We start from the raw sequence: 59,024 nt of genomic DNA, 5'->3' as shown, positions 1-59,024 counted from the left end.
GGTTTTCACGTACCTACCTAATAATATTCGATTGACTTGAAATATGTGGCGAAGCTTGATGAAAAAAAAAAAGTGGACGATCAAAGAATATTCTTAGTAAACTATTCAGTATTCATAGAACATGCGATATTGTAACTAATATGATATACAAATTGATTTACCAATCATGATCATCCCCCTACCCCACCAATTTTTCTTTAATGATGAATAAAATTAAAATTCCGATTTTTGGCATTTTTAAATATTCCAAAAGACCAATACTTTCAAATTCGTGAGATTTTCTGTACATTTGTACAAATGTACAAATGTTTTTCAAACGATAATCCTCAGTTTTTTAAACAATTCTTCATATCTAGCTCAAAATTCGAATGAGTAGTTTCTGAGTTATTTAAATGTTTATACTAAGGATAATAGTCCTTAAAGATGGTTTTACAAAAATAAATATTTCAAATTACAATATTTTACGGTAAAAATAGGGGTTAGGGGTTATCATTATGAAAAGTAGAAGTTTGTATCACCATAAGACACTTCTTAAGTAGCACAAAACATCGGAATAAATTATTTACTCAGCAAAAAAAATATGGTGATAATGCTTGGCAAATCGTCTTGTGTATCATTTGTTTCAAAATAAGTGATACATTGTCACTAATATAACATTATACCTAACATGTGAAGTAAGTAATATTGTTTTAAAAATCAAAATATTAATATTGAGCCAACATCAAAGTTTTATAATTTTCACAATAGAAATAGTGTAAGTACGCTATAAAAGGTGCATGAATAAAAAACTCATAATATTCTAATGAGCCAATAAGTTGACACTTTTTTACAAATTATTTCCAACTATACTAGAAAAATAGTCAATAAGCAATTTAAAGAAAGATTGAAATATAATGTTATATTTAAAACTTTACATGTATAATATATTTGTGTAGGCACATTGAAACGATACAGTTCTAAATCGAATCACTGAAATAAAGCGCCAATTAAATATCTGTGATCTTGACCCTTTTATACGAACCTAACCGATTTATTTCCTTATAATCTCGTTTTGAACCTTTTCCAACCAATTTCGACTGTTTTGGGGGGATGAGAGAATAATATTACAGTAATTTTTTAATTAATTATTTCTTCGGTTTGGATTTTTTGCACTATAGGAATACGTATATGTATTGCGTGATAAATATTTTGAAAAAAATGCTGTTACTTGTTAATCATTTGTTTACGCCTAACTTACTATGAATGCATTTCATCCACAATTCCAATAACAACTTTTATAATAATCTTGTATTTTGCACTACTAAATTTGTTGCAGTAATCTGAACTGATGTTAGCATAACATTACAATAATTTTGGTTTATATTGTACGGTATCGTTTTTGAAATACAATAAATACATTATTAAACAATTTCATTAGTATATTATATTACATGCGGAATGCATTGTTTACCCGATTTTTAAGTATAAAATATTGAGATAAATAAGATATAATGTTGTTATGTGCTCATAATTTTTTGAATTTATTAAAAATAGTCAAAATATCTACTATATCTGATAAGCTTCTCATAACTATATTAGCATTATAATTATCCTCGTTCGTCTATTATTTACGTAATATATATTTATTAAAATATTAGTGACATTGGTAAATACCCAATTACGGAATGAAATAGCAGTGAATACGCAAAATAAAACAAAATAAATATAATAAGCATATAGTGCTATAAATTAAAATAACAATAACAATAAATCCATCAAGAACAGAATATAATATAATATTATATTATAGGTACTTTTCAGCGGTGGCTTTGTACAGTAATTGTATAACAATTATAACAATAATAACGCAGTTGTGTTTTTGTTCGTATATGATTTTGAGATTTGAGTGCGATTACCTAATACGATTTTATATGACACACTCACATATTATTATTATACATAGTCGTGGTGGAGGAGGATCCGGTGTGGTGTTACGTGCGCGCTCTGTATATATATCACAGGCGGCGGACTACCGACCGGCAGACGGTTAGTGACATCCGAACGGTCAACGGACTAGGTTCAACTCTGACAAGCGTGTTCGATGTGTTTGCGTTCCTAAATAATAATAATAATTCGTCCACAGCGCGGAATAACAGTACCGCATATAGGTACCTACACACATCGCGACCGGCTGAGCATTCTGCGCAAACCTCAACAGACACGTCGTCACTAACAGGTATGCGAGTCTGAACTCGGTATAATACGATATTTGCATATTTACTACATATAGGTACCAGCCTAATAGTTTACCGTAACGTACACAGTCAGTTGACGAACCGATTTTCACACGTTTGTATTGTTTCACGTCGATACTCAATCGACAGATAATGACATTACACATTACAGACGAAAAACATGTATGAACCTACTGATCAAACAAACGAGATTCATGACCTGCAACGACCACCGCAAGACAAATTTTAAGGCTGGTTTAGTTTGATATTATATTTCTGTTAAACTGTATACTTGCATTGTTTTCGAAACTATAGAACACTGTTAAAGGTATGTCGAGCTTTTTTTATAAGCATAATACTATATTATCAGAGAGATTTTTTTTATCGTCGTAACTTCAATATTATTTCGGTTTTATTTGTAATACTTAACTTTACCTCAACATAACATGGCCTAACCTAACATAACATAACATAATCTTATAACGTCACAAGTGGGACAATCGTCGTTTATTAATTTATTACTCACAGCGCTGTACTTTATAATATGATTATGATTGAACTCTGCAGAATCTCATACCATGCTGAACACCGTGCGTTCAAATCTCCCGAAGATGAATTCGACAACTGCAATTTTGCAATATTCTTATTATAGCCCCCCATTGCACTGTAGACAAATGACAACAGCTTAAAAGATCGAATCTATACTATATCATAGTATAATAATATTTTTATGTCATACGAAAACACGATTTCGATCAACCATTAACCATTTTACTATTTATTAGATAAGTACCTAACATAATTTGTTGTAACAGAAGTTTATGACTAAGTATTAGGTATATAAAGAAAAGGCTATTGATTTATTGATTTCTATGACAATGAATGTCGTTTTGAATCTAAAATAAGTGAGATACAAATCTGATTCAATGCATTATAATTACAAACACTAAATTTTACTTTGAAAATAACGATTTTTTTTCTCGTATTTAGTAGGTATACCAGTATGATAGTCTAGTATTTGAAGTGACAGGTAAAAAGGGTAATAATTTGATTTTCTATAATAAAGTTTGTTTTCTTGATATATTTTAAATATTTTTTGCAAATATAATTTATTGTTACTTGATTTAAGCTAAATCGAATTTATTTTATCGTGTTCAATATATATTATTTCATAATATGTATTTGAATTTTTGACTCATGATGTATTCAATGCATAGTTTCACGCTCTCGAGGGCACACACGTGCATCATATGGATATTTCGCCGTTTTTGAATTCATAGTTCCGCGTATGACCTTTATTTGATTTATTTGCAGAGCCGATAACGACAACAGCGCAACAGGTGCGATGGAGACGAGCCACGGCCGAACGATGCGCTCGTTGGCTGTACTGATGTTCGTGGTGGCATCGGCCACGTGTCAGCAGACCATGTCATTTCCAGACGGCGAAGGCAGTGGCGGCGTCGGCGTCGCGGACAACGCGACGACGTCGAGCGCCGGCCCCGGGAACAGAAGTGGCAAGAACCTGTTCAACTGGTTGGGCAGTTTCTCGGACGAGGGCGCTGACCCATACCTTTCGTCGGCCAACGGCGCGTGTCTGCAGGGTGACATGGCCGAGTGTTTTAAGGCCCGCGCCCTGTCTGGCCTGGGTGACTTTTTCGTCCGGGACTCGTACCGGCTCAACGAGAACGTGCGGGTGGTACGCCTGCGGGACGACGACGACGACGGCGGCCGCCACGCGTCTAGGGCGTTCGAGTTCTCGACGGAACAGCGGCCCGAGGACACGGAATGGGACAAGCTGGTGAAGTTCGCCACGCGCAAAGCCGAACGGTTCCTGCGATCGGCCGCAGTTGAGGTGCACGTTCCCGACGAGCTGACGGATGGTGGTCGGTACTCGCCCAGATTCATCGACGAGATATCCTCCGAACTAGACACGCTCGAAGACAAGAAGGCCAGCATCATAAGTGAGTACCTATTATTGAGTATAAATATGTTTTCTGCAGGTGACGTATGGAGTCGTCTAATCGTTAGAAAGAAATTGAAAACCGTTGTCGTTTTTGACGATTGGTACACATTGAAAGCGATTAATAATCCGTTTCGTATAAAGATTACGTGGCAAACATCTACCGATGAATCTAAGACGAAATTCGCTATAGTTCGCCAAACTGCAATTAGTGTCCTAGCTGTGCGGTTATCAAAAAGTCAAGAAGGCCTGGCGTCCCAAACCGGAAGTTAAACCTATAGTCGTGTCGGAACAAATTTAACATTAAGCCGAGCGGTGGCACGATTGGCGGTAATAACAGTATAAATATTTTAGCTGATTTTCTGGACCGGAACAAGCGCGCTTAAACGACGTTGTAAGCTCGGCATATAACATAATATAGGTAACAATAAAATAGTAGGCATAATGATACGAAACAGTTGAACGAGTGTTGCAATGTTCGGTCCGTGTGCTTCACTTGTGTGCGTGTACCACTTAAACAGTACTTGTGTATGATATATGACTTCAATGAATCATGACGTCCGGTGACGTATCTGTCGTAAAAGTGTTGTACCTCTGTAACTCGCGGTAATTCGGACGTCGTTTAATTATATTATAATATATTTAAGCCTTAAACTAGGAGGGGAGGTGTTCATTTAAAAAAAAAAATCAAGTACAACCATACCCTAGCTAGTGTGCGATACGTTCGGAACGAATGAGCGATACATTTATATGTATATATATGTAGGTATACTGTGATATTATACTTATACTTGCCTAACCCGAACAGTATTAATTTTTTATACTTTTTACTAAATGTATTATTATACTGCATCACAAACAGTGCCACCGATTAACGTGACTTAAATACGATTTTAATAACCACAGTCGTTACGACGTTGTTATAATTATTTGCAATTTTTGTGATATTATGTGACTATATTTATTATATATTATAATACTTGTAGCTAGCTACATAAATAGAGTTCATTGAAAAAAAATTGACTAATATAAAATCGGTTTTAGTGCACATCAATTCAAATAGCATTGGCTTACTTAAATTTGTTCGAATAATTAGACTGTATGTGGTATATTTTTGAACATGTTTAGATGGCTCAACATAATGTATACGATTTACATATAATGCGAATATATTTTATATTTTTTAAAAATCACGAAATGGTGGGGGGGGGGTGAGCTTATGGAAAAATTTGAATTTCAAAACGAGTAGCGACATCGAGTGTTGAGATTCAATATTTACAATAGTTAGGAATCCTTAAAGTTTAAATATATTTTCGGTCGTAATTTTTTTACGAACCGATGGATATTAGTAGTTTTCTATCGATTTCTAAAATTAGATTTGTTACTTTATTAACACTTATTATTATATTTTAGTATGTCACATTGTTAGACATTTTTATTCGATTTTTCACAGACATTCGGTTTGTCGTAAGTTACCGTTCGATCAATATAATCACCAACCATTAAGTGTCCAGCACATGTACACAATAATCAACACACAATCGCGCACGTATTATGTGTTCGGAAGCTATAATGCGTATACGATGTATGCACTTTCTCCCCGACCTGCATAATTGCCTATGAACAATATTTTGTCTTAATTTTTTCATCGCGTAGTTGTCCATCTATAGTACCTATATAATACATTAAATACCCAGAGCATATATGTATAGTGTGATTATATTATCGTTACCTAGGATTTTCTAGTTCATGGGAAGTACCAGAAATTTTTAAATTATTAATTTTTTTTTTTCGTGAAATGTTTAAGAACGTATTGTTGTTTTAAACTGTTCTTTCGTAATAATTATCAGCCTTTGATGGTTTTAATACAGGAACATTTTATTCCCGATACATACATTGAGATACCACCTCGTTATCGATAAAAAAAAATAAAAAATAAAAAAATCCTTCTGTACATTGTACAGCATCTTATCTATCTTCAGAGAGTATAACACCATTTTCGATTTCACATTATTGTTGATATTCGGTATCCGCATAACTGGTTATAATAATAAGGAAATGATAAAACAAACCGTTCATGTACGCTCGTGCAGTGCACAGCTGTTATCATGTGAGTATAAGAGGTCACTCTTCGCTTTCGAACGTACCGACAATTGGGCCACACTACGATAATAGTATATTAGTAGATAATACCTAGTGTTATTATTAACTAATTTATAGTTGACAATACATTTACAATTATTTGGGGGTTCATGTATTTGGGCGAGTTTCTTATAATGTATCTTAGTAACTAAATACGGTACAAAATATTAAAGATAAAACTGTAATCAATATAATATTATACCATGTAAGATTAAAGTTTAATATATAAATATCTAGATAAAAGACTTAATGATATTATAAAAAGGTCGCCCAAACACATTACACTTTTTAACAATTCACTCAATCGTAAACCGCTCATTTTTTTGAACTCGTTGAAAAATAATCGAACATCATATTATATCATTTTTATATTCCGTATTCCACGCGTACAACTAAAGACGTCTCTCGTATACAATTATTTAATATTATCATATTATCATAGCACTTATTGTAAATTTCAATGTTGTTCTATCGTATTATGTATATATTATACCTATTACTTTTGGACACTATACCGCCGATTATTATGCTGTCAGTGCGTCAGAAAATTAGCATCGCCGCCATCGCCAATATAGTTCGTCAATTAAGTTTATCGGCTGCGGTACACTTTCTAAATGTTTGCACTCTGCGAAATGTACTTACACTCGTTCATACAACAAGAGCGGACCCAGACAAATGGGTTATGCGAGAATATTTGTGGATCGTATTATATTATGTTATTATGCATACGACTGTGGGTCGCGACGGGTGACCTGTGTTGTATATATAATGTGCGCGGACTTCCGCCTCTCGCGGTAGTATAATACAACAATATTGTGTTGATTTTCGTTACGATTTCGAGTCGGCTTTCAACGCGTGTAAAATACATTTTATAGCTATAATATATAACGATGATACAGCGCACTTCCTAGTCGAGTTTTTTATGACACTAGCAGTGGCGTAACAAACCATATAATACATAAAGAACAGAACATGATGACGCCCACGATTATATATACTACATATATAGTGGATAGGAAGAAAACGAAAGCACTCACAAAAGGTTCGACTTTGCAGCGGTGAATGGATGCTAATTTCGACGAGAAACGCGTTCAGGCCGATTTGTTTATTTTTACCGCCGTCGTTTTCCCGAAACCGAAAGCGACATTACGTCGTTAGGCATGCTTATTATTAAGGTATATACTTATACAATATTATTATTATGCAGATATTTATTGTCTCGATTGTATGGTCGTACGGACTGGCTTGTCTACCACGATTATATTATTCGAATGTTAGCAGTTACGTCGTAACGGCACCACCAGTAATGTGTTTAAATCGCATGCATAGTATAATATTATTATTATTATTACCTATTGAGACGTATACAACGGATTTAGAGTAATTCTCGTTTACTTCCACGTATGTTATACATTAAATTATAATAGTGTGAAAGTACTATTTGATGTAAAAAGTGGTTTACTTTATAAATATAGTCGAAAACGATAAATTGAGGTTCCTATAGTAATAGTAGTAGTTTCCCTATATTATATTATTTTTAATTGCGAGGATTCAAAATTTTAATTTCATAAATATTCCTAAATAACATTCAATTATTATTGTTATTATTATTTATTGAGTCATTAAATTTCAACATTTTTTTATAAAGATAACTAAATTAATTGTAAAAAGTTTCTTCGTTTTATTTTGAATCGATGTAGATTTTGTTTTTATGTTTTGATCTAGAACAATTTAATATACTGTATGATAACACGGCGTTTTGTGTAGGCTATTCATCTGCACCAATGCCATGGATTTAATTTTCCAATGTCTCTTCTCTGATTCGAAATTATCTTGGAATAATAATTAAGAAGTATTGAACGCGTCACCTGCTATAATAAAAAATATCCGATATAATGCATGTGAATGTATCGATATACATATTGTATATTTATATTATAAAAATTACGAAGTTCTAATTTTTTTTTTTAATTATGTTTTTAAGCTAAATATCTGATGAAATTATAAAATATCAAATAAACAAACAATTATGTCAATAAAATATAATTCGACATTTTTTGGATTATCGGATAATCATAATTTATAACCGTTACCGCCTCTGTGTTTCAGCCAAGAAGAAGGTGAAAAAGCTGTTGATTCCCCTGCTGATCGTGCTCAAGCTGTTCAAGTTGAAGCTTCTGCTTTTTCTCCCGCTCATCCTGGGTCTGGCATCGTTCAAAAAGGTACTCGGGTTCCTGGCACTGGTCGTTCCAGGTCTCATCGGGTTCTTCAAACTGTGCAAGCCTGACCTCCAGCACAACTACGGCACGTTCGGGCACAGCAGCTACTATCACAGGCCGTCCAATGGCGGTGGACCTCTGCCCCAGTCCGGGCCCGTGTACTCGCCGTACCGCGAACACCAGGAACCGCAGTACCACCGCGAACACTTGGAACAACCGCAGTACCACCGCGAACATCCGGTAGACCCTCAACAATATCTGTACGAGTCAGCCGACGCGCAACCGTACAACAGCCGACCGGCCCGGAACCAGCAGGACGCCAAGGTACCGTCTTCCGGTTCGGTAGCGTTCAAGGATGAGGCCAACGACATGGCGTACAACGGTTACAACAGACAACAGCGGCGATAATTACTGTGATGTACATAGCTATACCACAGCGGAAACCGCCTCGATGATCGCAGGATATCCGCATGTACATAGATCACTTGATACCCAAAAATACCGTCACTGTCGCTCCCTCTATCCGTGCCTCGCGGCGACTCGTATGTCTGTGCTCATTTGTTTTGTACACGCAAGTCTACAATACTCTCCTCCGCCGCAGTGTACTAATATAATATTATACATTGCACAATGCTTCTAAATCGTGATTTTTACAATATTTCCCACTGGCCAATTCGATTTGTCGGGAAATTTCATATTCACAACTATATATTTTTTTATCCTGTACACCGGCACAGGCGAGTCTTGTCGATTTGCGTCGAGACGTGTCATAACAAGTCGTGCGCGATTTCAAAACGCCAATACTTAAACGCGTAGTTCCTCGTAATCGCTACGACACAAAGATATTTCACTGTTTGCTTTGACAGTCGTGGTATATGATATTCACAATTATTAAGACCTAATTATAATTATGATTATAAACCTTAATTTTATTATTATTTTTTTTATATACACATTTTTGTGCAGTGTGACAAAAGCGGGTGATATTTTATATATAATTTAATTCAATTTTGTATTTTATTGTAAATATATATATTTCTTAGTTGTAATCGTATGTGAACATAATATATTTTTAACACCGCATAAAGTCCATCGATTTAAGTATAATAATAATGAATATTATAAACGATTTAAGTGATCGTACAATACACGTCATAATATAAACTATTATGATATTTTAAAAGTTAAAACGATGTAATATAAATGATTATGATATTTATGAATTATAGTCTTATTGATGCAATTATGTCTATAATGACATTACTGGCCAGTTAAAGGTTTACATATTAAATGTGATATAGGGATTGTTACCTATAGTAATTTGTTGCCTACAGTAAATCTATTGGTGGCTACCTGTAATTTATAAAATTGATGTTAACAACAATTGTTTTAAATTAATGTCTTTATTTGTTTTGGTTCAATTAAATATCGACTGAATTCTGATTAGGTATGTTTATATGTACCTCACCGAATATAAATATTAACATTGAAAATGAGTAAAAATGTACCAAAAAGTTGGAAAAAATAGAGAATTGGTTTTAAAACTGGTAAATTGCTTCAAAATATTATACATTTTATGAAAATCCATAGTCCAAGGTTGTAAACTTACGATTTTTTTTTTTGAATGTAGTTCAATCCGATTCGAATCTTTCTTAATACCGTCAAAAAACAGCGAATTGAAAATATAGATTTAAATTAATTCTACTGTTATTTATATTATTTAGTTTGTAAAATATCATTATACAGTTATTGAGTCCCAATAACTCGAAGAACTTGACAATTTGAATTTTTTTTTTATTCTCCTATTAATTAATTAGATATCTTGAATAAAACATATTATCTTGAAGCTAATTTTTATCCCCCTTCAACTTCCAGCTATCGAATGTATTTATAAATAAATTCTTAACGAATCTTTGACAAAATGCTTACAATTGTGCACGGCTGATGTATCTTATGAAATTAACTTTGAAAATTTGCTTTTTCTGCAAAATTCGGAAATCATAATAAAAATAATATCAGGTATACTATATTGTTCACGTAACTTTACATTCTATATCGTGTTGGTTGAATCTATTGATATAATGGTATATCACTTATCAACAGATGGAATTATTTTAGGTACTACCCAATATTATTATGCTCAAATAATATCTTTATTCTAACATCGTTTTTCAGAATTATCACGTTTTCTTTTTCATTGCTGTAATAATTATAACAATAGTAAATAAATATTAAATTTCCCATGTTTCTACTTTCTAAGGACTGTCATGTTTGATACAAACTTTTATTTTTACAAATAATAAGAACATCCAACATCGACACAATAAATTACGACCCTTTTCCCTACATTTATACTTACTTATATAATGTATAATATTTAACTAATTCAATTAGGTACCTACCTAATATTAGAATACCCGCTTAATGATATATTTTATATTTTAATACGAAAGATTATAATTTTTGTATATTTTAAAATATCATATTTTATTCATATTCAAGACTTAACTAACATTTCATTTCCAAAAGTATATCAACTGTATCCAATGTCAATGTGTTACAAAAGTCCACACCTAATGTTTTCGCTGGGGATCCTATAATCGCCATACATTATTATCGGGGAAGCCTCCGAGCGATACGCACACATCACATTTTCGTATTGCCTTTATTTTCGTATTACCTGCCTAATAATTGTGTTGTGCATTATCGGTCGCCGCCGGGTCGCGAATATTTATTATTTAGCACGGCCGCCGAATAAAAATAAAAGCCAGTTGGTAGTCGCGAAAATTCGTGCGCACAGTTCAACCGCAAGTGGGTACACATTATGTCCCTTCGGACGTTTATTTACTCTAATTTGTTCTGAGGAGTCGCGGAATCGCGTAGGTATAGAATTATTATTAGGGCTCGGAAGTTGTAGGAATTGCATATTGTTCTGTATTATCTCAATTTATAGCAGACCTAGCTAGAAATTTGAAATATACAATTGCGAGTTAAAAAATTGAAAATTGAAAATGCATATTTTGTTAATTTTAGCTAAAAAGTGCATATTTCATTAATTTTATACACATATATTATGCATATTTCATATTTTTCTAAAATAATTGATTTTTTCTTTCTTAACCTGTATATTTCAACTAATATTGAATATAAAACTCAAAATGACCAACGAAGGTATTTATTTTCATCGCCATAGTCAATTACGGAGTTAATAACAGTGATGTACTGATGTGATACGCATTTAGTCTATCACGCTAGTATGCCGAAATACTTATTTGTAGTACTATCACAGATTATTTAAAATATTATATTTTATATAATCTGTGGTACTATCTTATCGTCGATAAGTTACCGTAAATATAATGATGGTTTCTTCGCGTTTATCGTTACTGTTGATTGTACACGATTGATGTTTGACAGTTTCGTTTTAGACGTCGTATTGTTAGTACCTAGGCGAAGTGCGTATATTTTTGGAATTCAGAATAATATTTTTGCATATTTAACATTTTTAATGCATATTTTGCAATTTTTTCGTGCATATTTCACCTTTTTTTTAGTTCCTATAACTTCCGAGCCCTAATTATTATTATTGCGTAAGTAAATCGCCGTTTATACAATATATCGCCGGAAATAATATTATTGTGAGCCTGAATCGCCTTTTATTACAATAGTTATAAACGTTGTCACTCTAATATTGTTACCGTCATTTTTGTTTTATGTAGGTATGCGAATCGGATTATATACAGGCATACAGCGGTATATGTATTATCCTACACGTGAATGATCATGGTTTGTTTCTTATGTCAGAAATAATGCGAGTGCGTTGATCGCATTTCGCAGTAATATTCGCAATCATAAATTGTTACATTGGCTCGAATAGCCAACGATAATATCAAACGTAAAATTACGCCCAACTTCGTGTAAATCAAAATAATGCGACATAAAATGTCGGGTAAAGGTTGGGGAAGAACACTGCAATATAAAAATATGTATGTACAAAAATACGCGATGGTGTTTATTCTTCAAAAAATCGCATGATCTCATAACAATAAAATAATATAATATTGTCACGCCGAAATCTTAAACGAAATATTATTTTAAATTAAAAAAAAATAATAATAACAATAAATGTTAATTACAATACTATTGTTTATGTTTGGTATTAAATAGCATCGACGACGACGACATGAAGTGAACGAATAAATATTATAATAACATCGAAACTCCGAATACGTCAAACTTTGTTGGTGGCCGGCCGGTGGCCGGTGGGTACAATATGTACGCTATTGGCGCTAGCGGTTACGATGGACGACAGTCCAAGCTGTCTTCGTCGTCCATGTCCTTGTCGCCGGCCTGTTAGACCGATCCGGAACCGTCGTCGGACTTGGCATTGGCCGAAGCGGCCGGCGCCGCGTGTGCACGACGCTGACGCGCTGAGGCTGAATACAGCGGCGGGCGGCGTCCGATCGGGTGATGCGTTCTGCCGTTTTCGTCCACGGTGAGGAACCGAATGTAACTGTACGGCGCCGACGAGTATGACGATCCGCGCACAAGGTGTTCGTGGTCGTAGATGACTGACTCGGTGATGATCTCGTAAATCGTAATGCGATGCCTTTTTCCGTAACCACGTCCGCCACCAACTCCACCGTGGCCTTTGAGCGCGCACACGGCTGCTATGACGTGCGCCAGTATGGCCGACATTAGTACGCCTTGCTTGATATTGCGGCCAGCGACGCAAGCGCGAGTGCCGGCGGCGTGCAGGTCGACCACAGGGCCGTTTTCATACTGCCTTTCTTGCCTCGCCCCGCCAGTGTGAATATTAAACAAACATAAATATAAACGGTTACCAAATCGTCCGCTAATTGTGAACTAATTGTGTGCAAATGAATTAATTTTGATACATTTATAGTGTGCTAGATCAACAATTAAATACCTGCAAAACTCACCAAGTCCATATATACTATGCAAAAATCACAAAATCCAACTTAGTAGTAGTTGTATTTTAACTATAATAAATGGTTAGGTTATATAGGTACATTTAAAGTTTGAAAGAATTGGGGAAAGGTGATTCTCAAAAATCATGTTTTTGGACTTGGAAATGGGGACGATATTATATTTTTATATTATTAAAATATAATAACAATTATTATATTTTTTTAATTATATTATTCATACATACCTTAAGGTAACAGCCAATCGTTCAGCAGGTGTAATAGATTCACGTATATCAGTATCAACATATGCCTTAATTTATCTTGTACTAATGTTTATAATTTTTGAAATGTTACTTGACTCATTCGAAAGAAATTAAAAAACATTGTTTCGTCTTTCTTTAAATCTTCAAAAACAGTGTAGAAAATACCATAACTTTTTCTTTGCAATAAAATAGGATGTACCCACATTTTTTTCTTTCTGCTGCATTTTTTTTGTACAAATAGTACGCTATTATAACCTTTTTCTTTCTAGTAAACATTTGACTAGACTCTATACTCAGCCGCTTCTTGTTTGGAACTGACTAAATTTAATTACAGATAATCGATAACATATTACAGGCAACGGAAGTATATCCGTTATTTTAACGTTTCCTCAACAAAACCATCCGTTTTACGCCGGACCGGTATCCGGTAAAAAACGGACGTTTACGAGAGCTCTTACACAAGTCACTGCAGTCGTCGTCTCGTTGTTGCAGGAATTCAGAACTCGCACCGTGACGGGATAGATGTTACTCCGTTTATAGATTATAGGCAGTGTCTGTCTGGCCCAACCGGCTACCCGGCGATCGCCGAGGGCCCTTCGATATTTTTCAATATTAGGGGCCCATAGCCAATTGTAAACGTAATAAAAAATATGCATGTGTTTAAAATTCTAATCGGGTACAACTCTTAGAGATATGTAAGCATTGAACAAAATTGTAATCACTGTTTACCAAAAATATTTCAACTAAAACGGGCTTATTCAATACACTGTACATAGCATTAAAATATGTTCTTATATTTCCATGCACACAAGTTAAGTGTGAACAAGTGTTTTCAAAACTAAACATTTTAAAAACCAAACATAAATCTTCATTAAACCAGCAATATTTGGATCCTTTTATTAACTGGTCTATTTGTTGAAGATGATATCATTTAATGTATAAACAAAGATAAAGTTATTGATATGCTAGGATCGTTATGCAATTAATTTAAAAAAATTACTCTTTTAATAATTTAATAATTTAATGTTAATTTTAAATTTTATTTGTAAAATTGTTAAGTAACTATGTTGGTTTACATTTTTATATTTATAATATTATATTGACAAAGATGTTGAAAAAAACGAACTAATTTTATTAATTATGTATAAAATAGTTTTAATATTTTATTAAATGACAGTTAATTTTTTTTTTCGTTTAAGTTAAAATTAAGTTTGTAGGGGGCCCATTCGAAATTAGTTTTGCCCAGAAATTAGTTTGGCCCAGTCATGAGTGTAACTGTATAAGAGCGTTGGTTAAACCTGGCTACCTATGCCTAGGGGGTTAGGTCAATAAATGAATCATTTTACACTCAATACAATACCAATAGGTGATATCGTTGGATGGCATAATCACCTAGGTACAGTTTTCGTGACCGTTTTTACGTCTACATTATTTTAATCTACTTTGTGCCAATAATCTACTCAATAATAATTTTTCTCAAAAGTATATTCACGAAAATTTTATTATTTTTAACATTTTAAGGCTACGTAACAAACCGATACCATTATATTAGATATTTTCAATGTATGAAAAAAATAATAATAATAATGTCTCTGACACGTCTAACTTTATATTATTAAGGTGGTTACACACGGGCAATTCGAACGCGCCAAATAATCGCCCGAAATAGTACACGTGTATTTTTGATGTGATATTCAAACGGGGAATAACAGACGCGTTCGGTTGCGAGCGTACGCGATAAATCGCACAGGTTTAATTTTTAATTTTTAATTTTTAATTTTAACCAGTACATCGCGTCAACCGCCATTGTCAAGATGTTAAAAAAGTTTATATTTTCCTTTGAGGAGGACGAAATTCTGATAGATTGTGTTAAAAAAATAAAGTTTTATACGATTGTTCTCATCCCAAAAATAAGTGTATATTTTTCAAAGATACATTCTGGAAAAATCTATCAGAAGAGTTTAATAGAACTGTTGAGTAATATTTAAATAAACAATATTAATATATTAAAAAAAAATAATAATTATATAATTAATAAATTGATTCTTTTTGGGGAACCATTATTTTGATAAAATAAAATAAAAGTAAAAACGACTATTTTGTTATAAATCATAATTTTAAAATAGTATTAAAAAAAAAATTTTAATTGTATAGTTTAAGATATAAAGAAGAGATGGAAAAACATCCGTGATACTTTCATGAAATTAAATTTGAACTAATGAGTAGGTATATAAAAAAATATATGCTAAGTACCTATATATCCCTGTGGGGGGGGGGATCAGAATACACCCACGGCAGTCCATGCCCGTCGTAAAAGGCGACCAAAATGGATCTAACAATGGGCAGCAACATTGTTAGTATCAAGTAGAGATCCATCTTTACTTGAATAGCATCACTTAGTTATAAGTGATGTCATTGCGATACAGAAGGCAACGGGAAACCACTGTATTAATTTTCCCAAACATTAAGCAATGAAGGACAACCATAAGACTTCTAATAGAGAAGAATGGCGTACTAGATTTGCAACGACAAGGCATGGCCTTTAGTAAAGAAGAAGAAGAAGTACCTATATATTAATCACGAAATATTTTTGATAAATTCAGATGTTTAGTTTACTTTACATGATGTAGGTACCATCTTTAAGATTATTATAGCAATAATTAAGCTAATATTAAGTTAGAACTATCAATATAACGTTATTATCTAACCGTGGTATTATTATTATATATATTAATATATCATGTTGTTTATATTCTGTGAAAAATAATTAACCTACAGATTAATTGTGCACCAAGCATAGGCGCAACTAGAGCCCAAATATTGGGGGTGTTGACTCCATGGGCGGATAGGCCATTTTTTTAGCTTACCGGGAAATTTTAAAAAGGGGATCCCACATAAAAAAAAGTATACAAACAAAATATTTGTGAGTTGTGATTGTTACAACCTCATATACTTTTTATTATATTTAAATATAAAGCAAGTTATGAGTATTTTAAGATGCATAAAAATTTTACAATTTTAAAATACTCATAACTCACTTTAAATTTAATAAATAATAAAAAGCATATGAGATTGTCTAGATAATTATCTTACCTTTCAATTTTATGAAAGTCAGTTCACTTTAGTTTTTAAGCTAACGGAGTTACAAGTGTTCTGCTGAATGTAAAATTTACCATATAATGCACTTGTAAGACAGAGACAACACATTTAGGTATTTGATTGGTTTAATCTTTGTATTGCTATGAATCGTTTTGCATAAAAGTTTATTTATTTTGTTATTGATTTATTTCTATTATTTATTTTATAACCAGATAATCAGAAATAGAGCAATGTAGACTTTAATTACCATTATAGACCATATCAAAAGATAACCAATAATTGTGTTAAACCAAAGAAGCTAATTAGTTAGAATAATAAATAATTGTTAAATAACTATAACTAATATAATGACAATAATTGTCCTATTATGAGTTGGAAAAAGTTATAATTACTGTTATTTAATATGAAATATTATCCTATATGCATCACAAAAATTCCTTTCTTATTATGTACTAATGATTTATAAACAGTATAGGCATAATAAGTTGTTAACACTAATTCCTAAAAGTCCTATACTAGTATTTTATTTAGTATTGTTAAACCAGTATATTGTATAAAATAATATTCGAAAATGATAAAGATATAAATATATTTCTATTTTATTAAACAGCAAACAAATTGTTAGTGAGTTGTCGATGTATGTAAGTTTTGCGTTCAAAACTGTGTGAAATTGATGAGTGTTTCGAAACTGAATAGGATACAATTTAGTGTGGGTGGACCAAGAATATGATGTTAAAAAGTGTGTAAAATTGTATGGGTATTGGTTTCGCGTTCAACCGGTGCAATTGTAAGTGTGTTGTGGATAATTGTTTGATGGTTGTAAGTTTTGCATTCAAAACTGTGTAAAATTGTTTGAGTGTTTCGTATCTGAAACAGGGTACAATTTAGTGTTTATGGACCAAGAATATGATGTTAAAATGTGTGTAAAATTGTATGGGTATTGGTTTTGCGTTCAAAACCTGGTAAAATTGTAAGTGTGTTGCTGATAATTGTTTGATGGTTGTAAGTTTTGCATTCAAAACTGTGTAAAATTGTTTGAGTGTTTCGTATCTGAAACAGGGTACAATTTAGTGTGTATGGACCAGGAATATGATGTTAAAATGTGTGTAAAATTGTATGGGTATTGGTTTTGCGTTCAAAACCTGGTAAAATTGTAAGTGTGTTGTCGATAGTTGTGAGTTTTGCATTCAAAACTGTGTGAAATTGTTTGAGTGTTTCGTATCTGAAACAGGGTACAATTTAATGTGTATGGACCAATAATATGATGTTAAAAAGTGTGTAAAATTGTATGGGTATTGGTTTTGCGTTCAAAACCTGGTAAAATTGTAAGTGTGTTGTCGATAGTTGTGAGTTTTGCATTCAAAACTGTGTGAAATTTTTTGAGTGTTTCGTATCTGAAACAGGGTACAATTTAATGTGTATGGACCAATAATATGATGTTAAAAAGTGTGTAAAATTGTATGGGTATTGGTTTTGCGTTCAAAACCAGGTAAAATTGTAAGTGTGTTGTCGATGGTTGTGAGTTTTGCATTCAAAACTGTGTGAAATTGTTTGAGTGTTTCGTAACTGAAACAGGGTACAATTCAATGTGGGTGGTCCGAGAATTTGATGTTAAAAAGTGTGTAAAATTGTATGGGTATTGGTTTTGCGTTCAAAACCTGGTAAAATTGTAAGTGTGTTGCAGATAATTGTTTGATGGTTGTAAGTTTTGCATTCAAAACTGTGTGAAATTGTTTGAGTGTTTCGTATCTGAAACAGGGTACAATTTAGTGTGGGTGGACCAAGAATATGATGTTAAAAAGTGTGTAAAATTGTATGGGTATTGGTTTTGCGTTCAAAACCTGGTAAAATTGTAAGTGTGTTGTCGATGGTTGTGAGTTTTGCATTCAAAACTGTGTGAAATTGTTTGAGTGTTTCGTAACTGAAACAGGGTACAATTCAATGTGGGTGGTCCGAGAATTTGATGTTAAAAAGTGTGTAAAATTGTATGGGTATTGGTTTTGCGTTCAAAACCTGGTAAAATTGTAAGTGTGTTGCAGATAATTGTTTGATGGTTGTAAGTTTTGCATTCAAAACTGTGTGAAATTGTTTGAGTGTTTCGTATCTGAAACAGGGTACAATTTAGTGTGGGTGGACCAAGAATATGATGTTAAAAAGTGTGTAAAATTGTATGGGTATTGGTTTTGCGTTCAAAACCTGGTAAAATTGTAAGTGTGTTGTAGATAATTGTTTGATGATTGTAAGTTTTGCATTCAAAACTGTGTGAAATTGTTTGAGTGTTTCGTATCTGAAACAGGGTACAATTTAGTGTTTATGGACCAAGAATATGATGTTAAAATGTGTGTAAAATTGTATGGGTATTGGTTTTGCGTTCAAAACCTGGTAAAATTGTAAGTGTGTTGTCGATGGTTGTGAGTTTTGCATTCAAAACTGTGTGAAATTGTTTGAGTGTTTCGTAACTGAAACAGGGTACAATTCAATGTGGGTGGTCCGAGAATTTGATGTTAAAAAGTGTGTAAAATTGTATGGGTATTGGTTTTGCGTTCAAAACCTGGTAAAATTGTAAGTGTGTTGTCGATGGTTGTGAGTTTTGCATTCAAAACTGTGTGAAATTGTTTGAGTGTTTCGTAACTGAAACAGGGTACAATTCAATGTGGTGGTCCGAGAATTTGATGTTTAAAAGTGTGTAAAATTGTATGGGTATTGGTTTTGCGTTCAAAACCTGGTAAAATTGTAAGTGTGTTGTCGATGGTTGTGAGTTTTGCATTCAAAACTGTGTGAAATTGTTTGAGTGTTTCGTAACTGAAACAGGGTACAATTCAATGTGGGTGGTCCGAGAATTTGATGTTAAAAAGTGTGTAAAATTGTATGGGTATTGGTTTTGCGTTCAAAACCTGGTAAAATTGTAAGTGTGTTGCAGATAATTGTTTGATGGTTGTAAGTTTTGCATTCAAAACTGTGTGAAATTGTTTGAGTGTTTCGTATCTGAAACAGGGTACAATTTAGTGTGGGTGGACCAAGAATATGATGTTAAAAAGTGTGTAAAATTGTATGGGTATTGGTTTTGCGTTCAAAACCTGGTAAAATTGTAAGTGTGTTGTAGATAATTGTTTGATGATTGTAAGTTTTGCATTCAAAACTGTGTGAAATTGTTTGAGTGTTTCGTATCTGAAACAGGGTACAATTTAGTGTTTATGGACCAAGAATATGATGTTAAAATGTGTGTAAAATTGTATGGGTATTGGTTTTGCGTTCAAAACCTGGTAAAATTGTAAGTGTGTTGTCGATGGTTGTGAGTTTTACATTCAAAACTGTGTGAAATTGTTTGAGTGTTTCGTAACTGAAACAGGGTACAATTCAATGTGGGTGGTCCGAGAATTTGATGTTAAAAAGTGTGTAAAATTGTATGGGTATTGGTTTTGCGTTCAACCGGTGAAATTGTAAGTGTGTTGCAGATAATTGTTTGATGATTGTAAGTTTTGCATTCAAAACTGTGTGAAATTGTTTGAGTGTTTCGTAACTGAAATAGGGTATTTAAATAGGTACAATTTAGTGTGGGTGGGCCAAGAATATGATCTTAAAAAGTGTGTACAATTATATGGGTATTGGTTTTGTGTTCAAAACCATTGAAATTTTAAGTGTGTTGTAGATAATTGTTTGATGGTTGTAAAAAAATGTATAAAATTATGTTGAACACAATTTACTTATTTTATAATGATTATTTATTATAATCTGAATATACTTACAATTAAATTTACATACAAATTCCAAATTATATTATAGTTTAAAAATTATAAAAGGTTCAATTTTTATATTTGATATATTTTTATAACTATCAAATATACATGTTAATTTAAGCAAATGTAATTTCTGATTTTTAGTTTAAATAATTGTATATAAATTATATAGTAAATACTTCAAATTTATTAAACCAACTATGTCAGGCGCCTAATAGTTTGTAAAATTCCAGATTAGTGAAATTTTAAATTTGACTACTTAATCGATATATATATTAATAAAAATATCATTTATGTAAGTAATCTTGTACTTTTGTAATACAAGCAACAAAATCTATCTCATAATAATATTTGTCAATTGTTAATTTTAATACATATTGCTATTTGCGAAATATTTCGACTAATTTTTAATTTTTATTGAACATTACTTTTGCTGCATCTAATTATTCATATTTAATACATTTTTTAACGGCTTATATTAGAGTAGGAGAATTTTATAAAATAAATATTTAAGTTAAAATTAAATTAAAATATGAATGTTCAACGATAATCATTCATTATTTATCAATTGCGAACTTTACTATTGTAAAAGTATACTGGCGTGTACCTTCGTTTTTTCATAATTTTAATCACAGAAGAATAAAGGAATGAAAACAAACTTACCTTAAATATAGATTCTTTTTAGGCTTTGGTATCCGTGACGTGCGTGACGGTAAGTACTCTGACGCTGACGTGGAAAAACGCATCGGATACTACTGAATTGAATTCTGAAAATAATATGATTTATAAAAAAAAAAAATGTACGGAATGCTGTATGTTTTTCGTTCATGTCTGCTTTGCTAGCTTGAATTGTTAGAATCTTAAATCGACTGCATTCTCTGCATCGATTTTGGCAATCGCCATAGATAAATAGATTATATTATATTAAGTCAAGAATTTAAATCCATAGATATGCATATATAAATTATTATAATATGCTTATAAAGTATGTACCTAAGATCTATGTATTATTTTAATTATTTTTTTAAATTTATTTATTTAATTATTGATTAGGATGGTGTTTAATCATTAGAAGCACATTAATGTTTTCACTAAAATATATTTTTTATGAACTATTTAATGAAAATGTTGATTTAAATAAATGTGATTACTGCTTTTTAAATTTAACTTAAAGTTTTCACTATAAAGTGTACCTATACATCAAACTTCTATACCAACCACACCAGCTAGTTTTTAAAATATCAAGGTAAACATTTTCTCTGAATAAGAAATTAATGATTAATATTTTGGTGTAAATAAATTATATATCATTTTATTTTAAGCTTCTCATGAAAATTTTAAATATTTCATTAGTTTATTTTCGATAGACATTAATCATAATATGTAGTTCCTCACAAAACACCTTGTAAATGTAATACATGGTATCTTATATAATAATTTTTGTCTATTGTCAGTTTCAATACATAATACAATTTTCAAAAATTATTTCAACCAGTTTCTAGTTTTTATTTAACAGCAGTGCTTTCGTTATTTTTTTAAAAGCCTATAACCTATTATAGAAGGATAATTTTAAAAAATTTGAATTTAAAATTAACTTAAAATATGAATGTTCAATGATAATCACTAATTATTTATCGATAAGAAAATCACTATTTTAAAGTGTATAGATGTGTCCTCCATTTTTTATTGACAGGATTTAACTATTTTCGATGTCAGAAGTAAATACTAGTTAAAATTGAATAACAATAAATGTTTGTCACATACTCACATAACAAAATGAACCATACCTAAGTACTAACTAGTTCTTAAGTATAAAAAATGTAAATAGCTTACAATAATTATTTCATGAGTAGGTTTACGAGTTATTTATTTTATAAGTGATAAAACCTAATTAAATATACGGTTTATACGTATTACAACGTGTTTATCAGCTACTGGGCCATTAGTTGTAGATTACAATTTTTTTTTTTTTTTTATATCTACACATTATTATTCACTCATAGTAAGTTCTATACATAATAAGTGTTTAATTATATTTTCATAGACCTAAACTAGAATACTAGATTCTAGACCCGTATCTAATTTAAGTAGTTATTATAGGAGGAAATGTAATCTGGAAATTTTCCATTTCAGATAAAATGTATGTGTAAAATAAAATAAAATATATATAATTGTTGAATTCCGCTGGCATAAGAGTTAACTGTTTATTATAGGTAACACTATTTATAAAAATTATTATAGTTATTATTCAATAAGTAGGCAGCGGCGTACCTATCTACCTAACGAGTAAAAAGTAAATCGACCCAAGCTGCTGTATAGTTGCTTATTGCTTTGCGTATGTTTTATGCATTTCGCGCGCGCTTGAGTATAAGATACGCAAAAAAAGAATTAAAAAACTCACATAAATATTTACTAGGTTTTCTGGTAAAACTTCTGTCTGTAAGGTTACGAATGCTATAAAGCACTATTTTCTCCGCTCCGAACTGGAAGTAGGTACAGATTTTTATGAAATAATTAATTTACTCAAACAGAATAATATTAAATTGACTGTTGCCATAGATTTATACTTTTATATGTGTATTATTATTATATGATTAATTATAAATATTTATAAGGTCTTAGAGATTGTACAATTTTATCGCATTTACCCATGATATAGCATTATAGTTATACCGTTACTAAACTATTTTGTCGTATTCTCAGAAATTCAAAACTTTAAACATTATAAGTCCTACTTGAAATACTTATAATAGGGGTCTAACTCTTACAGCTGCTAAATGCAGTTAAGGGTGCCAGTATACTTATACTACGACAGAGTAAAATAAAAGCTTATCCATTTTGTTGTAATTAGGGGAGCCACCTGCGGGGAGGGGGGAGCGCAGGGTATACTTTATTGGCGTCCCTATTTTTGTTTGTGTCTTATTGGCCTGGACTACAATCTGCAATGCACCGACAGGCTTCAAAGATTAATTTTTAACCCAACCATATCGAATCAAATGACATCCTCCCCGTATCTGTACACCCGAAACTCTACGAACTACCAAATACAGTCATCCCGTAGGTACCAATACCAAATACTAAATAGAGGCGGCGACACGTAGTTCAGTAGCCGGTACGGGACACGACTTATATTCCGGACGTATTTACTCGATGTCTTCCTTTAAACATCAACCGTTCAACAACTACAGACAAACCGAAAACCAGAAGACATTGACTATATTATATCAAGATACCGACACCACTTTAATATATCCAGAACCGACGACGAGACGACAATGGCCGAAGATCGACGATCTTGTCATTAAAAGCAAACGGTGAATTATTGCGATTCGTGACGAGTACAAGTCGCCAAGACTGCCGAACCAACGACGACTAGCAATTCCACAAATAATTGCGGCCGATATCGCATACTCTAATTTATTATTCGTGTTAGCTCTAGCCGAGGCTCCTAAATAGTGGCCGGACGGCGTGGAAGTCGCGTTCGCGTGCAAACAGCTCTGCGAAACTGGCCGAGGTACCAGGGGCCCAGGAGGGAGATTTGAGGAGGCGCGCTAACCTGATCGTATATAGTCCGTACGCGCGTCGCGTCGTCGCCGAAGACCCGGTCTGATCAGGAGATCAGCCCACACGCGCCTTGCACGGACGAGTGCCCGGCAGAACGATACGGCTGCCGGTGACGGAGCGCCGTCAGTAATATCGCGACTTATCCCACGGCCACTAAGTTATGTTATGCCGACCCGAGTGGCCGAGTCTAGTATATTGGTCAGGTTAGCCGCTTCTTTGAGTCACGCGCTACCGATACACAGCTCCGTCACCGACACTTTGTACATAATCACTCCAATAACAAACATTCCCTAATACTTTAAATAGGACAGTTAACCCGAATTGCAATATGTTTGATTCAATTAAATTCAAGGTTTGATGAGTCTACTCATCATCACATTTACACATGTATATAGTTTTGCTAGCACATGTGGTCAGGATTTCCGAGCGACTACATAAGTGAGCTACTTGAGTGAATCGTGTGCGTATAGTTAATAGTTATTCAAAAATAAATATTTAATATAATAATTATAATACTAATGAGAATCTTAGCTGTTGAAAATAGAAAAAATATATAACATTCAACATACCAGCTTAGCAAAAAAAAAAAAAAAAATTTTTGTCTTTTTGGCCTATACCACTACAACCTAATCATATCTAGATAATAAAATAAATTAAATTGATAACAATGAGTCGCCTTGTAGTAATTTTGAGGTGGAAAACTTTTTGATGTGATTCCAAATTTGCTCTAGGATAGTTAACAGTATCGCTAATCTACATTTTTGAACAAACAAATTGTAAAAATGTTTATTTTAACTAGTAAAAGAATCGAAAATAGTTTTTAAAGTAACAAATTTGGTATCCGTATTATAATGAAATAGTGGGATAGTAAATGTTGTCATCGTTATTTTAATTTTTAAGTGCGTGAATCGCATTATATTGCGTAATATTGTGCTACACGTGAATGATCACGGTTTGTTTCTTATTTTAAAATCGCTGTTAATATATTATTATTTAATTATTATCGTGACATAATATTGTGTGGTGTATTCTTAATTCTTATCACTCTTATTCTTATAGCTACAAGAGAACGTCAGCTGGCCTGTCTGCGCTCTATCAACTGTGAGTTTTTTTATTATTATTCTTTATATTATACATTTTTAGTTGTTTAGCTAGAAGTGCCGTAGATATTTTATTATTATTTTTTTTTATTGCACCTACATATACCATCGACAACATAAGTCATTGGGCTTAAAGTGAAAATAATTAATTACATATTTTTTGTGTAGTTACTAAATATAAGTGATAATTAAATTTTTGTTTGGAGGTTGGTGGCTATTGTGAAATGGATGATATTTGTTATGATTCATAACTTATGAATATTGTGATGTGTTCGGCATTCGGTGAGGATGTGATTGATGGTGACTTGAATACCGCATGATGGACACATTGGAGGTTCTTCCTTGGCCATTAAGTAGCTGTGAGAAATTTGAATGTGGCCTATTCTGAGTCTAGTTATTATGACCTCAAATTTTCTATGGATTTCGTATTATTATTTTGTTGTGCCAGAAGGTATGTTATTTTTATATTTATTTTTTGTACACGAGCTTCTGCTCTAATAGCTGCATCAATATGTTTATTCTGTCCTGTTCGACGGTTCGACCACAAGGGCTGTACATTTATAAATTATAATCATATATATTTATCCTTATTAGTCATAGTGGCTGCGATTTATTATTATTATATTTTCTATAACTTTGTGTTGCTGTGAATTTATTACATGCATTGCACCAATATAATTCAATCGTGCACCTATTATATGGCAACAAATAACCAAAAAAATTGTTATAATTTATTTGAATTACCCCCTCCCTCTACCATTACTTTTAAGTATACACGAGCACTCATATATACACACATCGTAGTACACACACCGTACCCATTACATACCTGCACTCACTGTGTTGCTCGGTGAACCCGCCATTTTACATACACATGCATAACAAAGTGTGTGTCTGGTATTATAATAGGCGTAGCGGAGTAGGTTAGGTTATACGGTGATCGGGCGCACGCTTTACTATGGTAGCTTTCTCGGTTCGAAAACTTAGTATTCAACATTGAAGAATTTATTCAAAAGCCGCTTCGTTTAGAATCTTAAATATTCAAAAAATGTCATCTGCTTGAGATTTCGAAGAAAATATATCTATACGCATGTATACGAAATATGACGAAATAACACGACATAGGTAAAAAAAAAAATCAATATTTGAAAATATGGTTTGTTTATAAAATAATAATAAATAATAAACACAATAAACATTTCAAAAATAAAATTTCTCATTTAGTGTAAATCAAAATAATGCGAATGTTTATTCAAGGTTGGGGAAAACACTGCAGCCGTATAAAAATATATATACAAATACGCGATGATGATTGTTATTCAGAAAATCGCATAATTTTATAACAATAAAATATTATATAACATTGTCACACCGAACGCTTATACGAAATGGTATTAAATTAAAGTAATAATAATAATGATAATAAATTAATAGGTGAATAAATAAATAAATATTAATTATAATACTATTATTTATGTTATTAAATAGCGTCGATGTCGACGGTATGAAGTGAACGAGTAAATTTAATAATAACATCATCGAATCTCTGCCTGTCAGGCATTGTTGGTGGGTATGTATGATATTGGCGCCAGCGGGTATGACAGACGGCCGACGCTGGCCTCGTCGTCCGCGTCCTCGTCGCCGGCCTGTTGGCCCGGCCCCGAACCGTCACCGGACTGGGCATTGGCCGAAACGGCGGGCGCCGCGTGCACGACGCTGACGCGCTGAGGCTGCGGCGGCGGGCCACGTCCGATCGGGTGATGCGTTCCGCCGTTCTCGTCCATGGTGAGGTGCCGGGCGTAACTGTACGGCGCCGATGAGTACGACGCTCCGTGCACAAGGTGTTCGTGGTCGTAGATGGCTGGTTTGGTGATGATCTCGTAATGCGATGTCTTGCCGTAACCACCTCCACCGCCTCCGCCGCCACCTCCGCCGTGACCTTTGAGCGCACACACGGCCGCCAGGACAAGCGCTAACATGGCCGTCATTAGTGCCTTGCCTGACATTGCGGCCAGCGATGCAAATGCGATTGCTGCCAGCGTGCCGGCCGACCATAGCGCCGCTTTCATGCCGTCCTTCTTTCCCCGTCCTAAGTGCGAACAAACAAACAAACAAATGTAATCGGTTACCGAGTTGTGTATGATCCGACAGCGATCACGGTGGCTATTTACACAAGTCGTGGTCGTCGTCTCGTTTGAGTTCAGAACTCGCGCCGTGTCGGGGTAGGTGTAAGCACCTATAGGTATAAGCACTCTAATCTAACCTTTTTTGCGACTCGTTTACTCAATTGCGCACTCGAATTTTTAATACCCGTGATAAATGACCCAAAACGTAGGACTCGTTTGCGTAGGTACATAAACCATGGCAAAAGTCTACTAAAATCCAAAACAATTAACAAATATAATGTTTGAGATTGTGTTTCTAACTTTTACAGGCTAAGGATTGTTTGTATACAACAGCCGTGATAAAAATGTTTATTTTTGTCAATTTAACTAATATCATTATTATATTAATTTAATTTGTTACCTAAATGCCTGAAACATTTGTGACCAAAAACTTTTGAGATTACGTGTGTCTTATCGAAATTTGCACTGCAAGTTACAATATAAGTCTAATTTAATAATTGTACGCAAACGAGTCGTCATTTTTCGAGTCAACATTTGTATTAGCTGGGTTATCACGTTTTCCTATGAACACAAACGAGTTGTCAGTTTCCAGGTAAAAAATTGTGTACTGTGCGCAAACAAATATCCCCGCTGGGTTACTGGGTTAGGTGAATAGGTGGACATAGTAGTGTAACATGTTCACCTATAACATAATGGATGACAGTGAATATAATGTACTAGGTATTGAAAGTTAAATCAAAATTAATACCAGCAATACATAGGTTGTTTTAATATTTGATATTATTTATAGTTGTATTAGAAAAGTGCGAGGAAAAGTGCATTTCTATTGTGTTACGAGAAGAATATTTTATATAAAAAAAACCATAGCTGTATTATTGACTTTGTGTGAAGGCGAGAATTTAAATGATGTACGATGTACCTACTACAAACTTTTAATGTTTTATTTCTTTAAAAAAAATATTATCGATTCAATGCAGGAACGTTATCAAGATACTTAAATGTCTCAGTTCATTCAGATTGTTATAAAATATCGAATATTCACACGAGGTATTCAGTAATTTTATTATGAAAACGGATTATAGTAAAATAATTATACACAGGTACAACTATTTTTAAATTTAACGTCTGAAATATTAGGATTTATTGATAACGTCATAACAGATACCACGTTAAATCGTTATGTATTGTGTTAGCGAGATTTTTATAAACACGCTTCAAATGTGTTATACACAATAAAAGTAACGGTAAGAAAAACAATGTTCTGATAAGATTAATTTAAATAGAAAAAAAAGAAAATCGGGTTATGTTTGATCGTAACTAACTATATATACATAGTAATAATGTATATATGAACGTTTTCGTGACCGCTTTTACATCTACATAATTTAAATCTACTTTGCAGGTCCAACCTATACCCAATAATAATTGTTTTCAAATGTATATTCACGAAAAGGTTATTATTTTTAACATTTTAAGGCTACGTGACAAACCGAAACAATTATATATAATTGTTTCAATAAAAAAAAAAAAATAATGCCTCCGACACGGACGACGTGTGTTCGTGTCAAAAATCACTGGTTACATAATAGTATTATTAATCGATTCGTGAAAACCCTTTGGTTGACAATAGTCGAAAAAGCGATCGAGTGAGGAGGACGAAAGATAAGATAAAAATATAATAATCGATTAGATTAAAAATATTATTATATTATTATTATTCTGTAGAAAGTACGTATTATATCGTTATATTCGAGTATTCTAATCGTTAAACATATTATTATGCAGCAGAATATATATATTTTTTTAAAGCATCTTAACTAAATTATACGTAAATACTTATTTAATCACAAAATTTCATAGACATAATATTGTGTCTATGTAAAATATACGTATTACAATTGACTTCTAGATAATATAGACGAGAATTAGGAATGATAACGCGTGTGAGTATAGATGGAATTTGTTACGAGGATGGTGCTTATAATATTTAGAAAATATTAAAATTAAAAGAATAAACTGTTGTCAGATCAAATATAATCAAACAACATTTATAAGAGACAATTGACATCATATTAAAACAGTGCTATATGTTCGATCTCATTTAGACGTATTCATACATTATTGATGAATTCAAATCAGTTTTCAGTCATGTGTTATCTTTTTTTCAGGTCCATTGGTATGATTGAAAAGAGTTTGGAACATTTTGGTTGAGAATAACTGACCGTTTGCGGTTTTCTTAGTTATTATTTTTATTTTTTATTTAAATCTGGTTAGCAGTAACAGAGTATATTATACGGAAGTTCAAGCCTTAACCAACGCGCGAGCATAAGATAATAAATTATAAAACGACATAGTAATGATTGTTCATTTTGATTTCATTTGTTTAACCTTCATCGCTTAACACTAGCTATCGCAGATCAGCTTAAAATATCACTCTGATGACAACTACAGTATTAGTATACGAACGATGGTCGTTACGTAACGCCATAGATGCAAACTAAGGGTGCTTAAGCCATGCATATTAACACTTAAGTTTTTTTTTTGTAAGAAGAACATTTTGATACTAAAACATGAACATTATTTGAAGGTGGTAATTTTAAAATTGGGAGGGCTTATTCCCACTAAGTCCCCCTATTAACGCCTATCCGTAACGATCGATGATTATCATTACCAGTTTCCAGCAATCCTGTGGGCAGTATGTTGACGAGCATTTGACTACTGAGATGGCGAACCTTCTCCACCACGGCCGAGTCGACTAGCTTGACGCTGATGGACAGGCTGTTCAGATATCCATCGACCTTTTCCATCAGGTACCCGTCCAGCTCATCGACCGAATCGTTGCCCCGAACCAGCGACCTGACCACTTCAGGAGGTATGCCACTGTGATGGTGATGCTGTTGATGGTGCTGATTCTGCTGATGATGGTGATCGCCGCTTGAGACCGTCGTCTGATTTCCGTCTGAAGCCCGGACGAGCGACACGCCGGGAACCAGCTGATAGGCGCGGGCCGTACCCAGCCGGTCGATCAGCCGGACCAGGTCCAGTTTCAGGCACGTCATCGTGTACCGGTGCAGACATTTCTTCATCAACACCTGTTGCGCAACATATACGCGGGCGCGCGCATACACAAACGACGGTATGTAATAACAACTGGCACGTCGACGAGATCGCCGCGCGAATATAGGTAATAATAATATTATATCATTTTATATTTCAATATTTCCACATAATATTTTTACAAACGACCGTCTCAACAGCGAACATTCGACTATTATGATTTTAGCATTTTCTTTTTAAAAGTCTCATACGTATTTTCATGTACAAGTAATAATTGATAAATTAAGTTTTCTACATAATTGTATGTCCACGTAAGAATATCGACATTCAGGGAATTCTACACTAGTTACTGTTTTTTTTTTTTTTCTTGATAAAAATACACTTTTACCTTATACGTTCTGTTGTGTACATACTTAGGTTTAGGAACTCTGTAAATAATGTAAATAATTTTAAAAACATATTTGAATTTATTATGAAGGTATTTTTTTGATCCTTCGACAGTGATCGTAGGAAATATTACGTACTCGCTTATGTTATAATGTTCATGTTATATGAATGATATAAATCAGACTTAAACGAGTTCTAGCATACCGACTGAAGTTTTATATCGATAATAGTTTTGAAAACTAACTTAATTTTATATTTAAGTCAACTTTAGAGCCCCATTTGTAATTTATATTAATTTATGAAACTTAGAAAACATTTGGTATTTTTATAAATTCTAATGGAAGAAATTATACGAGTACTTAGTTTTATTTATTTTTTATAACTCTGAATTAAATAATTCACAAAAGACTTCGTAATAAATTCAAATATGTTTTCAAAATTATTACCAGAGTAAAACTCTTTAGGTGTAAGTACGAGTTTTGTGTTAAAAACGGCAGTGTGCAATTCCGTATAACTTTTAAATATTAATATTAAACATGTTTCATGGATAAAAAAAATAATCAATACTTATCGAACTAATAATAGGGTTCACCTCTAAAAGAATCGATATGTATAATATATATTTTTCCTGTTAAAATCTCACTTGTTATTAGGGCACGTGAGCATTTATGTTCAGAAATCGTTATTGTCGTGGTTGTGGGACAAGTGTGATAAAACGTTAAGGGGTAATACGTATCGATAATATGTGTCATAGATATCGTATTATTTTCATAATTTGTATTGTTGGAGAATGTTATTATATTTTTGGAATTTTTAATGAGTCCGAGGTGTGTTGTTGTTGACACGGCCGTTTATCGGAGAGTCGGGTTGAGGGCGTATTTATATAATTTATATGGACTGATCCATTTAACGTAAGACACTAGTCATTTTAGAAACACATTTTTATTTTATTTTCCTGAGCAGAATATTATTCATAATATTTCGATCTATAAATTTAAGCTTTGAACTAGTTGTTAATCAGTTATATAAGCTTGCTTATATTTAGTTTGGATAAGTGGAATAATGGGCCAACAAGATACCATTGCACTACTCCTCCCAACACACTTTAAATACTATTATAACACATAAACTACTACAAAATTCAAAGTTTATGCAAATGTTTAACAATAGTAAAAATATATGTTTTACAAAAACATAACTTATAATTATTTAAAAAAATGTATTTTTTTTTTCCAAAACGTTGATAGTTTTTAAAATAACGAGTGTCTTACGTTAAATGGATCAATCGGTAAGTATTTATTGTTCATTAGTGAACTCGTGCGATAGGTAATAATTGTATTATAATAGTAAAAAACGCGCGTAGAGGAAGATTTGAAAAGCATTACGCCGAACACAAGCACAGTGGCGTGACAGAGGAGAAAAAAAACTAAAAATTCGTAACTATCCTTGAATCCTAAATTTAAACTAAAGACGTATAATACGGTTCTATAAAAAAATCGACATCTAATAAATTAATTTAAAGTCTCATCAAGTAGGTAGAACTAGAATAATATTTTAGGATGGCTCATGCATTTAATGGCAATATTTATGAATCCGTTTAATACAAAATATCACACCACTATTTGAAATGCTTAACTTGTATTTCACGATGTAGACTATTTTTAATTAAATAGATGTATAATGAATTGATAAACTTGAAATAAACTTAGAACGATTGGAGCAAATTTAATGCACGAAAATCGATGATGATTTTGTCGTTTGAAATTAATTAGTGGAATTAATTATCTAATTTATTTCAAACTCGAGTATATCAATGAAACTATATGTTTCTATCATGTTGTGACAATCGTGTGCAAGTCAGGGGAGGTGATGGTGGAAGTTGAGATGATGGTGGTACACGTGGAGCACATATAAAAATGGTGGAAAGTAAAAACGAAGAAACACGAATTTTCTAATTACCTGCTTGAGGAGTTCCGTGTTGGCCGACTCGTCGTACTTGGACTGGTGTTGAGCGGTGGTGGTGGTCGTCGGTGGTTGCAACGATGACAATAATTGCGGTCCTCCGCCTCCGACAAAGTCCGGCACCGCCGAGGTTTCGGTTTGCGCGTGCACCGCCGGGTTGGCGTTAAGCAGGCAAGTCGCGCACAGGGCCACCGCGATCGCCGCGGAAGCGCCGCGGTTTTTCCGGCCGCACACGTATGTCCACATGATGGAAATGATGATGACTGCGGTGGTGGTCGATACGAAACGAGACTGCGCGATCGGAAGCACGACGGAAACCCGTGCAACGCGGCGAGCTTGCAGTAACCGCGGTATAATATTATATTATGGACGAGGAGGACAACGAACAGTAATCTTATGACGAATCTTGCAGAGCTGACCTGTGGTATCGGAACGGAATGAACCCACGAACTGGAGCTCTCCGATGGCGCGTGGGTAGTTTTTATAGAGCCGTGTAACGAAACGATTACCGGTGGAAATGTGCGGTGCGCGCTTGCGTGTGTACGTGTGGATCGAGAGACGGAGGATGGAATGAAAAAAAAAACACGTTGGAAATCGTTTTGCACAGGTAAAAGTAAACGGCTGGTGATTCGGCACAAACCGAGACAATGTGTGTCAAGAGGGTAGGTATAGATGGCTGCGAGATTTCGGCGGAAAATTAATTATCGCACGGACGGCGTGAGGCGATGATTTCAATGGGCTCGCGCGCGCGATGGCCGTTTTTTTTTTTATTGTAATACCTACTTAGCTATATTGTTGACGTCGGAAAATTTTTGTTTTTTATCCGCTTTTGTTTTTACTCATTAAACTATACTCGTGCCGGACATCACCGCCAGCCAGTCTACCGGCGAGAGAGTACGATTTACACGTCATGTACATTATAGGTATACTATACATTATTATTATTATTATCTTTACACAACGAGCGCGGACCACCGGCCTGATTATTGATTTCGTCCGCGATTCGTTTGATACGTATCATGCATGCGTACATGTGAAAACGATGCCGAACGCTTGTTTGCGCGGGGGGCTTAAAACCAGCGCGTTTTCACTGTTTTTAATTTTCCGTAAATTCGCGTGCGTTAACAAACACAACGAAGATAATATTATGCTTATGTATATAATGGCAACAATACAACATTAAACTATATATTATTATAATGGCAATTACCTATGTTCTGCCTATATATTATTATTATTATTATCATTGTATTCTATAACTAAGCCGTAACCGGCTGATTTTCGAAATCTTCCATCGAAAATATAATCGTGAATCTGCTCGCTTTGCAGACCACGGACGCCACCGCCGTGCCGCCAGTTGGCAAAACGGTTCCGCAGAGGCATCATCGTAGTCGTATAGTTTCATCAGCTCACACTCATCATTTCTGTCGTCGTCTTGTCGGTAAAATGAAATAGGTGTCTGTAAAAGGTGCGGAGATATTAATATATTATACGAGGCTTACCCGCTGCAGCGGTATAAACCGGTCGACAGACCGACGACGTCGAAACGAAATCCGCCGACGGGGGAGGGAAGGAGAAGAAAAAAAACATCCGATTTTATGTGGAAACGTTTACCGACGCTATTGTTTGACGGTTCACTTGTCGCGACAATGTTTTTTCGCCAATTCACGCAAAGACAGCAATAATTATACATATATACCGGAGGTGGCGGAGGCGGATCACACACCCCGACGACGACGGCGCCGCTCGTTAGCGGTATAATATCCCATAGCTGTTGTCAGTCATTAACCTTCCGTGCACTTCAGTCGTCATAGTTCTCCTTGGCGAACGGCCATCACCGTAAAACTTTCAATAATATTTTAGTGGTACTACAAAAGCGGTATATTAATATAATATACAACTCACACCGAGTCCAACGATAGATATGCACCCGCCGTGGTTGTCACTGTGCCCTGTCGTCCTGTACCTGATCGCCGGAGCAACGGTCCTGCTGGCCGCCGACAACGTCACAACGTCTACCCCGGTACAGGTGCGGTATACTTACATTGATAATTTTATAACATTTAATATTATAGTTGTAAAAGACATTTTATGGCGATAGTGCGCGTATCATGATAGATAAATATTATCGATTATGATATAATAATAGTATTTACTAATTTAGTATTTTATACAAAATGACTCATGCATGCCGGGTAAAACAAAAGTACTTATAATTGACAATGAATTTCGATTTATATTTCATTCAAATTATTTTATCTTTTCTATCAGGAAAATTTAGATTTAGCATATTATGTCGAATATCTCCATAATATTATGTTTATTTATTTCTCACTGCATCAACAATCATTATAATTTGTATACGTGTTAATCAGGAATTAAATCGAATACCCAAAATATTATTCAGTGATTTTGTTTAGAAAGAGTAGGATAAATGATTTTATTTTGAAAACATTTTACAAGATATTTGTGTTACCTATTTATTTTACCCAGAGACCTAGAGTTAAACAAAAAAAATTATTACAAGATAAATTTACTGCGAGAAATGTTATACTTTCTCAACCACAACTAAATTGAGGACTAGATGATTTTTCTTATCATTTTTTTTTTTTTTTTTTTTTTATATATGTATAAGAAATGGCTTCGACAGTATAGTTATTAACTTATATGTGTTAAATATCTATACATCATTTAAATCATGTGTGTACCTATAACAAGAATTTATTCATATTTCTATAATTAATTCCAACTAACCCAACGATGAGGCATAAAAGTCGTGGCGAATTTATTATAAATTCATATAAAATGATTAAAATAGAATTTTAAAAATGGCACTGTTTTAAGAAAAAATCACTATAGTATTTTACTTATTATAATATATTCCTATATTCTATCCAGTGAGAAAACTTGTCAATTCTGCACATACTTCGGTCAACTTGCTTTCGAAACAGGTACCCCTAATAACAGAGGGTCACGTAAAGATGTGCAGAGGAACTGATTTTCGTCAGTCTGTGGGGTGCTCTCTCGCTAGACAGAGTATGGCACTTTTAAAATTTGAAATTACCGTAAGTTTTATTCTATGCAACATCCGTCCTTAAAAATGAACACTTTCCTTATGACTATTCCTAATCTTTATGTTAGAGATCTTAACACTCAATAACTCTACAATATCCTTTCGATGGCTGAATAGAAATTTCAACTATATTGTCTCATTTTTATTTTCATATAATCTACTGTCACTGACTTCTATTAAGTCTTGACTCTTTCAACTTCATATATAGACATGATCATTTCCTCCAGAAAATGTTTCACAATATAAATTATATCCATTTTGACCTATAATCTTGGAGTGGCCGAGTGGGGAAGCTTTGAGCCCAATTCTCAGGATTTTAATTTAATTTATGTGTATCCAATTATAATATTATCATTAGATCTTATATTTAGTTTTAATTATGTATACACATTTTATAAAATATACTGTATACAAATGATTATCTTTCCCAAATTTTTTAGAACTATACTTTATAGATATTCCTTTATGTAAAAAATAATAAAAAACATTAAGATAATATTTTAAATGTATTATGTATCATTATATGAAAATTATTTTTGATACTGAAAAAACCGTACAAGGCTTGTTCACTAAAATATGGTAGTAAAAAAATAATTTAATACTTATTATGTTACTTGAATCACTTAATTATTTTTATATATAAATGACAGACCTGAGCTAGTATAGAGACTATTTCACTATACAATATTCTAATAATCGAGTGATTTAGCTTATACACACACACACACATATCATATTTAATATATATTATAATTTATAACCCAGTTATCTATGACATTATTCGTGATGGCATAAAGATATAATATATGTATATATATATTGTAATTATTTTTTCTCTTTATTGTTATACACCAGTGTCACTGTGTCGAGTTCCTTATCATATATTCTTTATCCTAGATTTACAATTCATTATCAGAATTCAGAACATTAAACACATGGATAAATGAATCCGTACTGCCGTAAAACCATTTACAATGGCGATAAACCATTCGTGTACTGCATGGTTGGCCGATGAAAAATCTTTTAGGTTTTATTTTTTTATCATCCTGTATTCGTATTTCTATTTGTTCCATTGTTTTATATTGTTCAAAATTGGAGCAAATACATTGGTTTAACGAATTAATTCCAATAATACCAATATGGTAAATTAATACGCCTTGTAGAATATACGTAAACGTATTAGTGTTACATTAATGTAGTTCAACACGTTCGTTAAAAACTATTATCACCTAACACAATGGGTCGGATCAGCATAAAACGACCCGCCAAGATTTACATCGTTGACTAAGTTTTCTATTATTTTTTTTTGTTCAAGTACCTATATATTATTTTAATTGAATTTTCCAATTATATTTTACAACACTGTCACGCGCAGGCAGTTCGATTGTGCGCACGCATTTATACGTCGCTCCCGAATTATGTCCAGCTCTGAAACTTCTACTGAACAGAATTTTTTTTTTTCATTTTATTCAACAAAATACTTGACATTCTTGTTACAAACTCGTAAGCTGATTAACCTACGAGATAAATACTTCAAATCAAGTAACATCGTCTAACATTTTATTTATTTATAAATTAAACTAAATAAATTACATTCCACTATTGCAAAACGCATCACAATCATTACAATCATACGTCAAGCACAAACCAACCACAGGCATCGTCACGCGCGGTGATCTTTGGACTCCGATAACACTGACAATAAGGCCTCCATGTCCCCAATTAAAATTGTCAATAACCAAATAATCAGCAAAAATAATGAAGACAAAAATAAAAATAAATGTTACTTATCTACATCGCCCACTCCACCACAATCACCATCCAATACAGCTTGCATTAAGAAAGCTAAATCGTTTGTTACGCCAAACAGGTATAGCGTTCTATCTGTTGACAAGCCTGCCATTGAAAACCTTAACATCATATCTAATAATTAAAACGAGGAGCAACTGAATACCACCAACACCACACCGAAAACAATTTTGCCTCCACCTATTTTCATAAAAGGGGTTATTAACTACATAGGCTTGCTAAACCAATTTAAACAAATCATCGGGCCAAACACCTTCTCGTGTAAATTGGCCTCAACTCATCTAGAAGTTTAAACTAATACCCCAGACAATTACAAAAAAAATCGTTCACTTATTGAAAGAAATCAATGCACAGTACCACACATACCAGCTCCAATCCAACAAACCTCTAAGAGTAGTCATAAGGAACCTTCACCCGTCTACTCCAGAATCTGATATGACAACAGCTCTAGAAGAAATAGGATACATGGTTAGAAATGTCACCAATGTTAAACACCACCGAATCAAAACTTCGTTACCCATGTTCATTATTTAAATAGACCCTATGGAGAAGGCGATTTCGATATCTTCTCTATTACTTCTATTTTACATACAAAAGTAAAAATGGGAGAGTCCCATTTAAAACGACAGATACCACAATGCAAAAACTGTCAAAGCTATGGACACATTGCTCATACTGCACGTACCCACCCATATATGCCAAATTTGGATAAAACCACCACTCATCATCGTGCACAAAGATCTACCAGCAAAATGCAGCCTCTGTTAAGGGGTGCATCCAGCCAATTATAAGGGATGCACACAATATATCAAACAATTTCCCGGAAACACAAAAACACCTTAAGCAAGAAAGCTTAGCAATCACTGCCGCCTACTAGTCTCAATATCAACACCAATCCTGAATAACAACAGCAGCAACTAGGCCCTGAAAACGCACCCAGGTCACGTACGTATGGAAATGTAACTGAAGGTCACCAGTCCGCAAATTTGAATACCCCCACAAACATCAATGAAACCTCACTTCGAAAATTCCTTTACAAATTCAAATCTATTATAAACCCTCTTATTTCTCTCCTCACCACCTTTCTCTCAAATCTCATTAACACTAACAATGCCAAATAATAACGCAACATCTCACTCTCTCCTCATCCTAAATTGAAACGCAAATGGTCTAGCAAAATACAAAGACAAACTCTTAGCCATATTACAAAATAATAGGATTGACATCATACTTATATCAGAAACCCACTTCACCACCTCAACACACTTCTACCTACCTGGGTTCCAAATCTTCAAAATTAATCTCCCTGATGGCTCCGCATACGCGGGAGCCGCCATCATAGTGACATCTTCCCTACTATTCATCCTATCTCACAATTCAAAATGGATCAAATTCAAGCCAGTGGCATACAAATAACACTTGGCAACATTTCCTTAAATATATTTGCAGTATATAGTCCACCACGACACACAATAACCTTAAACCAATTCAACGACTTCTTCCTTACTGTTGGTCTTAAATTTATAATAGGAGGTGATCTAAATGCTAAAAATATACAATGTGGCTGTTGCGTAAACAATCCCCATGGAAAATTACTTAGGTTCACAACACAAAATTGAAACTATAAAGTACACTCACTGCCACAATCAACATACTGGCCCACTTCACCCAGAAAAAAACCAGACATTTTGGACATATTTATGTCAACAATTTCTAACAGCTTCCACAGTCTAATTACCAAGGCTTGGAAGTTCTAGCAAATGCATATTTTTATTGGTTGGTCTTAGGACATTCAGAGTAAGATACAAAATTGTTTCAAACTTATCTAATGTCATATACAAAATTTTATTTTGCTAATTTTTGCATATTTGTGATTTTTAGTGCTATTTTGCTAATTTTGAGTTATAGATGCTATTTAAAAGCATATTTTATATAAAAAGAAAATAAACTAAATTGTATTGAATAATGAATATTATGCTAACGAAAAAAAAAACAGTACATTTTAGTTACTATTGCCGATCGCACAGGTTATTCTGTTTGAGTTATTTTTAAAATTTTATCAAATGTACTGCAGTTATCGAATTCGTTCGAAGGTTAGATAGAAAATGTCCACAACAGAAAATGTTCCAGAGCCGGAAAAGTGCTTACTTCTCAAATATTTAGTATATCATATTTTATATAAAACTTGTATAATTTAAAAAAGTCTAAAATATTCAGCCATCCTCTTAACAATTGATACTGCCCTTCTTGCGAAACCAAAACAACCAAGTCTCATCCTAGGCCAAATGAACTGGGCAAAATTCAAATCCTTCCTTCATAATTAATGTAACCTCAAATTTAGCTTAATATCTCCAAACGATATTGATGAAGCCGTATACCTCCTAATCAAGTCTATACGACAGACTGCTTGGTCTTGCTCCTCCCCAATGTCAATTACTAATCCCTCCACAAATCCTCCCCAACATATAAGAATACTAATGTCAGACAAACGAGAGCACATGCAACTTTTCAGAGAACCAAATAACCCTCGGATGAACTCAAACTTAACAATTTAAATAATAAACTCAAAGGACTCCTAGCCTTTATTAGTGCAGACAATTTTACCAAGCATCTTGTCTCCCTCTCGTCTACCGACAACTCGCTTTGGTGAACAACGAGAAAAATCTCCTGAACAAATCAATCTGTTCCTCCACTAAAAAAAATCGATGGTACTTAGGCCGTCACTGATTTAGATAAAGCCAATACATTTCGACATCATCTCTATTCTACCTTCAAGCATCACAACAATATTCTTACTCCTTCTCAAATCGAAAAAGTAAACCAATCTCTCTCTCACCCTCCACCCATGATTCTCCAGTCTAAACATATTCGACCTAGTGACGTTGAATATGCAATAAGAAACTCCCCCATCTTACTTCTCTAAACACACATTTTCAACTCTATACTTAGACTGTCATACTTTCCTGTTCTTTGGAAATTCTCAATCATCACTATGATCCCCTAAACTGACAAACCCTCATGACTCTCCCAAATTATACAGGCTCATCAGTATTCTTCCCCTATTTTCAAAATTTTTCGAACGAATTATATATCCTGAAACGCATCCTTTTTACCATAGAAGCCAGCATACCTAATACCCAATTTGGATTTCGTCAAAACCACTCCACCAACCACCAGATCCATCGTTTAGTGGATAAAATATCGTATACTCTTGAAAAAAGCTTATTTTGCTCAGGTGCCTTCCTTGACGTATAACAGACATTTGACAGAGTATGGCATAAAGACCTACTCTTTAAACTCAAATCTATTCTTCCGCCATACTATTTTCTATTATTTAAATCCTATTTATACAACAGACATTTTGATGTTCGATCTGGCTTCTCATTATCCAAAGTATCACCAATCCACGCAGATGTACCAAAAGGATCTGTAACAGCACCTATACTCTTCAATCTATTCACCTCAGACCAATCAACCACCCACAACACTACAACTGGCGACTTTTCCGACGACAAAGCGCTTCTAGCGATCCATGCCAACCCTGAAATAGCCTCAAACCGCGTACAAAATCATCTCAATCTCTTATCAACCTGGTATAAAGACTGAGGGATAAATATAAACAAAACACAATCCATCCACTGTACGTTTAAACTATGGCAAATAGTCTAACCTCCCATCTACCTCAATAATGTACCTCTCCCAAACGCCGAAAATGTCTGATACCTTTGTCTACATCTAGACTGCAGGTTAACTTGGGCAACTCGCACCCACAACAAAAGATTTTCCTTAAATAATCGCTCTCACTAATTAAGTTATCTCCTCACATCTCAACACATCATCTTAAAAAACAAGCTACTATTATACAAACTCCTACTCAAACCGAGACGGTATTAAACTCTGAGGTGCAGCCTAAAAGTCCAACTTAAATAAAATCCAAGTCTATTCAATATGTCTCCGCCAAATAACCAAAGCCCCCTAATATGCATCGAACGACACTCTACATAGAGATCTAGCGATTTCAACAGTCCAAAACGTTGCAAAAACTTTCTACAAACGCACACATTCCAAGTTCTATAGTAATCCACTGATTTACGAGCTATCCACCAACTCTCCTGGTGACCCCAGAAGGCGTCTTAAACTTGGTGTCGTGACCTACTCGTACTTCTTGGCGGCTTCTTATCTGCTGATGCTCAAGCCATGTCACCTCCAAACATACGCTTATTGTAAAATAATATTTACAAATTGTGTATATAATAATAATATGTATATGATAAAAAGATAAAAAAAAAATATTTTAGAACTGATTTTTTACGGTAACTCGTATGGAATTCTTGTGTATAGGAATTGTGAATAATTTAACGAATATATTTTAGCTGACGAAAGTGGCATTACTATTATTACAATATGCACGTAACATGTTACCTACTTCAATAATTTAGTTATAGTATACCACGAATCACGATAAAAAACGATTCCCTTTGTTCTCATTCTAATGTCTATCATTTATATGGTAATGGATTACCAATAGTGGTTGACTTCCTTCGGGTCATTTCTGAGAATTATTATTTCGATTTTAAGAACAAATGATTTATACTACTTTCACACATACACTCTTTTATCATGAAATTAATTCGGTAAAAAAATCCATCAGTCGCCGAATTAATGTATATAAACATACAAATGGAAACTGAACGATAATTTTAACTTTCCCAAATTATTTAAAATATTATATGATTCTTCTATTTCAATAAATTAAATAATTTTTAAAGTTGATATTTTTAATTTATTACTAAAAATCAAACATTTAGTTAGTAGAGTTTCAGTTAAATGTTGTGTAATACTATAATATAATACTTGGATACTTAAATACAAATATTTTAATTACCAGTTAATAATTACCATTGTAAATATGTAATACAAGGATATAGAAATAAAGTATACAATTTAATTATTGAAATATGAAATATTACGATTTCAAAAATGTTAAATAATGGCTAATGAGCAGGCAATGGCTAATGTATAAATTAATAAGTGAAGTTAAATAGGTTTTTATTTTGAAATATCCTTTAAATGTCAACTATTTAAAACTTAAAAAAGTATAATATTGTATAATAAGTAATTATAATGTTTTCAAAAAATTACCATTTTCATTTGTTAATGCTTATTATCCTAATTTATACATGATTAATATTTATACATCTTACAAATGTTAGAGACTTTAATGAATGTATTTTAATTATACTAATATTTCTTAAGATTTTTCAGTTTAGAAAGAAAATATTCAAATTATATTATATAAGGTAGGTACACATAAATCATTTAACTATATTCTACTGAATAAAATATAGAATATTTTATATTATGTTATAAATAATTGTAAATAAATTCATTGATACATAAAATAACAAATATTACTATAATTTTATATATTAATAAATTTGGAAACAATAGTGTGTATTTATGGGATTTTATTATTGATATAAGACGTAACCACCTATCTCAGAACTTAATATACCATAATATTAATACAACGAATTGTGTTTAATATAGTTTAATACAGTGGTTCCCAATTGTCATTGAGCCACGGATCCCTAACTAAAACTTAAATTGAACGGGGAATCCCTTATCTGTGATCTCGTACTTTTCAATTTTGTTTAATTATAAAATGAAAAAAAAATATATATATACATATAATACATTAATTGTCAACCTTTGTAGCGATAATCGAGTTTCAATAGTGATTGCGCAAAATACCTGGAATTTCAAGCCAATACGTATTTAAAAATTGTACTAAAATATAATAAAAATATCACTTCAGTAATACATAACCACGGAACTCTCACATTAACACTTGGACCCTTGGGGTTCCGCGAACCGTCAATTGGGAACCACTGGTTTAATACATTTTTCATGGTTATTGGTTAAATTAATATTTATTATTTTATATCTTACCTTATATCTGAAAGAATGAGGGTGAATTCTACGAGAGTATAGTATTAATATAATTACCAGAAATAATTAAAATTAATTTATGTTTTTAAATAGGTACCTATAGTAAAAAATATATATATTCAAACCATATAAGAAAAGTTATGATATTATTGTGATGTGTTAAAGTTGTAAAAACTCGGTGATACAATTTATACAATCGAATTGTAGGGAGTTCCTAGATTATAATCATATTCTAGTGAAAACTGTAATTCAACTAATTTTTACGTAGGTATGCGTATAATTCAATATGTGTAATATGATATGCATATTTATTTTTGTTTTCTATATTATACATATCATACCTATATGCACACTTATGGTGAATCACTTATGTATATAATATTATGTTTCTCAAATCACGTGAAATCGTCTACATAAAACCGAATTTTAATTTTATTTTAAAAAATGAGTAGCAATATTAACAATAATAATAGATAATAAAATAAATAAACAAACCTAATGGTTTTCCCTTTTTGTACGCAAAACATAGTATAGTAAATATAGGTAGCTACTTGTATAACACACGAATACATTGTTATTATTGTAACGATGACCTGCATATTGATGATACGGTTATTAGTATCGGATCAGACGTGCTCTACATCTGCGGCATAACCTTCTATACATTGCAGACATACCTACATACACACAGAACATCTAATATCCTCATCAGCTTAACACGCATGCCACACAAGATGCGTTTCACGTGAAAACAATCATAATATATACCTAAGTATGATATTATGATATTGTTATTTGATTTATCTATGTATAGGTACAGGAATTCGAATTCGTGGACATCTGTGATGGTACGCGTGTCATGTAACTCTACAATATGTATAAGTAGTACCCATGTTTATAGCTGCGGGTGCCGGGTAACGAGCACTTTTCGCTGTCGTCAACGATCGATGAAAAACTCATTTTCTCCTCGTGAAATCTAACCACACGAGATATATTATGTACGGTTTGAGTTAACAAAATATAAGAGCAATTACAATAATATTCAAATGTGAGCACAGCTAATGATCGCTGAATTATACACATGCACCATGCATCATATCATTATTATTAGGTACATACTTTTCGGTATTAGATATATTCGAACGAATAATTTTTTTGCAGAATACCTACATTTTTAGAGTATACTATCAATAAATAATATGTATATTATAATAATTACCCATAAAGGAGACACTTAGTAATAATATAAATATATGATGATGTATTTATATATATTTATTATTTATGATATGAAATTTAAAATAATGTTTTATAGTTGACGTGTGGATATTATCTATAAGCAGTAGCCGGTGGAAGATAATATAGTTATTTTAAAAATCAATTTTTTGAATACGATGCCCCTGAAAAATTGTTATTCTACATACCTAATTGAACTAATTTGATTTATTTTTATTATTTAATGCGTTTAAAGTTTAAACCAAATTGATATATAATTACCAATTACTATACAGCATTAATATATTCCTTCCTAATTACTAACAATTGTGTAGAAGAAAGTAATATTTGGTGTAAAAAAAAAATTGTCATTTCACTACATAATTGTACACCCGGGTAACCAAATTTCATGAAACATTACGTAGTACGATAATAATAATATGTAATATCATACAGAATCGCAAATAATTATGCTTAATGAGTGGAATGTGTTGGGCTGTTGCAGGAAGATCCACAGGGGAGATGCTCGAACAATTACACGATGACTTGTGTCAAGAGGGACGTACTATTGTTCCTGGACGCTTTGGACGGCGAACGGAGCTACGAAGTGTATCCGGGATTCACGTTGTTCCAGAGGCGCAGCCCGTCAGCTGGCATGCTGCCGAGCAACGAGTCGCTGGAAGCGGCCAACTCCAGCCAGCTGGACCACATGATCGCCAAACGGCTCAACGATTACGTCGAGAGCATCGATCTACGGGTCAGACTCCTCAATCCTATCAACGCGACGGCCCGATCGGTTGGTAACAGCATGCTCGAACGGATTCTGCCGTTTCTCAGAATGAGTATGACCAAACGCATAATGTTATTATTAACCGTCAAGTCTTTGCATTACTTATTGCCCAAACTGTTGAACAAACTAAGAATTTAAGTGCAAAACTAACTTAGGTACAGGCAGTCATACCATCCCTATAGGATATGCCCTGTAGCTCTTTTTAGAAAATGTCTTAGTTGCGTTAAGTCAATATTTTACTGCAACTGAACTATTTCTGATTAAATTATTATTTATACATATTAAAACTATATATGAATTATTAATGCATATTATTATGCGCATAAGTTATTAATAATAAGTTAAGTGGTTAAGTTTTAATAATAATTTGTTATATTTAATTGTCTCATTATTAATGTGGTTTAAATTGTCGATTTTATCGGAAGACATCGTAACCGCATCATGTGCTATCTCTGTTTAACTACTCTGTGATTTTAATAATAGACTTGTAATAATATTGGTATTGGGCTTTTTGATGGTTAAAGGTAATAATATTATTTAGGGTCTTATGTAGAATTTTTTCTAAAACTAGTTTTAAAACTTGCTTCAAAATTAAATCATTAAAAAAAGCTTATGAGGGTAGGTAATTATATTATATTACTTACCTTTGCATTTGACAATAGGTCAATTCACTCTAATATTTAGTAAAATTAATTATTCTAAAGCTAAATTTTACTATGTCTTTGCGTAACAACTTCTTTTTAAAACTTGCTTACAAAAATAAATAGATATTTTATAAGAAGCTATTTAAAACTATATTAAGCAAAGACATGCAACTTTAAACCATACGTTTTTGCTATGTAGTTGACAAATGTGCCCAGGAGACGCCCCTAAAACTATAATGATATTTATTAATTTAATAATAATACAGAATGGTATATTATACTATACGTCATAGACACCCACTTGATTATACGATTTTTTCTGCATTTAATGTAAATATTATTACCTCAAGTCTTTTTATTGTTCTCAGGTCGGATTGGGTAGTCTTGGCCTTCGAGAAATATTTATCAATCGTCCTGTGATTTGCTATAGTAGTCCATATTGGATGAATTTTAATATTAATAAATAATAATGACCTTATCACGTTTGTTGACTGTATACTATTATATTGAATGCTGTCATTAAAATCGTAACATGGGCATTGCGGCAACCAGTTTCATATCAGTAGAACATTTTAACGGCCCTTCGAGATTTTCTAAAATACTATCAGGTGGACAGTATTATTATTCCATGCATTAAGCGCAATTGAAAAGGCGCGTCTATGGCGATATTCGATTGTCAATAAAATATAAACATAGGTATAATATTTAACGTTATAACCGATTATTGTATACACACAAGTACCAAAACATGTTGTTCGTCTTCAGTAGTTCTCTATTGCTTATATTGATTTTGCCCGCGATAATTGGTATACATTAACTGTAGGTATAGCATAGGCATTCTATAGGTATTGGCGAAGTGAAAGTCGTCTCAATTGTCCGACCGACGTGTTGGTATATATATTATATGTATACAGGCACGTCAACAATAACGAAATGTAATTATTATTTTGGAAACAAATTAAACGCGGTACACGGCAATTATATTATCCGTCAACTGGTTTATTAGGTTCTTCTGTTGAGGAGGAAAAAAATCTAAAATTGAAATAGACCGGCGTGACGCCATCGCAAGGACACGCATCATCAACGTGTCGTACCGTTTCTAGATATTACCTATATATGTCACACATAGATCGAGCTAAAAACGAAGTGTAAAAAAAATCTTTGTACAAATGTTTGAACGTGTAACGCCTAACAAAAATCAAAACGCCATTCGCTAAATTGATTTTAAAAATTTTAAAGTACTTACGAAGTTACGATGGTTCGTATAATAATTTATCTATTTGTTAGATTCTGAGTACCTTAGGGTGATTTTTTTTTCTATGATTCATCGATTCTACGCGTTGGGTAAGATTTAAGATACACAGTTATTCGGTTCAGCTGCGGCAGGCTTGGCAGACCGCGGCCATCTACATTACCTCATAATAAGAAACCACTACTTTACGACAGTTTAATTTTAAAAATTTGAAATTCTGTTAGTTCGTGTGTTGTTATTTGTTGCCCGTTGGCAATGATCTGATTATTTCCTGCCTATGGTTTCTGGTAGCTGATTATTTTGATTTTTCTCGTTTCCATACTAATGTAAGGAAGCTTAAAAAAAATTGCAATCATCTAGTTCCAGTTTATAACAAGACAATTTTTACTAAAATTCAAGGTTTTGTTTTTTATATTTGAAATGCATCAATAACCTATACGTACACAGAAACTTTGTAACTAAGGTTTGATAAATTATTGTTTGTGATTGGATCACACTTTTGGGCTTTCTGTGGTTATTTTGAGTGAATAATCCGAAAATTTGAAAACCAATGTCTAGCCGATCTTTCATATTGAATTTTTTTTGTTTTTTTTTTTTTTTTTCGGAAAACTGAAAGGTAGAAAAAAGAAAGACCACCACGGGCTGTACTGGGCGGCGGGCACGATGGCTGCAGTCGGAGCCAGCGCTCTGATGGCTCTTTCCAGCAAAGCCTTGATGACTGCTGGAGCGGCGCTGGCTCTGGCAATCTACAGCTGCATGAAGGGCGGTGGCGGTGGCGGTGGCAAGGGCGGTGGCAGTCACTTAACGGCCACACTGATGGAGGAGAGCACGCTGGTGCCACACCGGCAGTGCGCTGAGGCGGTGGTGGACATCTCTGGCGTGCACAACTATCCGGCGGACGTGGAACGGTATCCGGGGTCCCGGAAAACGGTAGACATCGTGTCACCCGCCATGCCAGTCTACAGAATCCATCAGACGTCCGAGGACTACTCGTCGTCGTACGGCTCGTCTCAGCCCCAGTCCCAGGCCCAGTACCCGTAGCGCTTTGCAACTGCTATCGGCAGTGGCAATAGTGGTGACATGTAGGTACTATGACGGCGATAACCAGTGTCCGAAACTCAATGATCTAAAACTGTTTCAAAAAAAAAAAGACGAAAATGCTTAGTAAATTGATACACTTACCCATATAATTATATAATATATTAAATTAAAATACTAAAGACCGTTTCATAATCCGAATTCCATAAATTAAGGAATTAAACAGAATAAAAACACAGGAAATCACAGTAGAAAAAATTATCTGTACGTTTTAATTAAAATACTCCTAAACGCTAACAATTAGAAAATTTTATTTTGGATGTACTATTTGAATTTATGTGAAAATTTAAGGTTTTAATGGACACCGTTTACTACGAATAAATTTAACGCTGCACTTTATAAACTATATATAACCATAAAATACAATTTGGGATTATTATATTTATTTATATTCATTATTTACTACCTATTATAAATATTTTACGACTCACAATGGATATATTTTAATTACCTTATGATAAATACAATTTGGCAAGTAACTAACCGATTCATCTTTTGTTATGGCTGTTATGGCCTATATGGAGCATTTATTCAATTGATATAGAGATAAGGAAAATCAACGATTATTCAAAGAAAATAAATTGAAAAAATCATTTATTAATTTTCATACCATAGAAATCATTTCTGCGCGTGACTTTATTTTATTATACCTTAATTTGCTGCTAAAAAAAATAAATTAAAAAAATTACCATAAGCCATAAAGCCAAAAATTAAAAATATATTTACTATTGAATCCTGAATTCTATAAATAAAATATCTGTAAAAACGATTAACCAGCATTAAAGTAAAACAAAAAAAAAAATCATCTAAGCGATCTGGGTATTATAATAATTGATAATAAACAATTTTAGTTATTAAGTTCCATAATAAGTAGGTATATTTCTGGATCTGTAATGTTTAAATTAAGATAATTTTGTACTGGCTAACTTTTTACTAAAATCTGGTGTTTAGTGCAATATTATGATTAATTTATATAATAATAGTTTATGATAATAATACACTATTACGTATAAGGTGATTGATTATCAACGAATTAATACGATTAAACATTTTTTTATGCAATAAATAATTTATTTTCGATAAATTGTACGTTTTTTCTATTTATGTCCGAATTAAAAATTTTGAATAATTTTATGGTAATAGCATATTGATATTTATTATTTCATCAAGTATAATTTTTTTTTTTATTGGAATAAAAGGCTTCAACATCACAGGTCATTAGCCTAAAAGTAATAATATGTTAATTATTAGTATACATTTATTTTAATTATTTTATACTGTAAGTTAAATATAATTTTTTTATCATTTGTGTCAGCATACGTTTAAATGTTTTACAATTATAGGTATTTTGATGTTACATACTGTTATAGTATACATATACCGTGGTTGTTTTAGTTATAGTATTTACATATTATTATTTATTGGATATTAAATTATTGCAATTGGTTTATAAGTTGTCTGATTTAGTCATTTTGGTTTTATAAGAAAATGTATTTTGGTAACATATTTTACTTTGTGGTTTTTTCTTCATCAGCTATCCATAAGCTGATATGTAGCTTAGTTAGTGAGTATAACTTCAAAAATAAAAACTACTCTGAAGTTAACAAGGGCTTATGCACAGTGTGTACCTACATAAGTATATATTCAGCCAAAATTTTGTAACTATCGTTCGAGTAAAACAAAATTGATATAAATGTAGTTTAGAATTATAGATTTCGAATCTTGCAGTACATTATTATTATAATTGAAATAACTTTTATTACTAAGTCCAACCTTATCAATAGTATTTAATATGTAACTTATATAACATGTAAATAATTTAGAGTTAAACCCATTGTTGCCAATTGTCACAGTTTCCGAGGCCTAATTCAAAAAAAAAATTATAATTAAGTCTTATATTTTTAAAATTTTGTAAAAATAATAAGGGGCCATGAAATATTTCAAAATGTTCCATTTGTTTTCCATAAAATTATTTGAACTTTCTGAAAACTTAGTTTAAGTGTGGTGGCGAGAAGCTTACTATTAAATTAATATTCTATTGTACATTATATGATATCGAGAATATAGTCTAAATTTTATAATATTATTGTTAATTACAAAATAAAATCTCTTAAACGCTAATAAAAAACATTACTGCGACTTGAATACAAAGAACAAAATAAAAATAATAATATAACATTTATAAATTTAATATTTTATTTAATATTTTAATATATTTCAACACAATGAATGTTTGGTACCTATAGTATACTTTATGACAGCCTGGTAAGTTTTAAAAAGTATTCAAGTCTTAACTGCACGGATTTATTACTATGTTACATTATATCTTGTACCTATAATGTTATACTAAATAACCTTTTTATTTCTAAAATCTGTATTAACTTTTTTTCTAGTTAGCATATTTAAGTATTTATATTGGCTCTAATTTCATACAAGTAATTTTGTTTAATACTTCAAGGAAGAAGTAACGCAAAAATATGCACAAAATTGGTCATGCAGATACTTTATATGGATACCTGGTGGCAAAGGTTAGTCTATATAAGTTTAGTTTATATGCATCGTGTAATGTAAAAATGACAGTCAAAGACCAAAGTGACAAACTTATTTTATTCCTCCAAATTGTATAGATACCAGAAATAATTTCCACATATTATTAAAAATATATTGTAGAAAACAATTGGATTATTTTCAAATATGTAGACTATTATTTTGTCATTAATATTTTAATATTAGTATAAATTGTTTTCACATTTATGTTATGGAAATGTTTATCGCCCCTTCAAGTACCTTGTGATGCAGCAGAAAATACGTAAATGATCAAACTGTTGATGTTTTACTTATTAAAAAATAATATTTATCAATACAGTTATCCTTATATTAAATTAAAATCTATTATTATTCATTGTTAATATTGATATTTAAATTTTAACAATAATAAATTATGATAATTGACTGTGATACGTAAATACAGATTTATTATAATAGATTAAACTTTTAATTAATTATGTTATCAAGAAAATATATTAAATGTAAATAGATAATTAATACAGATTAATTTAATACCTATTGTCTTAATAATAAATTTACTAAATTGTAATAGTAATGATTAAAATACTATATTATTTAAATTCTTGTTTAAATTTATGACATATTACTTTCGTAATTTAATTTCATATTTCATATTTAATATATATTTTTCTTTAATAATAATATACACAATCAGCACAATACGAGTATGAGCTAATTTACAAAAAGAAAATTGAAAATTTTGAATGAAGAAGTCACCCACCGATGAAAATTTCACCTTTTAACTATTTTATTGTATACAATTATTCTTTTTTGTTATTACTATTATTCTTTTTTATTTGGATTAAGGGTTTATTAGGCCTCTATACCATTGTCGCTTGAGGCGACGAGGAGGGTTAGGTTACTTGGGATGGTTAATGCAGCTAGATTTCTTAGATTTTATAGGTATTAAAAAAAAAAATATTTGTATATTAATATGTTATTAAAATGGTAGATGAATACTAATTGTATTACATATATTTCTGTAAAAGATCATTCTTCATTTATGATCATAACATATGGTGAGTTTAAGACGTATTACAGTTGAGTTAAATTGATCCAAATTTAGACCTCGATCGGTTCAAAAAATTATACTTAACTAACTCCACAAAATAATATCTAAATAAAAAAATTTGTAAAAATGTTCTTTTCCCATTTTCTGACATAAGAATAAGTTATTTCTGTAACATTATGTCAAAAAAATAAAGTTAGAGAATAAAATGTTAAAAAATAATTAAATATAGATAAATAAATGAATAATATATATTATATATTATAATATATTATATGCAATAAGTCATAGTAATAAACTACATACCTATTTACTTATCGGTATCGTATTTATTTACGATATCAATAAATAAACCAAATATTAACTAGTTTTTATATTCAATTTGGGTGTATTATCGGATAAAATTCTGTCATTATTTAAATTATAAATCTGAGACTGATCTCTATAATTTGGAATGTAAGTGCATAAATGCGGTAAATATATTTTTACGTAATAGTGATTTCTAATATTTTAACTCATAACTTAAATTTAAAAATTATATTAAACAAAATGTGTTTAGTGATAATTATTATACTATATCTCCCCCATAATTTTAAATTATTTATATTACCATCACCATCCAAGGGAAAGCATAACCTTATCATCTGAGTTTTAAAAATAATTAATTTGATTTAGTTGATACGTCAATGTTTAATGATTCAATTTAGCTAAATATAATTGTATTTCTTTAAATCAAAATGTGGTTTATTTCTCAAGTAATGTTTGTCTTTTGTTTCATCAAGAACGATAACAATTATTACGAATAATGAACAAAGTAGAGCGAGAATTTGTAATTATTATTGTGAGAATAACATATAATTTTATTCTACGGTTCCTCTTCAGCGCATCGAACTAGGTACAATAAAAATAGAATATACTTCCGCGATTCGCGTTCGTATAAGAACAATATCCCGAGAAAATGTATTACAAATTGACAACCTGTTAACAGCCATAACAGTTGGATATGAATCGAGTGTTTGAGTTCCTTCTCCATCTGTGGTATTAAAATGTTTGATCTTAATACAATTGTTATTTTTCTGAAAATATTATTTACGCCTGCGCGAAGTGCGTGAAATCGAGATCAAAAAATCAGTAAAAATAAAACGTTGCGATAATGCAATATTAAAGATTATAATATACATTATGAAAAAAGTTAATCACGTCTAACGACAGAAGAAAATTGTGAATTGCGCCCAAAACATTGCAGGTATAAATGTCTATGTAGTTAATAGTACTTCATACATTTTAGGAACAAATTATTTTTATGTTGTACATAGCGTCAAATATGTCTCGGGAATAAATTTCTATACTGTACATTTTAAGCTATACTATTTTTTTACGATAATCATTTAGCATCAGTTAGATGCCAAATGACACTTCAAACACTTCAAAAGAGGTGACTATGACAGTCTTTCAAAAATTAATATTGTTTTTTTGTTTAGTTAAACGTTAAAATGAACAATTAAATAACAAATTTAAATAAAAATTATTTTTTTTTTAAATACTATAATGAATTAACATTATATTATTAAATTATTAAATTGCTTTTATTATTAGATAAATTATATAATATACTATCTAAAGTAAATAATGATAGAAATAATACAATAATTTATATTTTTAACAATGTAACTTATATATCGATGTATTTAATGTCACTTAAATTCAATGTGTACAACATGTTTACTATATGTTTTAAAAGACGACTACAATCGCCCTTACTATACAATGCACTACTATGAAAGTCGATATCCCCAAACGATGTCTGAGCCCCTGTGCGTTCTAAATATTTGTAGGTAGTGCACAATCGTTATATTATATTATAAAATGTGCAGCATACAAATGTATTGCTTATTTTTTTCAAAATGTGATGGTTTTAAAATAGCTACCTATCCTAATATTTGAAAGTAACAATTTCGAATCTAGTCATCTATATTATATACGTACTCCTATAATATGATATTTTACCTTTTACGTATGAAGACACATATTTGTATCGTTCCGAGTGTACGAATTAATTTTGCATTCGTACCGGACGCAAAAAATAATAATTGTGCCGACACATCTCCACTTGACACACATTCCGTGGAAGAAATACGTTCGTTTATTAAGTGACAGTGTGTTTTCATTCGATACACTCGCGTATATAATAATATATGATATCAAATAGGAATAGTTTATTATTTTATTTATACCCATACAACTACAACAACAGCTGGTGTATACTTTACATTAGTCAACACTGAGGAGATACGAATGAAAATCAAAGCCATGTTATGTTATATATATACCACGCGCGCATAATAATAATATAGTAATATTGTGACGAGTCGTGTACGGTGTGAGAGAGATTGGTTTGTATGGAACATTAAAAAGTTGATCATATGTGTAGAATGCGACACGGATATTAATATTATTATTATATTACGATTATTGTTACTATAGTCGATCGCCCACTAGGATACCATTTTATATACGGTGCGTATTTTCACGATAATATGACGTTCAGACTACAAATTTGCCAGGTATGTCTTGTCTAATAAACAGAAAAAATGATTCACCAATAAAAAAAAATTAAAAATTTTATGAGCAACATATTATTGTTTATAGTTTATACCTACCTACACACCTGCAGTCAGTGTAATACTTACATTAGTCGTCGCCGAGGAGTTACAGATGGAAATCAAATATCTTATGTAATATATATAATTATATAAGTGATATGCGAATTTAGGACATAATAACCAAGAAAAAAGTGTCCTGTATGGCTGTATAAGCTCTAAAATAGCCAAGTCTCTCGTGCATAATAAAACAATATCGCGAATAATCGTGTACGAGGCGTAATTGGTTTTTGTACGAGTAGAACGTCGATAAAGTTGATGAGCTGTGTAGAATATTAGAATGCGAAACAGATATTATTATTAGTATTGTTATATTACATAACTCTAAATGTTGTTCTTGTTTTTACTACAGCCGATCACCCACAAGGATACCATTTTTTACGATCCGTATTTTCACAAAACTACTCGTGTTACGATTAATTTAAGAAACAGGAATAAAATTCGGGAAGCATTTTTATCGTTGATGAGCAACTAAAATATTGAAAATATATTGTTTACTAACCATCATTATGCTTTAAAAGTGACTCGATATTTCGTAAAAGCTGTTGGCAATGGTCTTAATAAAAAATTATGAAGTTATCCGTAACGAGGTACGAGGATAATATTTGATTGAAATTTTTTTTGTTGTAATAAGTGTCCATAAAAAACAGTATTTTCAAGTATACGTTATATTTGTGAACTTTTTAACCGATGAAAAGCTCACGTGATTATAATTGGGTAATAATTTGTACTAATTGTATGTACTGTTACTATATATTGGGTAAATAAGTGAAATATTTGTTTAATGTGTTGTATAAAATGTACACAATTGTACACAATTTGAATAATAATTTTAATTTAGACTGGACAACATATTTTTACGCGTGCATGGTCTATTGCACATTAACGTAAAATACTGCACGCGTACAACGAATTAATTTTAATGTTCTGATAAAAATCTGACAGTATTTTTATTGCTCTCCACATCAATCAAAATGTGTGCTTTTTACAAGGGACAATATTAATAATGTTCATAAGCACACTACGCGTTTACTTACTACTATACAAAATTACTTACGATGAAGATAGAATGTTAATTTATTTCTAAACCATCGCAAATATATTTTTATTCCGTACAAATTAATTATTAAAATAATATTATTATTTGCACTTTATAAAAATTGTACATTTTATAATTAATATATTTTTCAATATGATTATTTTAAATGAGGCTCATACCCTAAAAATGTGTTAAATTATGTAGTTTTAGTATCTTAACACTTTTTATCATAATAATAATAATAATAATATATATATATATATGTATATATATACCTATATATATATATATATTTCATTGGGTGAACGATCAGGTGCTGATAAAATTATTTGTGAAATGGTATTCTATACATTTATGCCATACTGTGTTTCACTGTTTGTAAGATTCTTGGTATATTATTTTAAAGACCTATTCATTTTCAGAAAATGTATTTTAATCTGCTCCAGTCGAACTTGTTTGTAAGCGGTCGCACAAAAAAGTAAGATTATACAATTATTTTGGAGTGATTAATAAACGGATCTCTATGCTTAGGCATATACGTTTAACGTTACGCCTATCATTAATCTGCAACATAAATGGACGCGCATCATGATAATATAGTTACGCGTTTCTTCTGCATCACGAATTCATAAATATTTCATTTTTTCAAAGTAGGTTATTTATAAAAACCTTTGTTTAAAAATAGTTTTAGGTGCATGGCTTTCGCAATTAATTAGGCCACCTTTTATATTTTTAACGCATCTTATATTATTCATATTATCATAAAGTATAAACGTTTATCATCTAAACTATAAAGTGAAACTTTGAATACCAAGCAACACCAGTAAAACGATTTAGTGAATGACCGTCCTAAAATGCTTGCGAACTGTTATTATTTATGTGTGATCTACCGAATAAAATGAAATTAACTTTCATTGAATATAATATTTAATTTTTCTTTCGCTCGCACAAAACCGATTTGTTTCGTTAATAAATAACGTACAACATTCGCTATTGCTTAATTTGAGTAACTCGATAAAATAACATTATAATAACTATTAATATATAAGTTTATATTATAAGTATAACAGAAATAATATTATACCGAACATATTATATTATAAACATCGTCATAAAATAATGAATGTGTAACAATTAAAAAACTATAATTATTCAAAGTAATATAACAACAATTAATATTGTGTTGTATATGCGACAACATCGGCCGGCGTGTACGAAACTGAGTGTATAAGACATCGGGTCAAATCCGAGTTTTTCAATTTTATTTCCAACAAAAAAATGTATTCATTATTTATAATATTGTGGTTTGTAAAGGTATGTATTAAAAATTCTTATAAATTAATTATGATATAAAAGTTATAATTTAATCATGTAACAATGTCGTCGTATATATAATAAATTAAAAATATATTAAACAAACGCTAAAAATGCAATAATAATAATTTGATGCGCTGTAATATGTTTATTTTCTTAGCGATTACCTACATAATTTTACAATAAATATATTATAAATTTATGAATTTATTAAATAATAAATAAATTAGGCATACCGCAATATAAGTACATAATAATATTATAATGGCCCTACAATTTATTATTAAGCCCGTCGGCCGATAGATTGGGCATTGGTGGGGCTTCCGCTGGCGAAAGAGGGCCTCATGCCATGGTGTAGGCCCTCAACGAACGACCGTGTGGGCCGTGACCGCTCTACGGTGGCACGTTGATAAGCTCATACGTTTTTCCGCTGTGGCCGCCACTGTCCGACGCCAGTTTATTCAGCGCCAATATAGCGGACAGCTTGAGCGCCTGCACGCTGGTCATCAGCGCCTTGCCGCTCATCATAGCCGAACGAGCCCATCTTGATCGGAAACAGAGTTCCGTCCACCATCATCCGTGCCCATAAGCAGCGGTTCCGCATATCTGTTCATTTTGTTTCTCGTGAAACGGCCACGAAAACGGTTTATTACTAATTTTATCATCATAAGGATTTCACGTCGAAAAATATTAAAAAGCGTTTCCGCAGTTGAGCGTACGACCGCATCACACCTAGCCAGCCAATATTTTTATTCAACTCGTTGTACACGAATAATTATAATACTGTAACCCGTTGCAGCAAATCGAATAATACCATTTTGTCGATCGTGATTGTCATCAAATAAAAGCGTTTGACATAAAAAAAAAAATAAATATATTATCGATACATCACGTGTAAGAGATATAATTAATAGAATTTGTACCACGCATACCACAATATTATTGTATTGTTGAAGGTGTCTGGTACTTTTATATGTATGCAAATTATAAGATTTTCTTAATCCGAACGAAGGTTTTCCATTACTGTTGTTCTTATGCATAAAATATAACGTGTTTCTTACATTCATATTATTAAACTTCACCGCGTTATTATTTATACACATATTTTTCGTGCAGGCTAAATTGAAAACGTAACCACGTGGTTGTATGTTGATTTAATATTGTTTTGTGAGTCAAATATACTAGTAAAATAATTTTAAACAGTGGTAGGTGTATGGAAAGTGTGCATGTAAACGTCATTAACAAAATAATTAAATTTTAATCACAGGTTTAATACGTCATAACTATAATACTATAGCACATGTAATATGTATATACTATATAAATATTATACTATAATAATTATAAATAATCAAAAATGAACACAATTATTTGAATCAAGGACTATTTAAATATATTTTATTTATAGATTAAATATTGTCACATAAATATATATTCATACGGATAATTTAATGCTATACCTATAATAATCATTAATCACTAATCGCATTGGTACAAACCACAAAATAATGATATACTTTATAATAAAATGGCGGACATTGTAAATACTTAATGTGCCTTATCTATCTACTAACCACGTAAGTCTCGAAAATGTTGTTCAAAACTACAAAATATAAAAAAACTGTCGTTCTACACTAGTAAACTTGACAATGACGCTATAATTTTTTAATTAAAATAATGATGAATATAGCTATTTAACGTATACCTAGGTGCTTGAGTGTAGTATAATATATCAGATGTATAATTATTAATATTAATTGATAAGTGCGCTAAACAATAACAAGCAAATAATATGTACTAAGACATTTTAAAATATACACTTTTACTTATCAAAAAGTATA

At 32.1% G+C, this 59,024-nt stretch overlaps 3 protein-coding genes across 4 annotated transcripts; 2 read left to right on the top strand and 1 right to left on the bottom strand.

Annotated features, from left to right (window-relative positions):
* Nucleotides 1-2,007: 2,007 nt before the first annotated feature.
* On the top strand, nucleotides 2,008-9,977 carry Osi2 (DUF1676 domain-containing protein Osi2). Of its 2 annotated transcripts, XM_089229024.1 has the most exons (4): nucleotides 2,008-2,215; nucleotides 2,386-2,541; nucleotides 3,528-4,174; nucleotides 8,425-9,977. In XM_089229024.1, the coding sequence occupies exons 3-4, from the start codon at nucleotides 3,559-3,561 to the stop codon at nucleotides 8,940-8,942; spliced, it is 1,134 nt and encodes a 377-aa protein (XP_089085150.1). In that variant the 5' UTR covers nucleotides 2,008-2,215; nucleotides 2,386-2,541; nucleotides 3,528-3,558; the 3' UTR covers nucleotides 8,943-9,977. The 2 variants fall into 2 exon arrangements, with proteins under 2 accessions (XP_089085150.1, XP_015371999.2); XM_015516513.2 differs by lacking the exon at nucleotides 2,386-2,541.
* Nucleotides 9,978-26,449: 16,472 nt separating this feature from the next.
* Nucleotides 26,450-33,222, bottom strand: LOC107167458 (uncharacterized). Its single transcript, XM_015516506.2, has 3 exons — nucleotides 32,758-33,222; nucleotides 30,026-30,446; nucleotides 26,450-27,317 (listed from the first exon to the last, which is right to left on the bottom strand). The coding sequence occupies exons 1-3, from the start codon at nucleotides 33,004-33,006 to the stop codon at nucleotides 26,782-26,784; spliced, it is 1,206 nt and encodes a 401-aa protein (XP_015371992.2). The 5' UTR covers nucleotides 33,007-33,222; the 3' UTR covers nucleotides 26,450-26,781.
* Nucleotides 33,223-34,098: 876 nt separating this feature from the next.
* On the top strand, nucleotides 34,099-49,796 carry LOC107167464 (uncharacterized). The gene is made up of 3 exons (XM_015516512.2): nucleotides 34,099-34,789; nucleotides 45,315-45,651; nucleotides 48,112-49,796. Exons 1-3 carry the CDS (start codon nucleotides 34,685-34,687, stop codon nucleotides 48,534-48,536), a joined length of 867 nt encoding a protein of 288 aa, XP_015371998.1. The 5' UTR covers nucleotides 34,099-34,684; the 3' UTR covers nucleotides 48,537-49,796.
* The last annotated feature ends 9,228 nt before the right edge of the window (nucleotides 49,797-59,024 follow it).

The sequence above is a fragment of the Diuraphis noxia genome, unplaced genomic scaffold (assembly GCF_037042655.1).
Source record: "Diuraphis noxia isolate RWA-SAM2 unplaced genomic scaffold, SU_Dnox_SAM2 contig0005, whole genome shotgun sequence".
In the NCBI taxonomy this organism is placed as follows: domain Eukaryota; kingdom Metazoa; phylum Arthropoda; class Insecta; order Hemiptera; family Aphididae; genus Diuraphis; species Diuraphis noxia.
This window is presented reverse-complemented; position numbering and strand designations above follow the sequence as displayed.

What these genes read in the sequence shown, in the direction of transcription:
- Osi2 (XM_015516513.2), top strand. Translation starts at nt 3,559, where the DNA reads ATGGAGACGAGCCACGGCCGAACGATGCGCTCGTTGGCTGTACTGATG. An exon ending in CAAGAAGGCCAGCATCATAA is followed by an intron (nt 4,175 to 8,424) that starts GTGAGTACCTAT and finishes TCTGTGTTTCAG; the next exon opens with CCAAGAAGAAGGTGAAAAAG.
- LOC107167458 (XM_015516506.2), bottom strand. Translation starts at nt 33,006, where the DNA reads ATGTGGACATACGTGTGCGGCCGGAAAAACCGCGGCGCTTCCGCGGCG. An exon ending in ACACGGAACTCCTCAAGCAG is followed by an intron (nt 30,447 to 32,757) that starts GTAATTAGAAAA and finishes GTTGCGCAACAG; the next exon opens with GTGTTGATGAAGAAATGTCT. An exon ending in CACAGGATTGCTGGAAACTG is followed by an intron (nt 27,318 to 30,025) that starts GTAATGATAATC and finishes GTTCGCACTTAG; the next exon opens with GACGGGGAAAGAAGGACGGC.
- LOC107167464 (XM_015516512.2), top strand. Translation starts at nt 34,685, where the DNA reads ATGCACCCGCCGTGGTTGTCACTGTGCCCTGTCGTCCTGTACCTGATC. An exon ending in CAACGTCTACCCCGGTACAG is followed by an intron (nt 34,790 to 45,314) that starts GTGCGGTATACT and finishes GGGCTGTTGCAG; the next exon opens with GAAGATCCACAGGGGAGATG. An exon ending in TCTGCCGTTTCTCAGAATGA is followed by an intron (nt 45,652 to 48,111) that starts GTATGACCAAAC and finishes GAAAACTGAAAG; the next exon opens with GTAGAAAAAAGAAAGACCAC.